Source organism: Aptenodytes patagonicus, chromosome 6 (genome assembly GCF_965638725.1).
Source record: "Aptenodytes patagonicus chromosome 6, bAptPat1.pri.cur, whole genome shotgun sequence".
NCBI lineage: Eukaryota > Metazoa > Chordata > Aves > Sphenisciformes > Spheniscidae > Aptenodytes > Aptenodytes patagonicus.
In genome coordinates, this window is record NC_134954.1 from 37,958,030 (window position 1) to 38,030,118 (window position 72,089).

Sequence of the window (72,089 nt, forward strand, 5' to 3'; positions counted from 1 at the left end):
CTTCATTGGGGAAAGCTGATGCAGAGGTTTTAGTCTTCAGTTTCTTAATATCATCAGGCTTGCGGTGCCCCACCACACCACTTGCTGTAGTTCAACCTTTCTAACTTACATCCCTGCGTGATATGAAACTGTGGTGCTTCCAACAGACAGTAGTTATGAGTTATTGAATACTGTTGACTTAATTTGCTGCTTAGACCCTCACTCCATTAAAAAAAAAATAAAATTACTTTTTTGTTACCTAAGAGAAATTCCCTGGGCATACAGGTAGGGGTAGTAAACTGATACGACTCTGGAGACTATACCTGATAAACCTTTAGAGCTTCTGATTCCCAGTCCTTTGGACAAATGAAGTTCTACAAGATTTTCATGTGGAGCTTTGTCTCCTAAGTGCTTGCTCTGGCCCTTTAGGGGATTTTCAACATGCAGACATCTGCTGGGGGGGCAACACAGTAGTGTGCAAGCAGTCCAGGGTTTTCTAGACTGACTTTGTTCAAACATCAAAGCCAAGGTCAGCAGTCGGTCTTGAGACTTAACTATAGCTCTGATTTTGGTGTTAGCCCTGAGCTGACTTCTTGCAGCTTATTCTGAAACTTGTTCATAATGTATCTTCTAGTTTTCCCTGCTCTAGAGCCCTTTAAGTGTAACCCTAGTCTAATCCTTCTGTGCACCAGGTAGTGCTGCTAAAATGGCCTAACGTAAAGCTAATTAACCTCTGACGTGGGGCAAGTCCAGCAGCAGGTTTGATTTCCCCAGGAGTAAACTGCGCGTGCCCTAGTTTGCTTCCAAGGGGGCACTCTTGTTTCTGGATGATTAGATCGCTTTGATTGCTCACTCTTCAGAAATGCTTGCTGTAATGCAAGTTGGGTAGAATATACTGACAGCATAAATTAATACCTGTCTTGTGTAATTTTATAATTATGTAATTAAATATTCTTGTAGATGGTCCAAATCATACTCTTTGGGGTGGGGGGAGAATTATATTAAACTTTTCTTCCATATTGCAGAAATGGAGGCTTTTAAAATAAACACAGTAACAATGTCTCCTGCTAGAAACTCTTTAAGAAAGGCTCAAATGCTGTAATTTATTTTAAAGTGGCCAGATCTCTACATATAATTTTTCATCAATTATTGTATAAAACATTTTGGATTTTGAAAAATTGGAGTAGGTTTGACAAGCACTTGACTGACATCATGTTTATTAAATATCATTTCCTCTGACAACCCCAGTGAGACCTCCTACTCACAGTAAATGCATGAGCTAATTGAATCCTTTTTTTTTAAACTGCTTTTGCATTTCAAACTATAAAAGTGACACCAGATCCCCTTCTCCCACACAGCTCAAATATATGCCTTTCTGATGGCTCTTTTTGGCATGCCACTTGGGTAACATCAGTGCTTTTGGTAAATGCATCCGGATATTTCTACTGTGTTCTGAATGAGAAATATGGAAATAGAGGTTTGGGTTTTGTTTTGGTTTGTTGTTTTGGTTTTTTTTGCGGGGAAACTCTGAGTTCAAGCACAAAACCATCAATTTACAGTTTTGTGGGTGATCAAAAACCTGGGATAGCTCAATTTTATAAAGACAGAGTATTACAAGATTGGATTGATTTAGCAGTGATCTTTTGTCCCAATTTCAGTGAAATAAAATTAAATAGAGTTGCTGGGGGGGAAATAAGGCTGTACATAAACTTTAATTGATTGCGTACTTTATATAAAGATGTTTTTATAGAACAAGAAAAAATTTTATATGAAGGCATGATAGGAACAAGTAAAGTATGATTATTTTCACCCCTAAATATACTGCCTTTTATTTAAAAGAAGCCAATATATTGTTTATTTGAGCACATATTACTGATGCATCCCAGATTACTTGGCAGAAGCAATCTGGTTGCATCTTCGGGATATTGATGAAAGCAGCAAGTAACGTAAGGTTGAGGGAGGCATTCCCTTTGGACACTTTCACCAGCAACGTGCGTGTAGTAATTTCTGCTTTCCGGTTGTATTTTCTACTTCTGAGACTATACCATCTTAAGCATCTTATACTTTGAAGGCATCTGTCTTAGTCAAAAGCTCGTTCAGTATCATTGCAGGCACCTTCTGGAAGTCTCTAAATATCAGATATCGGATACAACTAAATGTTATTCCTGATGCCTAAGTATCTTTTATCCCATATGGATATAGCTAGCATAGAACTGAATGTTTTACCATAGGCTATATTGACACAGTCTAGTTCCATAAATATGATAGATGCTATAATTAATTATGTGATAATTATTTATGGTTTTTAACTGAGTTATATCAGCCATTCCGCTATTTATTTCCCTGGCTCCCATGTCATCCTGTTTTGCTGGTTTTAGATGCAGGAATCTGGTATGGCGAGTGCCTGGTAGGCAGTGTTGTAAAGCACTGCAGGTCAGTTCTGATGATCTGCTCAGCTCTTGACCAGCTCTCTAAAAATTGCCGAATGCAAGTTGTCAAGTTATTGATGTTTTGAAAGTGTTCAGTGACTGCGGTGGCTTCTAAATACCCTCCTTGGTTAGTTTTGGAATAAAATATTTAGTCTTGTCACATAAATACAGCTCTGCATTTTGGAGAAAAAGGTCAACGAGGGGTTTTTGACTATTTCTTCCTCTTCTATTATGAAGTTCAAGCTTTAGCATGAAATAGTGTCAATATTTTAGGAATTGCTGTTTTCATAGTAGAACATTCCTTTTTCTTCAGTTCTGCTGGTTGTACACTTCTCTCAGTATGCTTTCAGAAATTTACTTAGGTTTTGCCTCTTTGACGTTCCTCATTACTGTGTGTAACTTGAAATTCCCAGTTCATATTAATTGCTATCATCTTTTCTTTCATTTGTTCTGTGTACATATGGTTTCCTTTGGAAACTGAGATGAACTTCTCTAGTTTGCATTACCCCCTTCCCAATGTGTCTGTGCCCCCCAAATCAGCAAAATGAAGTCTCCACATTATACTTGTGTTTTGTCTCGCTGTTTGAACTATCTTTTTCAGCTTTTCAATAGCATCATGAAGGAGATTTTCTGGTTATAACATGTTTCATTATAGTCTCTTTTAATTTACTACTTAAAATGTTTCAATAGATGTGGTCTGTAGTTTAGATGTCATTATGTATCTTATACATATGATATTGAAACTATTAAAAATATTAAAATATAAGAAATTTGAGAGAGTAGATATAATGAAAATGCATATCTTGTTTTATGATAGCGACCAAGCTTTTTTACTTATTTTCTTTGGAAGGAATAATTTGTAAAAACAGGATGCACTTGTCATTTGGGCATGCTACGTAAGAATAAGTTTTTAGAATAAGAAACCCAAACAAACCTCAAACACCTCCACCCCCACTCCAACTAATGGACTTTGGAGTAGAGTATTTTTCTATAACAGCTTAACTTACTACTACTTGCTTTCAGAAGGATATTCCCAGCTGTACAAATCTTGAAAATAGGCCAAAATATCAGGCAAGCACTAATAAAAAATAAAACAAATAACATCGAACTGCTGAATCCAGCCAGCTAAGGTTGATATTCTGTATTAATTCAATTTTTCTTGACATTTTAAATTTTTTGTAGATGTTAGTTAACTGTCCAGTGTATTATCTGGTGGACAAGAGTTAGCATTATTTAAGACAAAGCAATTTATATGTAGTGTAATTGTTTGGTATGATAAATCAGGCTGACTTGCCTTCCCCATCCCTTTCTTCCTGGGGACATAACAAATGACTATATTGTACATTCTGAAAGTGAGCACGTCTTAATGGAATGGGAGGGCATAAAAAGTCCAGTGTTTGGTGGGGGACATTGCTGCTTGTGCTTTTGGTAGTACGGATTGTGTTAATTATTACTACAAATGTTGAAACGTTTGATGCTGATGATTCAGCTCAGTTTTGCTTCTACTGTATGAAGCTTTCCATGTGTTAGGATGACTTACATGAGTTGATGCTTATGGATGGATGATGAAAACTAGCAGTGTTCTTGAAAATGTAGCAGGAGGGATGTTGCTGTACCTGGATGTTATGCTGGGTTCAGAGTGGGTGAACTGTCCTGGTGGTCTCTGTATGGCTTCTAGACCATTTCTTAAGAGCACCCCTCTGTATTAAAGAAGATAATGTGATTTAAGGGAAGGGTCTTGGTTTTAGGTAGTTACACTGCTATGTAGCTTTATTGAAGCATAAATTAAGAAAGTCATTAAACCACTGTAATGCCTTCCAGTATACAAGATATATCCAAGAAGGAAAAAAAGGGCCTGTGTGTCATATACGCTGTATGAGACCACAGTGTATGCCAGTGCCTGTTCTGTATTTGTGCTTTGTACAGAAATAGGCTTTTTCATCGCTTAAATAATACATTACAGCATATTAAACAGCACATTTAATGAAGGTACATCTTTCTGTTCCAGCTGTGATGATTATAAATTAATTTTATCTCCAGCCACATTTACGAGTTTATTGCCCGAACTTTAATTGTTTTCTAATTGTTGGAAGAGAGCAGGGTGATTTTTCTCTGTTGGCATGGGCATGACACTGAAAGAATTAAGATACTTTTTATATGTTCTGACATAAAGCTGTTTGGCAAGTAACAGTAACTTAAAAAAAAAAAAAGAGATTAACTGGGAGTCTATACCAATTTCCAGTTTCCTCCCTGAGGAGGAACTGGCATAAACTGCTTTACCAACCTTCAAAGAGAAATATAAATGTAACAAGTGCCCTTCACTATTAACAAGGAAGTGAGAAAATTCACACATTTAAATATGGTGTTTAGAGCCTGAATGAGTAATTCATAATAGCAGATAATTTGCAATGTGTAAGGAGTTGAGTCATTGTCATCCCTTTCTATTCACAGATAATCTGTAAGCAGGGTTCTGGGAATTCAGAGTGAGTGATGAGTAGCTTCCAGTTCATGTTGGGAATGCACGTGTGTGCACTGGTCTACACAATCTGAAACTGTGCCCAAGCCTTGATCTGTCATGTCCAGAGAAGCTTGTCTTTTATAACATAGCAAGAGATGACCAAGCTGTGTGGCAACCAAAATAAGCTCCACCAAGACTCAATTGCTTATGAAGACAACTCGTGTCTGATGCCATCAAGTCTGTGTCTGTTCGTCTTTCAAGGAGGACCTCAAGAATCCTGTTCAAAGGATCCAGCTAACTGTGTCAGTGCTGCACTAAATTCGCTACGTAAAGTAGTTCTAACTTGAGCTAAACTTCACAAAAGGCATGTCAAAATATTGGAGTACCTCAGTGGTCTCTAATTAAAACATGGGGTTTTCTACTGTTTATAAATTCAGACACTTTTTTCCTAAATAGTATTCAACTCTTCTTTAAAGTTTCTGATATGTCCCCATTAATCTGCTAATATTCAGAAAACATGGACACATTTTTCCTTAAGACATGCCTAGCTCCAGTGTTCATAGAATCATAGAATCATTAAGGTTGGAAAAGACCTCTAAGATCTTTGAGTCCAACCGTCAACCCAACACCACCATGCCCACTAAACCATCTCCCTAAGCGCCTCATCTACACATCTTTTAAATATCTCCAGGGGTGGTGACTCAACCACTTCCCTGGGCAGCCTGTTCCAATGTTTAACCACTCTAATGTTTTGTAGAGCAGACTGCTTCTGGAAATAGTTTTCTACTAAGAGACAATGGAAACTGTTTACGAGAGAGGTTAAATCTCTGTGGTTTATTTTGATGTGACAGTCTTTTCCTGTTTTTCTTCACATTTTCCTAGCATTTGGCTACAAAAGTTGGCTCATCTCGGAATTTTCTCCCCCTCTACTTGCAAGTAAAATCCAGGATAATCATTAAATAACTTGAACTGAAAATTGTATTTTACACCCTAGTGTAAATTTTGAAATTCTTTCCAACTCAAAATTTACAGTAAGTTCATGCACACAAAAGTACAGAGGTAGTAATCACAACGAGAGATTAATGGTCACATTTTATGATAAGAAAAAATATAGTGGTCAGCATCATTCTTCTGTGATGATGTTGCTTATGGCTTCTCTTCAGCTAAGAACTCCACGCCTTTCAGTAAATGACATGAATCTCAGCAGATCCTTGATGTAGCTGGTCAATGTGTTAGCTGTCCCGATACTCCAAGTATGAAGAATAGGGATGGCAAGGATATGGAAGTATCAGGGTGGAGTCGAGAAAATGGCAGGTGTTAAGACCAGCTCTGCAGATGAACAAGATTGCTCCAGGCCAGTTGGTGTCCCCTTGTTGAGTCTTACGGAGATGATGGACTGCACTGCTTTTGTTTAGACGGAAGCAGTTGCAGAGTGTGTTAAATCTTTTTCCCCTGGTTTCTCTCCAAGGAGTTGAAGAAATACATTGGGTTGGTCTTCTCCTCTGGAAGCAAGAGCAAAAGTTGAAAACCAAACTTGGCTTGAACATATGAGGGACTTTCTGTGTATGGTATGTGATGGGGAAAAAAAAAAGCAGGCCTCTAGAAACTTTAATTATTAAAAGGGCGGTGTATGTGACAGATGCAAGGCCTTGGGAGCAAGCCGGCTCAGAAAGGTGCTAGACAATACGTGACCTTTTTATTACTCTGTTACAGTATGTTGCTTAGTGTCCTGTAGGACATAGTAATTTCTGATGGGTGACTAATGGGTATTTCCAACAGCTAACAAATTAGCAGAAGCCTCACTAGCTCAATTCTTCATCAAGCGAAGAAAGGCTTGCAGTATGCAGTGAGAATAGTTTAAGATGATCACCCATAAAGAGCATTTGGTATGGGGTTTACTGAAACATGAAAAGTTAGCCTTTAAATATCCAGTTATTCTTGCTCAGTACAAGAACTGATGTGCAGGCAACTGCCTTGGACTCACCAGGAACCCCCGGGCTGTACTGCTTGTGGCCTTACAGAGCGGCTAGGGGTTAAGTAGTGGCCATGGCATGTGTCTTGACTCCATTTACCATGCTACAAGTGTCTTCTCATCAATGCTTTTGCCCAAATGAAAGGGTTCAATTTGAAAACTTTTGAACGCTTGTTCAATCCTTCTCAGAAAACAGAAATACAAATTCTGAGCTGATGTCAGGCTTGCAAAGGTGATCAGCCTAAATTAAAAGGGAATTAATGGTTTGAATCCTGGAAGGAGGAAGATAACCCCTGTTTGAGGGTGAGGGAAGATGTTGGGATGGGGGGGTAGAAACACTCATTCTTGATACAGACATGGATTCACATAGGTATCACTTCCAGCTGAAGCAATATCTGTATCCTAATTATGCAAATATTTGTACAAATGGGTAGTGTTAGCTATGCCAGTATTTCTAGGGGAAGAAATAAACCTGATTTCCTGAATAAAAAGCCTGCAGAACTGAATCTACAGGCTCAGCTCTGGAGAAAAACTCATGTTTAGACTTACATGTCTGAACCAAAGTCATCTTTTCCATACATATAAAGTATGGGTGTATTTTGGCTTTTAAGACTAGAACCAAGTTTCTGAGATCACTTGCTAGTAAAGTCTGATACTTGCCTGTCAAGAAAAGAGAGGGAAGGGCTCTCAGAGTATAATGTTTTGCTTTGCTTTGCTGACTCGAAATGTGCTGTTTCAGACCAGTTCCATGAAACAATCTCCTCTATGCCCTGATAGCTCAGACCGCATCTCTGTGTTCCCCTGTAGGCGAGCACTGGAGGAACACACCTTCTGTCACCAAGTGATGGAGTTCTTCATTTGCCTAAATTCTGTCTGATAATCTGTTGGTTAGCTAATTGTCTACCAAGGAAAACAATTTGAGTGCCTGTAATAGGACAGGATAAAGGTATCAAACTGAAAAGCTTCACTGTAGGCAGTGTGCCATTTTCTGTTGTCTTGAAAGAAAGTTTTCTGATCAGCGTGCTGAAACACTTAAATTTGTGGAATTTCAAATGGTTTATTTTTGAGATATTTTGACATTTTCAGATTGACATTTCTAATTGTACTGTGTGAGAGCTTTCTTGAGAAGGGATATGCAGCATTTTGTTCAGCATTTGTTGCAAAAGATTTTTGGATATTTTTAGAGGAGAAAATTATCAGTAAGTCCTAGGAAATGTGGAACAAGGCTTGAAAATAAAGCATACATTTAGCAGATGTAGTTTTAAAGAAGAAATTGAGTTGTCTCAGTTTTCAAAAATTTTTGTATCTCATTTTTATTAAACTATTTTTGAATGTGATAGTAACTATTATGTATGGGTCAGGTCTCTTCTGTTACATTTAGGAATTTGGATTTTAATTAAACTTTGAAAGGTGTACGAAGATGGTTTTAAAATTTTAGTTTGGTGGTCATAGGGTTTTTGTCCTCATATTTTATGTGGAAAGGAGAAACTTTTTGAATAAATGAATTTTATTTAAGACAATGATGACTGACATTGCTAGTATAATTACTGTGTATTTCTATTGTATTTATATTGATGAAAGACTAGAGTTGAAATAATTGCAGAGGACATAAGTTACCTAGAAATTTATGAAACTAGCAATAAGAATGGATAAAAGTCAGTGTTCCAATCTGTTTCAACTTCCTTCAGGATAGATTCTTCTTTCTAACTCATTTTCACCTTAAAATCTCCCTCTCTGTCCTTTTCTCCAAAACCTGATTCATTGATTAAAATTATTTGAAAGATTCCTATTGATTTTGAACAGATCAGAGTTATTGTTTAGTCTTGCTGTGCAGCTTATCTCCCATCTGATCATCCTTCTACCCCGTGGACCTTTCCACTTCAAACTTCCTTATCACATCTTGATTTTTCCTTTCTTTGCATTTTCTATTCTTTTTGGCTCCTATCACTGTTAAATAGGGGTTTGGCTTAAAATCACTTACCTGTGAAGATTCCATGGAAGTGGAGATTTCCTGGAAACATGGAACCATCACCTGTCTTGACTTTCTCTGTGCAGCCACTATCTTATGGGTTTGGTTTTTTTTTCCTCACCACTTCCCTTTTATGTCATAAAAGAGACTTGCTCTTTTGGTCTGCCTGCTTTAATTCTTACCTTTATGTCCTTGCTCCTTACAGACATTCTTCTGCTTCGGAATAGCCATTTGTTCCCCTTCCATCCCCATCCTTTCTTTGTCAAAAGCCTGGTCTAGTGTGTGATATATGGTTTGCCCATCAGTCTTAATTTCTGGTACTTCCTCATCTTTGAATGCAGTAACTTGCATTATTTATTTTGTGCGTGTGGCAATGGTGATGCAGCAGTTGGCTCAGCAACAGCTGGGACCAGTGAAGATTGCTGTGCCTTGACTACAACTTCTGTGTTTGCACTATACACACTTGCATTTGAAAATAATTTCTTCTTGAAAAGAGATTACATTTAAGTTAAGATAGTGGTGAATAAGGGAAAGCATGAGGAGAGCTGTCAGTGAAGTTGGAGGACTGGTCAATGAACTGGCTTGTAAATGTGTACAGGGCACTCTCCCCTAGTATGAAGAGCAATACATGGGGGGGGGGGAAGGACTGACTGGAAATATTAACAAGCGAGTCAGTGAAGGTTTACTCCATAGGGTTGTAAGCAATAGTCTAGTACTGGCTTTGAATAACCAGTAACAAGTGCTGTGCATTGGAGCTTGTGTGTAGCACCAATGTTTTTTTAACGAGAGGTAGCGAAGGATTGTGAAAGAAAACACTTTGATCACAAACAAAACAATAAATCAGGAAGGTGGTCATTACAGAAGTATTTTAAATGTTGAAGTGAAGCAAGGCAGAGTGTATTACAGTGGTATAAATGTATGGTGACAAGAATAAGTGGCTGTGAAAACTTGCATGGATGGACAGGAAAGCCCCAACCTGAAAGACAGCAAGAATAATAACCAAGGTGTAACCAGATATTGGATGGGAGGGAAAGAATTGGCAGTGACATGCAAGAGAGGAATTTGAATGACAGGGAGCAGAGTACTGCCTTGCATGACTTGGAAAAGAGTTAACTTGAGTGGAAAGGTCAGGATTTCCATTTTTGCCTTGTTGAGCTGTAGCTGAAATATCAACAGCCATAAGGAGATGTCAGAATAAAAAGATGGGAGATGAATCATTCACTCAGAAATGATGGTTGCATTTGTATTTCCAGAGAAGATCAGCCAGAGGCACAGTACTGAGGGAGATGAGAATAAGAACAGGTGGGAAGTCCTGTAGCATTCCTGGAATCCTGATTCCCCCTTTGGAGGGGAAATCTGGAAGGCTGTCTGATATTGAATAGGGAGGATTAAAAACCCAAACAATTAAATTTATTATACTAATTTATCTAGTTCCTTTATAGAGTTTACTTCCTCAAATTCCTTTTACCTTTCTGGTTTCTGCAAGTACACTCCTGTGTTGAAATCTTTTGAAGAATTATTTTAAAATGTGGCCTGTCAGCATGCATCTGTTTTACTTTTAAAGCCTTGAGACAATTTCTCTTCCATATATCGCCATTATCAAGAATTCAAACTGAAAGTATTTACGGTGCTGGAATTCCTAGAGCCAATTGCTGTAACAAAATTCAGGTATTCTGTTATTGTAGTTGTGCATTCGTTGTCTGGTTTTCTCCTCTGCATTCGAAGATGAGCAGCCAGGTTTGCACTGAAAAACTTGATACTGCAGATCAGTCTCTTGACACTGGTAGAACAATAGTTGTACAGAGCAGTAGATTACATGCCAGTTGGTTTTCAATTCATGTCTAAGCACAATGTTAAATGAGAGAAGGGAATTCCTATTAAATAAACAGCTAGGAACTTTATTGTGTTTAAATACTGAGTACCTTCAGTAATATTTTTCTGCTGCCTTGAAGCAGAAACTCCTTAGTGAAAGGATGCTACAATCCCTGTCTTCTCTGTCCTCTCACATGGGGAAACGTTGGGCTCAGTCCTACAGGTTGCTTCTGGTCTCATGTCAGTCTGCAGTAATTAGCTGGGATCACAAATATGCTTCTGTTCCTTGGCAAGCTTGTTTGCCTTTGTTAGATAAAAGATGAAACTTTCCACTTGCGTTGCTGTGTCTTAGTTGACCATTATGTTGATAGTAGTGGTATTAGCATACTCCTCCTGAAATATTTGAAGGAGAAAGCCCTAATACAGAATGGGATTTAGGAGTGTCTTACTCCTGATATATCATTTTAATGTTAGATACACATATATCCTGATTTGTACTGGTTTCTTAACTGTTCTATAGCTTGTGTCTTACCTCTCAGCCACTCCTGCAAAGACTTTTTTGAAAGCCTCTGTATGCTGAGAAATGTGGATTTAATCTGCAGATTTCGAATCTCTCAACAGATCTTGTAGCCATTCTCCATTGACTTTTCAGCTCTCAACTCAAACCCTGGCAGAAGGGCATGCATACCAGGGTGTTCCTTAACACCCAGGGCATGAATAAATAGGGTTTTTTCAGTATTTGCTCATCTGCATTTAGACTTGCTCTTTCACGTACAGATGGACTGACAGTTGGATCTTTCTGTGCTTAAAAATGGATCTTGCAAAAGCAAGTTCAGACTCAAAGAAAAAAGTAGGAAACCAAGATATTCCAATTTTTTTGCTGTGTTAGCTTAATAAAATAGTTTTGCTGATGCTCTCACTGGGTTGAGGCTTTCTGTGTTAGTTTTGGGGACAGGAAGGCTTTTGAACTCCGGTTCACTTTCTCTCTGTCATTCTTAATATTCAACAGGGTTATATTTTTAAAAAGGCATGGTGTTTGCTTTATTCAGGCACGTGTGTGTATGAACACACACAGTGATTGGGCACAGCACGCCTGGGCATAGTATTGCCCAAGTCTGACTCATAATTCCACCACTGTACTTGGTGTTTGTGTGGTTTGTCTGTGGGACAAGATGGCACACTCGAAATTGCTTTCCACCTGCAACTGAGTGCTGTGCTGAAGACAGAAATTGTTTCTGGTCTTGTCTGTGGATACAACAGCTCTTACACAACTCACAGAGAGCTGAGAAATGTTGTGTTTGACTGGAAATCCTGCCCAACAGAGCACTCTTGTGAGGTGAATAAGTGGGATATTTAAATAACTTCCTGGTGCGCTGCTTCAGGCCATGGCTTGTATTGAATTATTTGTGTAGCAGTATTTGTCATCCACTGTAGTGACACAAAAGGGAAATGGGCTCTCTTCTTAAAGATTGATGTGATGATCAACTGGAGAGATACAGTAGTCATGCTAGATTTTGATTACTATTAAAGTGTGTTTAAGTTCATGTGATTAAGTATCATTTATTGGGTCTGAGTAAAATTCGATGTTTTTATTTATCATGCTTTCAAGGAACAAAATTACTTATTCTGAGTTTTAAGTGGACTAGCTTGCAACAACATTTAAAATAAGGTTTATTGTAATAAGTTTGTCCTTTTGACACTCTAGTGAAATTACTCTAAAATATCTTCAAAGACATTGATATACTGTAAGTACCTCCAGCTTTGAAGAGCAGAAGTCTCCATTTAGGGAAAGTGACTAATTTTTTTAACTGTCTGCTTAATCTCTTCAGTCTGGATATATTCATCAGCAGCCTCTTCAATGTATAAAATATTTATGTACTGCAGAGAACTCCAGTCAAGCTCACATGTTTGCTCCAGGGAAACAATATTAAAACAGTCTGTTATATGTTAAAAGCCTTTTCATGGTGTCTGTTTGAAATAGCTCAATTGATGACTTGTTGCCATTAGCCAATATGTCCAAATATTAGCTCAAAACTATTTTGCTAATAGCTACCCTAGAAAAGTTATAATTTTTTTGCTGTGGAATGGATAGATGAAAAGAGAAATGAATAGACTGCTGATGATCTTATTGAGAAAATCCATATATAGCTCTGCATTTAAATTCCTAAAATCATAAACTAATTAAGAAACAAGTCTGTACAGCATAAAAGCAGCCAGTAACACCTCGTTATTCTTTTAAAGGTAAATGGGACAATTATATAAATATAACCAAAAAATGAATATAAATAAGCAACTTGAGTTTAATAGATAATGGAAGACTAGATACTACTGTTAACTACCATTTTAATGAATCATGTGAGGAATTGTAAATGAAAGCAAAAACCCAAAACCCTATTTCAGAAAAAATATATGCTGCCACCCCCAATTGGGTTGCATGGCTTGCTGTTTTGTTGACCAGCACTGATTAATTGTAAATGCTTGACTTATGTTGATTACTGAGCAATTAATCAAAATGAAACGGAACAAGGACATTGCAAGGATACCAACAAGCCAAAGCCGTGTTTAGGTCTACATGTGTTAAGACATTGTTCTGAGGGCACTTTATTTGAAGTGTAACACAGGATGGTATGGTATCTCAGCACCTTACTTAACTGAGACCTCTGCCCTGTGCAGTGCTGATCTGCCATAAAGATCACTCATGGAAGGAGCAGTGAGATCCTTTTTCTACATGTGCATATATAGAGAGAGGTGTGCCATGCATTGGTTTAATGACACACCTGCCATCTTTTTCCATCTAGAAATCTTTTTGGTGCAAAACTTCTTGTCTGTCTATTCCTGTATGTCTAGAAGCTATGGGCATGATAAAGGGTCAGATAGCAATTGTAACTGTACAGATGATACAGTGCAGATTTGTCCTTGTGTAGCAGGGAGATCCTTTCATTGTGCTGGATTATGATCAGAAATAGAGAAGTGTTAGAAACACAGCATATGCAGTAGAAGCTGAACCACGGCACTTGCACCATGTAGACAACTTGGCTGTTAGGTGAACCGATAGCTACAGAACAGCATTTCTCTATAGCTCAGAAGCATTGGCAGCTGGTGTACAAAGCTCTTGGGTTTTGCACTTTCTGATGCTGATCCAGGCATGCATTATGCACGTCTAACTTCAGCATCCTGAGATGCCAGTCAGTGGCCAAGTTGGTCAACACCATGCAGACTTAGTACTAGTCTAGCTGGTGTAGTTTGTAGTCAGTTAAGGATGGCCTTCAAGGGAGTAAAATAAAATTGGAAATAGCAGAGTTATTGTCTGTACTAAATGAAGTTGATCAGTACTTATTTACTGATGCTAGTCAAATACTATTGACTGAACTTAAATGCAAAGAGAAACGGAAGGAAAATATGGAAGCACTGAAATAGCATTAACCTACAGCTCAGGAGAATATTTTGGTGGAACATCTGCAAGTAGTTGGGATGTGTACTTAGTTACTTCATCTCATTTTCCTGCATTTTACTCACTACTCATGCCTATAGGTCATAGACCAGATTGAAAAAGAAATATAGTACTAATTTTGGCAATGGCTGAATTTGTAGTACTCTTATCTAAGAAGAAGTAATGTGTACAGCTTCTTTCATTAGGCAGCAAAACATCATACATGCTTTTTGACTTCTTGTTTTGTGGTGTGCATACCTTTCCAATCTTTCCTTCCCTATGTGGCTTTAAAGGTAAACTATAGAAATTATATTTCAACAGTTCTTGCAGGAATCATTAAGTCTCACAGTTGAATGAGTGGCTCAGATATGTGATATCTGTCATAACAGACAAAACCAGTACCAAAGCTACAACTGAAAATAAATGTGTCTAATTAGCTGAAAACTACATTTAACGAGAAAACGAAATATTTAAGAGTGCAAAAAAAAAAAAACCCGGCAAAATTATTTCAGTATTATGTCTATGTTGGAAGTGGTATCTGTTTTTACTAAGGCTTTCAACAAGCATTTGAATTGGATAACTATTGCCATTGAGAAATATTTAGTAGCTGAGGAGTTTAAAGTACTTAAGAGCTCAAATTGAGCTAACAAAGCCCACCTGAAGGGGCTGCTGAAGGGGGGTGGGAAGGGGAAGTTCAACAAGAAAAGGAAAACTCTAGCTAATAATTTAAAACAAACAAACCAACCCCCAAAAACCACCACCAACAAAAAACCTGAAACCCAACACAAACAAACAAAAACCTGAGAAGCCAAGCAGGTGCATGTAGAATTTGGGATAAAAACCCTTAGGAAGTATTGTGTGGCTAAATCAAATATCTATGGGAAGGAGCAGTTAGAAGTTGAAATAAAAGATTAAGTGGCAACAAGGTACATGTTAAATAAGTGAGTGTACTTATTAGAGAACACTATGCCCACTTAATTATTTGGTTAGTCCAACAAGTTAGACTAACACTAATGAATTGGCCGGTAAATACCTATTTTCTAGTATGACAGCTGTGCAGAGTGCATTGGCATGCTGGAAGTGTCGTGGTCCCCTGGTGCTGCAGTGTCGGTGCTGAGAAAATTGCCAGTTAGTGCCTGACACAGGGATGTTGCTCATCAGCCTCTGTTGCTGCTCAGCCTTCTGATTCCTTCTCCTTCAGGTGCTCTTCTGTATCCACATGTGGGTGGAATGAAAAAAATGTGGCAGTAGTATATGAAATTCAAACAAAAGTCTTCTAAAATCCCTTTAAATTTCTCTTTATTTCCGTTAATTTCCTTTTAAAATTCTCAGATCTACCAGACACTTTTATAGTCAAGTCTCTTGTGAATTATCTTTATCTGGTTTGGTGTTCTCTTGCAGAAGACCCCAAAACCCTTTAATGATTACATAATCAAAGATGCTTTCCAAATGCATAAGAAATACACAGCAGTGAGAAATGGTAATGAGCAGCAACAGATGTCTTTTCTTTGGAGCAATTATGGAACAGTAATTATGGCTAGAAATAGAACCTCCCAGCGGCAGAGAGTGTTATCGGGAAGTTTGCAGAAGTGAAGCAAGAGTGTACAAGCAAGAATACCTTCAAACACACACACAAAAAGACTGAAAAGCCATTCTTTATAAGAAGTGAAAAAGTCATATGTGGAAACATCATATTTTCACTTTGTGTTACCAGATATGCTCAGTCTCTTAGCTGCTTTTCAGTGTAGGATGATAACAAGTGATATTTGGGAGGTAATAATTGTCATGCAACTCTGATTAAAATTAAAAAAACCAAACAACAAAACTCCAAACCTTTTATGTAAAGGTAAAAGTGTCTGTACTTACTATGCTTCCCAAGAAGACTAATATATAAGCCTTCTGTTTTAATCATTCCTGTTTCTTCTGTTTCTTCATCTGTGGGTTTTAATGTGGTATGAAATTTTAAGTTCTTGTCTTTTAATTCTCTTTCAAATTTCTGAAATCCCTATGATATCTAATCCAGTGTTTATTAAATTTCTCCATGTTCTCTTTCTTTTTCCCTTTAGAGCTATGTTAATACGAATTCACATGAAAGAAAAGAGTACTATAAATAAGTACAGACTTGTAGAGATTTCCCCACTCTCCCATCTTTGGCCAGCTAATACTCTTCCATGGTTTACTGATGCAGTAGTGCTAAAGTACTATGCAAGGGAAAAAGTGAATTTCAGGAAAAATAAATGTAAAACTTCTTTCTAATGTAGCACAGCTGAGACCTGGACAAACTTTGAAGTGTTCAGTGTGAAAGCTGTAACAGGATCTGGTGATTTAGTATGAAAGTAATGAACAGAACAGCAGATAAAAATAGTGATTTGATATTGTAGTGCTACTTAAAACTTTGTCTTGAAAGTCATACAAAATATTTAACTATTAAAAAAAATTACCAAACTAAATTTAAACATGCAAGGATTGGTGGTGGATTTTAGTGAACTAAATAAAAATACTAGACTGAAGAACAGCAGTTGTTCCTAATCTGCATTTCCTAGGAATGGGGGAGATTCCACTGGAATCTCTCAATTTCCTGCTGGAATCATTGGTCCCAACGCTGGTCTGTTGTACTTCACAAGTGTTTTCCAGCAGGAGATCTCATGCTGCTGGCAAATGTTCACTTTTTGGAGTGCTACAGCAGATAGGCATTCAGTTTCTCTTCTGGTTCAGATGCCATAATGTTGTCTGAGAGGTAAAAAAAAGTAATTTAAACTTTCTACCTCTGGAGCTCGAATGCTTTGCCCATCACATATGTGGAAGACTCAACAAGTCCAGTGGTATACTTAATTTCCATGCCAAATTACCATGTAGAAACATAGAGTAGTTTCGGTTGGAAGGGACCTCTAAAGGTCATCTAGTCCAACCCCCCTGCCGTGGGCAGGGACATCTTCAACTAGATCAGGTTGCTCAGAGCCCTGTCCAGCCTGACCTTGAAGGTTTCCAGGGATGGGGCATCCACCACCTCTCTGGGCAACCTGTGCCAGTGTTTCACCACCCTCAGCGTAAAAAATGTCTTCCTTCTATCTAGTCTAAATCTACCCCCCTTTAGTTGAAAACCATTCCCCCTTGTCCTGTCGCAACAGGCCCTGCTCAAAAGTCTGCCGCCATCTTTTTTATAAGCCCCCTTGAAGTACTGATAGGCTGCAAGAAGGTCTTCCCGAAGCCTTCTCTTCTCTAGGCTGAACAACCCCAACTCTCTCAGCCTTTCTTCATAGGAGAGGTGTTCCATCCCCCTGATCATTTTCGTGGCCCTCCTCTGGACCTGCTCCAACAGGTCTGTGTCTGTCTTGTGCTGAGGGCTCCAGAGCTGGATGCAGTACTCCAGGTGGGGTCTCACCAGAGCAGAGAGGCAGAATCACCTCCCTCGACCTGCTGGCCACGCTTCTTTGGATGCAGCCCAGGGTACGGTTGGCCTTCTGGGATGCGAGCACACATTGCTGGCTCATGTCCAGCTTTTCATCCACCAGTACGCTTTTCCAGCAGTCCTTCTCGGCAGGGCTGCTCTCAGTCCCTTCATCCCCCAGCCTGTATTGATACCGGGGGTTGCCCTGACCCAGGTGCAGGACCTTGCACTTGGCCTTATTGAACCTCATGAGGTTCATGTGGGCCCACTTCTGGAGCTTGTCCAGGTCCCTCTGGATGGCATCCCATCCCTTTGGTGTGTCAACCCCACCACTCAGCTTGGTGTCATCTGCAAACTTGCTGAGGGTGCACTTGATCCCACTGCCTATGTCATTGATGAAGATATTAAACAGTACCGGTCCCAATACAGACCCCTGCGGGACACCATGTGTCACTGATCTCCATCTAGACGTTGAGCCGTTGGCCACTACGCTCTGGATGTGACCATCCGACCAATTGCTCATCCACTGGACAGTCCACCCATCAAATCCATACCTCTCCGCTTTAGAGAGAAGGATGTTGGGGGGGACCATGTCAAAGGCCTTACAGAGGTCCAGATAGATGACGTCTGTAGCTCTTCCCTTGTCCATTGATGTAGTCACTCCGTCATAGAAGGCCACTAGGATGGTCAGGCAGGACTTGCCCTTGGTGAAGCCATGCTGGCTGTCTCGAATCACCTCCCTGTCCTCCATGTGCCTTAGCATAGCTTCCAGGAGGATCTGTTCCATGATGTTCCCAGGCACAGAGGTGAGACTGACTGGCCTGTATTTTCCCGGGTCTTCCTTTTTTCTCTTTTTAAAAATGGGTGCTATGTTTCCCCTTTTCCAGTCAATGGGAACTTCACCGGACTGCCATGACTTCTCAAATGCGATGGATAATGGCTTAGCAACTTCATCCACCAGTTCTTTCAGGACCCACAGATGGATCTCATCAGGTCCCATGGACTTGTGCACCTTCAGGTGCCTTCGGTGGTCTCGAATCTGATCTTCTCCCACAGTGGGCGGCTCTTCATTCTCACAGTCCCTGCCTTTGCCTTCTGTGGCTTGAGCGGTGTGGCTTGAGCACTTGCCAGTGAACAGTGAGGCAAAAAAGTCATTGGATACCTCAGCCTTCTCCATATCCCAGGTAACCAGGTCTCCTATTTCGTTCTGGAGAGGGCCCACATTTTCCCTCATCTTCCTTTTATCCCCGACGTACCTACAGAAGCTTTTCTTGTTGCCCTTGACGTCCCTGGCCAGATTTAATTCTATCAGGGCTTTAGCTTTCTTAACCTGATCCCTGGCTGCTCGGACAATTTCTCTGTATTCCTCCCAGACTACCTGTCCTTGCTTCTACCCTCTGTAGGCTTCCTTTTTGTGTTGGAGTTTGTCCAGGAGCTCCTTGTTCATCCATGCAGGCCTCCTGGCGTTTTTGCCTGACTTCCTCTTTGTTGGGATGCATCGCTCCTGAGCTTGGAGGAGGTGATCCTTGAATATTACCCAGCTTTCTTGGGCCCCTCTTCCCTCCAGGGCTTTATCCCATGGTACTGTGTCAAGCAGATCCCTGAAGAGGCCAAAGTCTGCTCTCCTGAGGTCCAGGGTAGTGAGCTTGCTCTATGCCCTCCTTGGTGCCCTAAGGTTCTTGAACTCCACCATTTCATGGTCGCTGCAGCCCAGGCTGCCCTTGAGCTTCACATTCCCCACCAGCCCCTCCTTGTTGGTGAGAACAAGGTCCAGCATAGCACCTCTCCTCTTTGGCTCCTCTACCACTTGGAGAAGGAAGTTATCATAGACGCATTCCGTGTTGTCCCTCCAACAGATGTCGGGGTGGTTGAAGTCCCCCATGAGGACCAGGGCTTGTGAGCGTGAGGCTGTTCCTATCTGTCAATAGAGGGTCTCATCCACTCGGTCTTCCTGGTCGGGTGGCCTGTAGCAGACCCCCACTGTAATGTCACCTGTCCCTGCCCTCTCTTTAATCCTGACCCGTAAGCTCTTGGTCGGCTCCTCGTCCATCCCCAGGTGGAGCTCCATGCACTCCAGCTGGACATACAGTTTCCCAATGAGCGGGAATACATGCACAGCATAAATCTTTTTGTGTGCTGCAGACACAGTGGATGACACAATTACATGTGCAATGTAATCTTGACATCCTGAGTGTCTCTTGCTGTCAAAAGAATTAAACATGATATTTTAGTCCCGTGTATCTTGTAAAGGCATATCTAGAAATGATTTTTAGTGAGCTGAAGCAGTCCTTGTGCAAGAGATGACTTTTTTCCATATATGATTATTTTTATAAAAGTTTAAATGAGTAAAATGTAGACAGAAATTATGTATTTATGCTAGGAAGTAAATTGTTTTATATTGCAACTTAAGGAAATAGTCATTCAACTGTTGTGATTTGTTAAGAATGATCATTCCTTAAGCCTAGCTTTTTACTGTTAGAATCGTAGGATGTTTTAGATCAGAAGGGTTCTTTAAAGACCATCTAGTCTAACCCCCCTGCCATGGGCAGGGACATCTTTCACTAGACTGGGTTGCTCAAAGCCCCCTCCAACCTGGCCTTGAACACTTCCAATGATGGGGCATCCACAGCTTCTCTGGGCGACCTGTTCCAGTGTCTCACAACCCTCATTGTGTGTGTGTGTGAAATTCCTTATAGTCAGTCTAAATCTACCCTCTTTCAGTTTAAAACTGTTGCTCTGGGAACCCCAGAGCTGGATGCAGTACTCCAGATGGGGTCTTGGGAGTGGGGTAGAGGGGAAGAATTGCCTCCCTTGACCTATGAAAGTATTTATCGTCTTTAGATACTTCAATAAACTTTTTTACTTTGTTTTGCATTTCAGTTTGAGCTTGCTTGTTTATAATGGGACAAGTAGTAAGGTCTCTTGACAGTGATTTTACCGTGGAAACATAAAGGTGATTTCAGTACTAAGATCTTTTCTCAGTGTAGGGTCATTATAATAGCTTCAATGACCTGTCTGCTCTTATCTTGAGTAGAGTGTATAGGTAGTATATTGCTAGCCCTTAAATTGAACTTGTAACGGAAAGTGTTAAATGATTTTTTTTTTTAATGAAGCTTCTGTAAGAAATGCGAATACTTAATGAAATATAACTTAGGTATTATAAAACCATACCTGGCTAGAGAATGGGTACTGTTCTTATCTATTTGACTTGCATTAAGGTTGCTGATACAGGATTCATCCAAAAGAACCTCTCCCAAACCAAACACGCCCCCCCCCCACCCCCCCCGCCTTGGTGCCAATATCCCATCACCCTACTCTTGTACTGTTAGTGTAGAAACTATTCTTGATACTGTTTTGCAGATGCCAATAAAAATTCAGCTTTTAAAAAATATAATCATGGTATCACTGTTTAGAGGCAGTGAAGCCATAAAGCAACTGACTCTTAGCAAATCAGTTCTTTGAGCTAAAGAACCAAAATTAACAAAATGGAACTAGAGAAAGCAAAGGCTAAGAAGTAGGGGCCTGGAACTGTTCTATTGGTTATTAAAACAAAAATGAAACAAAAATCTGTGCTCAACCACCTAATCCTTACGAGAACACAGGTCCATTTCTGGACAACCCATACACTGCCTTGCTCCTTGTAGTAGGTAACCCTTTTAATAGGAATAATTGAATATTTAATTCCAGGGTATCTGTTTTTCCTAAAATAAAAATATACTCTGTTTTTTCTTAAGGTGCTAATACAAAGGATTTTTCATGATGCCTATGAGTTAGGTAGTCATCTTGAAGATATTATTCAGCTTTAGACTTCTTATATCATCTTTGTTTAAAGACATAAGGGTTTGTAAAGTTCAGAACAGTATTGAGGGAAATGACCATACATGCTACTTGGATACGACATCATTGGTCCTTCCAATAAGCCTGGTTGTTTTTCCTGCAATTAACTGTTGAATGATTATTCATAGCAGACAATTTACTTAACATTGGCAGTGTGCTTACTCCTGTCAGGTATGCCTATAGGGATAAGGTAGTAAAAACTATGTGCTCTTTAATCCACCATATGCAATATGAAAACATCGGTCTCAAGATCCTATTTTAGATACTGCCATCAAGACTAGCAACCCAACCCTTTACTGAATACTTGATAAATGAAGGAGGAATAAAACTGAGGCACCAGAAGTGCTCACTCTGAATATATTGTTCCTTCAAAGCTCTCAGCGTGCTGCTTGACTGTCATTCCCATCTGAAGGTTAGAAATGTGGTTACTTCTCAGATGGGAACTTCTTACCTGTAGTCAAACATAGCATTCTGTGGGCTTGTATTGTAAGATCAGCAGTTGTTGCTGAAGTACGAGGCACTTCATTTATAGGTAGTTTAGCTTTTTCAGCAGAAGTGGTAGGGAAGTAATCACTCTCTAATGCTTTGATGACTAAGCCATCACTTGGAAGTGGTGTCTTGCATTATCTCAGCTTGCAGATTCAATACTCGAACAGGTTTTAAAAGGCTGGAAGCTGCTCTTCACAGACCACCAGAGTGGAAATTGCCACATTCCCAGTCATTACCACGTAAGTGGTGATTTGATTTTTCTGAAAACATCTATTCATCAAGAGCCACTTTGTTAAAAGGATGTTCCCAGCCAGTCGGTCAGATTACCAGTGAAAACTAACTCTTACTTTGAATATCCTGTGTTTTTTTTAACTTGCCTAGGGGACGAAATCTGATCTAATCACACAAGAAAAAAATTTTTTGAGAAGTGTGAAAAATAGTATTCTTGGCAATTCAGCAGCATAGTTTTTTTAATATAGGATAAATGTTAATGGTCAATTACTGTATGTGGCACTTCTAAGTGATGTCATTCCCCTTGCCCTTATTCTAGGAATTCTGTGCAGATTTTCCAGATGCATTTAATACTGAATATTTTTGTGTTGTATCTGGTTGCTTATACAATAGATTTGTGTATCAGAAAGTTATAATTATCTAAGAATATATAGTTAGCTCTGAGGAATTAAAAAAAGGATAGACTGATACTTGACGCAATTTTCTTCTCTGTTTATTTTTGAAGTTTAATTTTGTCTGTCTTGTTTTTCATTATAAGCAATTTCAGTGTTAAATCTTACAAGGAAGAATAGTAGAAGATCAATAGTGAATTTGCCTCTGACAGTCTGAAACAGCAACAGAATCTTTTAAATATTTGGAGATGGGGTGGTCACAATCTTAGTGTTCAAGCTCTGTATCAGGCCTAATGGAAGACTAATTTTTTGCTAAAACAGACATAAACTATGTGATGCCATGTAGCTAGAAGTGACCCTCAACAGCTAGCAAAAATGATGTCAGAAAACCTAGTGGTGCAATAATTAGCTAAGGGTTAGATGACAAAGGGACTGAAAATAAGATTGAATGAAATGGCAGAGCAATAGATATACTTGGTTATTTCAAGAACTGTATAGTTCACATAATTTTTTCTATCTCACTTGTAGCAGGCAAATCGTTACAAAAATAATCTGTATGATGTCTGTCTCTATGAATAGTTAATAGATGAAGCATTAAACTTGTGTTTTAGCACATATAGCATTATCTATGGGCTGTATAGGAACAATACTTTCAACTATTTTGTGCCTTACCTAAATAGGTTGTTGCAGGAAGCTCTTAGTCAAAGCTCAAGCAATGAGATGTTAGTCTATACGTGAATGCTTATTTTTGTGCTTCCACATAATTTCTTCATTTAAATTGTTCTTTAATAGTAGAGAATGCATAACATGGCTTCTTAGATTATTGCTCTTTTTACCACTTCATCTTTGATAATCAGTGGCCTACTGTAAAACTGACCCTTAGAAAAGGAGGAAAAAAAATAATTAACCGTAGCAGCTTGTCAGTTTGAATGCAATGCAAAACCAGACTTGCAGCACGAATGTCAGAGCTTTGTGTGATGAAAAATGATGGATGTGCAGCAGTGCAATGCTGTAGAGGGGGACAGAGTGCTCTGGGGCTGAAAAACAGCAAGCAGATAGCACTCGGGAGTTGCCAGTGTGCAAAAAGAGGCAGGGGAAAGAAAAAGTTAAACTGCTGAGTGACTAAAAAGCAAAAAAACCCTTCTGTGAGGTTTTTAATATTAATGCTTAACAAAAGGTCAGAAAAATTTCCACACCAGAATGTATTCTCTCATGAGCTTTCTTAGAGAAAGATATTCAGATATTTTTCTCATAATTTTAATATTCAGAGTTGGGGATGTCTTCCCCTCGGTGAATACTCTATACAGGGAAATGTGATCTGAAACTGTACATGAATTTAGGTCAAATTCAAACAAGAAATAAGGTTTCCAGTGTAGGATTATAAATGATGAATAACTGGTGTCTTAAGTAGGCCAAATCTTAAAGAAATCATCCAATATTTGAGTGAGCAAGAATTGGTTCCTTGCACTGCCTTAGTACCTGTAAATTCCTGCTTTTTAGGAGAATTATTGCACACATCGTTCTGTGGGGTTTTCTTTAAGTCCTGCCTGTTAACCCTCAACTTCATGTAAATAATCATGCAGGAATGGAAACTAAAATGTAGGTAGTCTACTTCCAGTGCCACTTCAAGCTGCTATGAATGGATAAAGCTTTTTGGTATCCTAAAGATAGGACAGTGGTTAATTTGTGGAGTTATTCCTAGGCTCCCTTTGACTTAGTGTATTTTGAATTATTCTAAGTACCATGTGTTCCATGCCTCTTGGTAGTATGTGTTAATCCTTTATGGAGATGAGAATCCCAGAAACCTGGGGAGAGGAGGAAGGGGAATCAACAGCCTTTTTATTGGTGTAGCCAACGAAAGGCCTTTGGACCTTTGAAGTTTGTGAAAAATCACCACTTACACCTTTTGGCATGCTTTAAGTTGTGTGTTAGTCAATGATTGTAGATATAATTTGGTGGATAGATGAAACTCTACATTGATTTATTATTTTGTGCGTAGGGTATTCAGCCATTCTGGGGGCTAATTAACATTCACTTCCGAATTTAGTATTTTTGTGAACTGGCTTCCTCTGTTTCATAATTACGAGCTGACCATAGGAGAGGCATTAGACTTCATTTGCAGCGTCTTCCAAGATACTAACTATACAAACACAAAACAAATGTTTCAAGAGACTAGGTGAATACAATACAGGACAAACAAAGATGTGATATGCTGGTGAGGAACACCCTTGTCTCTTGCCTTTGCTAGTGTTGTATATACACATTTGTTAGATTTTTAGTAACCACTAGAAATATGAAGGACTTCCTTCATATTCCTTAACCTCCCGTTTGCATTGATGCTTGTTTGTTCACGAACTTACATTTAGACTGATTACTCTCACTGCAAAGTAAGCAAATGGGGCATAACGTGTTTGTCATCATCAGTTTATAATGGGAAAAAAGTAGTTTTCCACAGCATATTAATTATTTTGAAGCTTTACTGTTTTGTGTTGTATACTGTATCACAGAGTAATCTACAAACCTGGTTTCCTGATGTGTACTCTCTAAATTCTAGAAATGCATTTAGGATCACAGTAGATGCTGTTCCCATTAAGTACAGTTGTAAGAGATACAAAATATTATTTCATTTTCCTCACATATTTTTTGAACCATCTTGCCCTGTTGGTTGCACTGTGTAAGGGTCTCTTATCTAGGCTGGCTAATATTATGTTTCTATTTACTCATTTGACTTCCAGACAGGTATTAGTTCACTGAAAAATAAACTCAGAGCTAACTAATACTTGGGAAGCCAGACAGTTTAGAAAGACTAACAAAGAATAGTCTGCATACGCTTACTCATTAAGGCTTTCTGTTTTCACTTAATGAGAAAAAGATAAGGCTATTAATAATTAGAACGGCCACATAGAATGGCTGCAGAAACAGATATTTATATTGCAAATATATTCTGCCTTTTATACAAAAGGCCAATTAATAGAGAAAATATGTTGATGTCTTTTTAGAAGTTTTGAAAGTAAAATATGGTTTATTCACATTCATTGCACTTATGTATTTACTTCCAATCAATATTCAGCTGGTCAATTTTTATTAATAGAATTTACTAATAGAAATCTCTACTGAAGAGTTATAAACTTCAAACTCTCATCTTTAGCATAGGTCATTTCAATCTCAGAAACTGTAACTGAACCTTAATTCAGTTGCACAGCTAGGTTCATATATTGGTTAACTGGAGTGATACAAAAAACAGACCAAACTACTTTTTGAGCTCCAGGGGCTGGATTCAGGTGAAGCTGAGAGCATGTAATGCTGAAAACTTTGTAAATGGCAAGCTACTGCTAACAGATGTGCATTTAGAACAAAGCTGTTTGCAAATGGCCTGTAGATCTGGGGGGGAAGTGTTGATAAATTGAGCTAGTACTAATCAGTAAAGATGTTTATACAACTGGGTGTAGTGCTGGATTTCTTTTATGTTTAGTATGTATGGCCACGGCAGAGATTTGTCTCCCAGATACCTTCTAGGGTAACTTTTCATTTGTCAGATGATTGAACAAAATTACTGCTTTGAATGTTGATCTCCTTGCCCCTTAATGAGGATGCTACAGAGAAGAAAAAAACCTCACCACTTTTTGGGGAAATATATTTCTGTTCTATAAAAATTGTGTCACAGATCAGTCTGTCCTTTTCCTTTCCCCCCTTGCACCTCAGTATTTAGGCTTGTACCCAAGTGAGGATTATGTGATCGAACTCTGTGGTATTGAACCACTTCCTCATTTTGGCTCTCTCCAGTGTAACTTCTTCAATCTCAGAAGCAAAACGTGTAGAAGTGAGGCTGGTGTTGAGCGAAGAGTCTTGGAGGTATGGAATGTACAGGTTGTACATTGATTTAAGTGGGATGCAAGGGTTTTGGATGCTGTTGCTGCTAGGAATGTGGTTTTACTTGAGCAGGGACTGAAGATTTGAGTGTTACATGGGTTATGAAAACCAGGTATGTAAATGGGTTGTCCTGAATCATTCTATATACAGCATTGTGCATAATTGGACGGTAGAAAAACTCAGTGTTTTTAATAAGTATCTGTGTTTACAAGGAGTGTTTCTGTTTCTAGAGAAGTACCCAGGGACATGAAGTATGTCTTTATTTCATTCTTTCTCATTATATGTATAATTTGTGGATGAAAACTATGATGTTGCTTCTGAAGCCTATTTTATAGTGTAACTTGACAGGGTGACATAGCATCATCTCAGTAATTTTTTTTTCTGAGCATCTTCTGTGCACAAGGTGATATGCAAAGCTTTAAAGAATGTAAAGTCATCCGTCACAGAGCCTCGCAAAGTCAAATGACATATCACCACAGTTGATCTAAGTCTCAAAGAAACTGAATGCAGTAGTCAGATTTTTTTTTTTTGTCAGATGTTTGGGTGATTACCTCTTCTCCAGGAGAAAAAAAATCTGAGGGACATGAAACTTGCACTCCCTTTTTCTATTCCAGTCAGAGCTATACCTCATATTGGGCACAAACTTCCAGCTTACCTTATCCAAACAGTCTTTTGCTATCAAGGAATATTTTTGTTCTGAAATAAAGTCAGATTACCACTTTTCCTTATTTTCAGTGGTATATCAGGAGATCCATTTACTGTAGGAAAAGATTGGGTAAAACTGGCTTTGTGCAGCTTTCCATTGCAAACAATGCTAGAAAATTGTCATGAGAGAAAATAACTTTTGTAAGGACAACCATTAGCAGACCTTTTCAGTTATTTCCCTCAAAATTTTGTAATCCAGTATGGTTTCACTGAAGTTCTGTGTTTGTACCAAAACAGTTATTTTTTGATGCAAAATAAGTGTCCCTGTCTTCCTTGCTTGCTCCAACAGGGAAGAAAGGCAAATTTATGAGTAACCTTCCCATATCAGTATAGTCAGCCCTAATGAAAATACTCAGGCAGTTTCTTGAGAGGCTTGGTGTAGTCTGTTTGCAAAATTCTGCCAGATAAACAGTTACTTGGTAGTGTGTGGCCTAACATAATATTCACATTTGCACATTCAGTTAATGGCTTTTTTGCTGGAACAGAGGTGCAAAATAAGGGGAAAAAAGTAAGTCTGAGAACCAGCAGTTCTGGCACGTCTGCTCTTTGTATGAAAAGACTGTAGCAAATAGACGTCACTTCCTTGGGGTTTTTTATTAGGTAATGAAACAGTAATTAAAACATATTTCCATATTTTGGCTTGTATTCTTAATTTCCTTGAAATTGATTGAAAATCCTTTCTGTAGTCCTTCTTGGAACAAAATGAATATTTATCCTTAAATACATATTTTATTTTTACAGTAATGGTAGAGCAACAATTTGTTATTAAATTACTGAAAATCAGTTTGACTATATTAAGTTAGTAGTAAGTGGGAAAACCAACACTAGTATCAATATTTCCAGTCTGTGAGACTTTAAGCACCAAGATGCTGACTACACTCATGAAATGAAACAGATCCTTCTGTCCATTTTTTAAATAAAATATGGGCTGAAAATGAATTACCACATAGAGTCTTTGAATTTACGGATATTAAGACATGAATTGCATGGTTTATTTATCGTATAAAAGTATTTCTAAGGATATGTGTAGTTCTTGTTTAAACCAATGCAACATCCAATGTTCATTGGAAGGCATTAATAGAGTACTGTCTTTGCTCACTTACTACTAGTTTAATAAAGACGGACATAGATTAAGAGTGAGGTAGCATGGGAAACGGGCCATTAACTGCAATAAAGTGCCAGTAATGTAAGGAGACATATTAATAATGACAATGGCAATGTCATTGATGATGAAAAATGCAACTTCTACACTTCTATGAAGTTCTTTTTCTTTTCTTTTTTTTTTTTTCCCCCTCTCCTGCGAATTACTGTTAATTGCCCTTTCTCTGGTCTCCATTTACAGCTTTGTTTCTCACTACTTTTTCTGACCGGGTTACCTTACTGGAAATTAACACAAAGTAACCAAACCTAAAATACAATAAAAATATCAGCAACTGTGATGAATCATCTGGTGCGTAGTGCAAGCACATTGTTGACAGGCAACATTAAATCCATTAACAGAAAGCTTTCTTGAGGTTTAAAGACATTAATGGTTTACAGATATAAACCTCAAGAATTCTGTTTAAAGTCAATTCATGTTTAGATGGAATATAAATTGCTGCACAACTGGAACTTCACAGCAGTCTGTTTTGTAGATGGGTACCTGAAAACCTATGACTTTACTGATGGGGAGGGATGCCTCAAAGTCTGTGCAGCAGATAAATCCACAGTTAAAGGTGAATTCTGCGCACAGAAAAGTATTCTCTAAATTCATAGCTTAAACCCTTGCTCTTTGTGTTAAGAGAAAGTATCCACGTATCACCTATTTATGGTCTATAATGCAGGGTTTAGCTAATGTGTTGCTCTTCTATGAATTGCAATAGCAAAATACAAATTAATGACAAATACGATTACAAAGAATTACATACTAAATGGCTGTTTGTGCTGTTTATTACTGTGTTCATTGTTAATGTTGAACTTCAATAAATATTCAGTTATTTATATATTAGCATTTCATTAGTGAAAAGTGAATCTCTAGTTACAGGAAACTGTTGCTAAGAATATTATGGCTATGCTTTTTGAAATGCTTCCAAAATCGACTCTGAAGTTTTTCTTGCTGAGATCCAAGTGAAGAGGGTTGCGTGCTGTAGGGCTGAGCGTTGCCAGAATGCTGTGGAGCAATATTCGGGAGGGAGCAATGCCAAAAACAGGGTGAATATCTTAAACTGTAACTTGGCTTGGTTAAAACTCTATAGTAAACTTACAGTAAGCTTGATCCCCATCTGGAAGATGCAAGGGTTTCCCACAGCCTGTTATTTCACCATTTCTCTCAACTTTCAAGCAAACCTTGAAACATAACGAGCATTAATGCAGCTTGAGGTAATCTTGCTGTGTGAGAAATAAAGATAGCTCTCTTCCAGGTGGATTATCATCCAAATTACTTGAGAGCAACACAGAAGTCTTCCTTTCAGCTGCAACCCAGGGAGCAGTTGTGTCCCTACCAGACTTTTGGGAAGGTGGCAAAGGAGACAGTTCAATGGTAGTAACTTGTGATCTGTTCTTGACAATACATGGGTGAACATTTCTTCATTCATGTTCCTTTAGAGCTTTTCCTCACCTCAGTTATTGCCTTAGGCCTGAGCTTGCTGCAGGTATGCAAGGTGAATAATGCTTTCCCTGCCTGTTACTGGTCTCCATCTAGAGAGATGGCTAACCCATTAACCCCACCCTCAGAGCTTGGTCATCCATCCATTTAACCTATCCGTCCATCTAGAGTGTAACATCAAAACTTGGATACAAGACTCTTGTTGAAAGTCTTGCTAAAGACAAAGTAAATGCTCGTTCACAAATCTGGTCATTTTATTGTAGAAGGTGGTCAAGTTGGTCAGGCATGGTTTCCCTGTGGTAAATCCTTGCTGACTGTTCCTAATTGCTTTTTGCTTCTTCATGTGTCCAGATATGCGTTCCAAGAGGACTTGCTCCCTGACTTGTTTTAGTCAAGGTGAGTGTATAATCTAAAAGCGTGAGACTTCATGTAAGAATGACAACATGGTTAATTGTCTGCCTGGTGTTGTATTTAATGAATAGTTCTGTAAAAATGATAAACAGTGCAAGCCATCCTATTTGGGATGGATTTTAATTAGGTGATTAGCAGCATTAGAAAAAGGAAAAGTCTATCACTTATAGCATGTATCAGTAAACTTGCAGGAGTAGTTTCTCATGCACTGGAAGTTGAACAGAAATTTGCTTCACAAGTAGTTTACATATATTTTCTCCTTTTTGAATAATAGTTTCACATTTTGACTCTTAGTGAAAACTGTGTTTATTAATATGGGACAGAGCTGAAAGAATGAGGGTATGAGAACATCTTCATTTAGTTCTTGCAAGGTTTCTGACAGAGCCTTACTTTCAGTCCCTGTAGGAATATTAATTTACATAGATATATTGCGAATATTGGTGGAATAATAAGACTATGCTAACCCCTTAGAAAAGAAGAAAAAACTCTGATATAAATTGATTCTCCAGAGTTACTTATAAAAACTGATTTCATGACACTAGCTTCCCCGAGTGCTTTTGCCTTTTTCTGTAACAACTTAATTTAAAACTGGATGCATTTTAACTGCACATCTAGGAAACTGAGGGTGCTATAATATGTTTCCTTAACTTAAAATATAGTCAGGGTTGGATTTTTGATTTTCTAAATGCTTGGAAGGTACAAGGAACCTCATACTAGTTAAATATGACAGATCCAAGATGCCTGCCTTGCAGAGTTGTCTGAAAGGGGTGGAGAAGAGCATGTGTCCTGGTTTCGGCAGGGATAGAGTTAATTTCCTTCCTAGTAGCTGGTACAGTGCTGTGTTTTGGATTTAGGATGAAAACAGTGTTGATAACACAGGATGTTTTAGTTGTTGCTAAGTAGTGCTTACACTAGTCAAGGACTTCTCAGTTTCCCATGCTCTACCGACTGAGAAGGCTGGAGGTGCACAAGAAGCTGCGAGGGGGCGCAGCCGGGACAGCTGACCCAAACTGGCCAAAGGGACATTCCATACCATGTGACGTCATGCTCAGTACATAAACTGGGGAAAGCTGGCCGGGGGGGCCGCTGCTCAGGGACTGGCTGGGCATCAGTCGGCGGGTGGTGAGCAATTGCACTGTGCATCACTTGCTTTGTGTATTATTATTATTATTACATTATTATTATCATTTTATTTCAATTATTAAACTGTTTTTATCTCAACCCACGAGTTTTTCTCACTTGTGCTCTTCCAATTCTCTCCTCCGTCCCACTGGGGCGGCGGGGGGGCAGGAAGTGAGTGAGCGGCTGCGTGGTGCTCAGTTGTCAACTGAGGTTAAACCACGACAGCATGTGTAAGACAGACCTTATGTTTTTATACAAAATGAGAATGTAAATGAAGTAATAGCTTTGCTCATTCATTGTTTGATTGTGGTTCAGACAACATCTGAAGCGCCAGTACTCACAGTGGGTGAAAAGCAAAGGGTAGCATTTACCTGGGTTCAGTAGCAGCATCCCCAGGTGCCGAGTTATGTTTGAGTCATGTAGAAAAGGCTGGTGATGCTTCTGTAAAGATGTTGCTTCAGAGTTTTATGTTCTATGTAACTAGAGCTGATGGTGGAAAAAAGCTGCCTTTGAAAGGGAATCTTAATCCTAAAGATATGGAAGCGATCAAGCTTTTTGGGCAAAGACTTGTGACCACATTTGTGTTGAGTTAAAATACCGGTTGAAAGCCAAAAAGTAAGCATGGAGGCAGTTACATACACCCAATATTGAAATATAGGCGAGATTGATTTGGAAATGATAATGCAAAAACCCCCCAATGCTGGCAAATATCTGCAGAGTTCTTAATGAGTTTTTTCTAAAGGGCAAAATTCAAGGGCATCACAAAGATCTATCATTTCATACAGGGTAACCATTGTAATTGTTTTGCCACTGCAGCCAGTCTGGGTATTCTTAGATTAATTTTTATTGAAACAGGATACTTTAAGTAATTGCAATAGATTTTCACTAAGCCAAATATTTATTTGGCGAAAATCAATGCATTTTAATTTGTGCTGCTCCATTGTGCTCACATCTCATGTATGCAGGCACGTGCTTTGGGCTGGTATGGAGGAATATGAAGAAACAAAACACATTTTTTGTTGGGAGCATCCTTTCTGTTTCATCACTCTTTAATGCCTCTGCTTCAGTTGTTCCCTCTGTTCAGGCCAGTTGCTTTTCTCTTCCAATAGGACTTTACAAGCCCTTTTCTTAAGTGCATTGTAACTGTTCTCTGACTTCATTTCACATCCAAAGCATCTTTAAAGTATAACTAGAAACTTCCTCATACTTTTGCTTAGTGTGCCAGTTCAGAGCACTTTTTAGTGCAGTCCTACTTAGCACAGTGTTTAGACTGAATTGTTTGCTTGAACAGTTGTAAGTAAAGACTGAGCCTGACTACTACAGTATTTTGTGCTGATACTGTTGGTCAGTCCTAACAGCTATGGCTCAAGTGCATTTTTGGGAAATGGGATTGTTAATGTCCTGTGGCCCTCTGAGGTGTTGAGCACTGGGTAGGACTCTGATGCCCAGCTGCCCAGGAAGCTCCAGAATAGTGCGTGCAATGAGCTATACCTCCTGAAGCAGTAAAACAGGATGGTAATGCTGTATCATCGTTGTTCTGATGTATAAATGACAAACTTTGTAAAAAGCATTTATATTATGGTCCCTCACTTTCAATATGAAAAGTACATGAATATTATTATATGGGTGTATTACAATAATGCATAGTGGTAACTGAATTGATGGTATTTATGTACAGTGAGAATGCTTCCTTGGGTTTTAAGCAAGATTAAGCTGCAGATGCCTAAAACAACTAATTAAGGATAAATTACAGCATCACTTAATAATAATCTACTCTTCCCTGATAGAACAACTTCACGTTATCTGCCTTAAACACTTGTGTTTTACTGAGAAGGAAGGTAGCAAATTTATCCCTGAAATAGGTGTTCCTATTATATGTTCCTTTATGTTTCAAATTGAGTAACAGTCTTCTTTCATCCTACAGAAGGGAAGCACTGTGTGTTGGTTAAGGCAAGAGAATGTGAGACGAGATCCATGTTCTTTGGGTTTTGAGGGAACTGTCTGTCTGTGGAGGTAGTCACTTTGTTCAATTCTGTGGGCTCAGCAGTGATATTTGTCTGAAAGGAAAGGATGATTCAACTGGTACGCTGCTAGAGGAAATATCAGAAAACTGTTGTGGCTCAGTAATGCAATTCATGTCTTGGTTTGTCTTTGATGTACAAGGAAGTATACTGCTCAGCAGGTTGTTTTCTGTCCTAAGCTGAAGCCGGGTCTGTATCTGTACCTAGGCATTATTAGAGTAGCTGGCAACTTGGAAGAGGAGAGAAAACCCTAGACTTTTTATCTCTATGCCTTCTGAGAAGCAAAATGTGACGATCTCTGGGAGGCTTCTCTGTCTCCGAGTAATATGAAATCCTTTAGCAAATATCTTAGTCTTATGGGAGTGGGAAGGCGTTTCTAGCACCAAGTATACAAAGTAATGGGTGCCAGCCAAAGCTGTTGCTGAGTGTCTCTAATCAAGAACAGTATATACCCGGTGCACTTTACGTTCAGTGTTAAACTTCACTGGTGTGAGGTTTCTCCTGAACTTGAAAACTTGTCCTCTGCAAGTGACTAGTCTATAGAAATGCAGAGTTTAAAGTTTTATGAGCAGAGGGAGAAAAACAGTTACTTCAAGTATTTCCTATGAATGATTTAAGGATCTTGTCGTTTGATATACCTGCAGACAACTGTCTTAATCTGCGGATTGGTGACTTTCTTCATAGAAAGTCTTTAGTTCCAATCTTAAGTTTCTGATTCTATATTCCTGCTCCCTTTCTCTAGAACACTGTTTTCATCTCCTTCCAAAAGGAGTCTGTAGGCAGTTCTCTGTATGTTGTCTTTAGCCTTCAATGTGCCAAACCCCAGGGAAGAACAGACTGGTTTAGTATTAGCTGTTACAGCATTTGCTAGTACTTCGCTATGGACAGTTGGAGTGAAAGAACCAGGTTATGGTGAAATCATGCGTTTTAGATTACATAGTTTATGGTGTCAGTATGTATTCGGTGTTTTGCAGCAATTGGTAGAAGTAAGCGAACAAAAGTGAGCGAATTCTTCCATAAACCATGGGAATATACCCTAATCACTTTATTTTTAGTGCTTTATAGATTAAATGCAAGGGAAACATAACATTTATGGAAGAGGAATAGTGACTGGTTTGGTTTTGTTTAATACTTTATACTAGAAAATATGAGACAACATGCTACAGTAAATATTATGGATTACAGTAAACCAATTTAATTTCTATATGAGTCTCAGACTTCTGATGCAGATGTTTAGTGGAGTGAGCTTGTTCCCCACTGACTTTGCATTACCATTTTTAGTAATTTTCTGAACTTGCAGTGTTTTGTATGATCTTGTCAAAGTAAAAATAACAGCTGTCTTGTCTTGAGTTTTTCCTGTGTAGTATTCTGAGGGAATAATCATTTTAGTTCATACGAAGCATTTGACACTGTCCCGCGTGACATCCTTGTCTCTAAATTGGAGAGACATGGATTTGACAGATGCACCACTCGGTGGATAAGGAATTGACTGGATGGTCGCACTCAAAGAGTTGCGGTCAATGGCTCGATGTCTAAGTGGAGACCAGTGATGAGTGGCATTCCTCAGGGGTCGGTATTGGGACCGGCGCTGTTTTAACATCTTTGTTGGAGACATGGACAGTGGGATTGAGCACACGCTCAGCAAGTTTGCCAACTACACCAAGCTGAGTGGTGCGGTCGACACCCTGGAGGGAAGGGATGCCATCCAGATGGACCTTGACAGGCTTGAGAGGTGGGCCCATGCAAACCTCATGAAGTTTAACAAGGCCGAGTGCAAGGTCCTGCACCTGGGTCGGGGCAATCCCAAGCACAAATACAGGTTGGGCGGAGAATGGATTGAGAGCAGCCCTGAGGAGAAGGACTTGGGGGTGTTGGTTGATGAGAAGCTCAACATGAGCCGGCAATGTGTGCTTGCAGCCCCAGAATGCCAACCATACCCTGGGCTGCATCCAAAGAAGCGTGGCCAGCAGGTCGAGGGAGGTGATTCTGCCCCTCTACTCTGCTCTGCTGAGACCCCACCTGGAGTACTGGAGTGTCCAGCTCTGGAGCCCTCAGCACAAGACAGACACAGACCTGTTGGAGCGGGTCCAGAGGAGGGCCACAAAAATGATCAGGGGGATGGAACACCTCTCCTTTGAAGAAAGGCTGAGAGAGTTGGGGTTGTTCATCCTGGAGAAGAGAAGGCTTCGGGGAGACCTTATAGCAGCCTTCCAGTACCTGAAGGGGGCCTACAAGAAAGCTGGAGAGGGACTTTTTACAAGGGCATGTAGTGATAGGACAAGGGGTAACAGCTTTAAACTGAAAGAGGGTAGATGTAGATTAGATATAAGGAAGAAATTCTTCACTGTGAGGGTGGTGAGGCACTGGAACAGGTCACCCAGGGAAGTTGTGGGTGCCCCATCCCTGGAAGTGTTCAAGTCCAGGTTGGATGGGGCTGTGAGTAACCTGGTCTAGTGGAAGGTGTCCCTGCCCATGGCAGGGGGGGTTAGAACTAGGTGATCTTTAAGGTCCCTTCCAACCCAAACCATTCTATGATTCTATGATACAAACAAGTTGGTAATAGTGTGGTGGGGGAGAAATCTGAAAACCAACATTAGGGCTACTAATGATGTGAAAACATCCTGCTTGAAAGTTTTCAGTATTTTGAAAAAAAAAAAAAAAGCCAAACAAATGTATTCTTAAACTACAGTTGAATTTTTGTGGGGTAATAATCCCTTTTTTCAGAAGATTTTCATGGACTGGTTTTACTTTATAGATTGTGACTCTCAAGATTTCACATTTAGGAGCAGAAGTAAATTGTAGAATTTTCTAATCCAAACAAAATATTTAAGTAGTTATTAATGTGACTAACCACTCTTAGTATTTTGTAATAATGTTAGTAATATAATACATAAAGTATTTGTGGAGTTGATGCTAGGAGGGGAAAATAGTAATTCCAATGAAACTGGAATGAAGGGGCAAAAAGACCTTCTGTAAGACCAAATAAAACCAGGAGTACTTATAGTAGGAGTACTTACAGTAGGAGTGCTTATACTTACTTGGCTGGGTGGACTGTGCAGGCAGTCAGAGCTATTGCTGCATGTGTAGCTGTGAGAGGGTGGCAGGAGACGAGCTTCCCGTATGGATGTGACCCATCAGCATCTGGAGGTGCTGCCTGTGGGGTGGTCCCTGTTGCTTGGCACATGTGGTGGATGGACCACCCTGAATAAAATGATGCCCTGGTTCTGCTATTAGGAGCTTTATTAATTCAAAGGATCAAGAGCTGTGCTATAAAAAAAGACACTGCTGAAGATTGAAACTTGAACTTAGGGCTTTCCTAGTACTTTATGTTTATAGATATCTTCTGTAAAGCTTTTTTCTACTGCTAAAAATAGCTTTCAGTGTGCAAATACTTTATTATTATTTATTGCTTACATAATGGTTTTATGTTAAGCATTTGCTGCAGTTTTTCTGTCAGCCCTGTTTCATGTAAAAGTATCTTCAATAAAACAAGAGCAGCAGCAAAACGTTCACCTTGCCACTCACAGCTGTATTCATCCAGCTCCTGGCCTTGCTTCTAGAAAAATGTACCACTTGCTGTGACTTACATTATACAACTTTTTTATTAAAGCTGTTTCTTGCATATTGGATGAACCCTTTCATCCTTTGCAGCTTCAGTGAGTGGGAGAGAGCGCAAGCAGCATTGACCACAGTGTTAAAGATCCTTTTAGCAGATAAAAAAAATATCTGAGATAAAGTATGAAAGGCTGAAAATAGGAAAATAAAGGACTGGACTGAATAACATACATTAAGAAAACAATGGCTCTCAAATATGTATTTGAGAGAGGTTGCTGGAATTCCCCTCCCCTGGAAGATTCCCTCTGTAGCATATCTCAGTGCTTGTTCTTCCACAGCTGTGTGGTCTGTTTGTATTCTGTAAGGTTTTTGTGGCTGGTAGATATTACATACTTAGATCTTTCAAAAAGAAATGTTAGTCTCTATATTTTTTTTTATCCGATGTTTATGTCAGTCCTTCATTCTCTGAATACCCTGACTTGCACTTGATAAAATTGCTAAAGTTTGCACAAGGTGGAATTTAGCTCTTACTACTTGAACCATTGCAAGAAAACGGTATGATGATGTGCTACAATGCTTTTAGTCCCAGCTCTTGATTTTTCATTTCACTCGCATATTAAAAACCATTGATTCAATCTTATTTTATTAAAATTAAGCTGGAATCTGATATTCCATCTTGGCCAAAATAAACTACTACAGAAGATGGCCAAACCAACTTTTCCTAAAATTGCAGAGCTAAGTTTCTCGGTTGATCTGTTCTTTTATTCTTTTGGCAAAACCCAGACTGAGACAGTGCTTATTTAACCAGCAAGGAAACACCGGGCAAACTTGCTGCCATCATAAACATGTTTTCTAGGTGGTATTTTCCTGTAAGTCAGAAGAACCAGGAAATTTGACTTTGCAAGCTGGCGTTCTCTCCCCTGGAAAGATACAAATCTTCTGGGACTAGAAGTATATTCTAAAATATTTTTTCCAACCAGGTTCTTGGCTTGTTCCTTGGATGTAACCAGAGGTGTGCTTGCTGACAAGCAGCTGTACACAGTCTGTTTTGTTTTTTTTTTTCCTCTGACAATGCTTTGTGCAGAATCAGAGATAACAGAGCAAAATTGAGGTGTCCCAGCTTGCACGTAAAGCTACCAATTAAATGAAATTGGCTTTCTTAGTTGAAGTTGAACGATTAAAAAATGAGAGAACTTTCAATGGTATAAATGTCTTCTATGTGGGAAAGTTAAAGCTCAGGTAACTTGTATTTTTAGTGTTATGTTGTTACTTGCAGGCAAAACCCCACAAATCTGTTGTCTTTTGGGGAAACAACTGTTGAAATTAGTTCAGCCAGAAGAAACCAACGATTCTTGGGGAAATATGTCCTGCAAAGCAATTGAACAAATTCAGAAAATATTTTGGATAAAATTCCAGATATTTTTGGCTGAAAAATAGTCTTGATATGCAGAAGCATATAAAAATTTACTTAATTATGCTTCAGGTGCTTCGTAAGAGACCTTAGTATCCTTTGAGGAGAATGAGGCTTTAGCAGGATGTGATCAGCTAAAACTCAGCTTCTCTGAGCTCCAGGACTGGCACGCCATCGTCTGCAATCCTTTTAACCCCCATGAAATCAGATGTGGTCTGATGTTAAGATGGGTAGTTCTGCTTCTCTAAGGAAAATACACTAATATCTTTAGGTTGAAGGCTAAACCCTAACAAAATAATTTCTTGCTCTTATCTGCTACTACTTCAAATGTAAGATGATCTCAAACTTCTCTAAACAATATCAGTTCACTGTAGGCACATGTAAACACAACAGTATATTATAATCTGTGTTTCCACAGTGTACCTTTCATCCTGTGACCGTTCCCCTTACCCACCTCTCCTGTTTAGGGTTGATTTAATAATATGATAAAGTGAAATTATTTTGGAAGTCACCCTTTCACTCTGTTCATCTGTTTGCTTACTTGCTTGTTCTTCTATCTTATTTTCCAGTAACAAAATAACTGTTTGTCAACCATATTCAGATAAAAAACTGCCCCCAGTTCAGTTATGTTCCTTGTAGCTCATTGACTTGAAAATAAGGAGTTCAAGGGCCAAAAGAAAAAATTAAATGCTAGGCTTAAGTCTAGGTGAAGGTAACCATGTGCTGCTTCTAGCAGCGAATTGGTGCTTTTCGAAGTAAATTTCAAGTAGCTAGGTAGTTCATTAAGGTGCTCAAGTCATCTTATCTTAAAATATTTGATCTCCAAAATGACATAACACTTTTAATTTCACTGTCACCGAGGATATTTGATCATAATGCTTGAAAGTGATTTCAAAGTAGTCATGCCTACCCTCAATTATTCTTCTTCTGAACTTTCTTACTGTTCACTCTTATTAGTTCAGATTAAGTTATTTTAATGTGTGTTCATTGGTATTTGTTTAAATGCAGCTTTATTGCAGAGCTCTGAACATATTTCTGGTAGTCAGTGTCTAGGAATAATCTTAAATATTCTATTTAATTATTTTTGGTGTAATAGTGAAAAAACAGAAGGGCATGAATGTAAATTTCAGTGGTTTGGTTCTAATTTTGCTCAACAGAAGTAAACAGCTCATTTTGAAATCGGTGACTTTGCTGTGATGTTGCAGACATGAAGATATTTTCTGCTTTAACCTAATTCTCATTGGAAAATACAGGCTCTGAGAGAGACACAGGAGGGGATGAGGATCAGACATGACAACAGATGCTGTTGCTGTCCCCAGCCGTTTGCTCCATCGCTTTGATGGATGTTACTGTCCCTGAGGCAGGGATGTCTGCTCAACTCATGAATCGGGTCCTGAAGAGCAGCAGTTTTCAGTCTGGTGTAGTATGGTAACTAACTTCTGCTTCAGTTTGCCTTACTACTGAGGGCTAAATGCATAATATGAAGTGATGCGAGAGTGGATTTGCAAGCAGATCAGATGTGGTGTCGCTGGGACAGCAACATCTGGCACAGAGATGGGCCGTGCAGAGAGGCAGCTGCAATCTTAGCGGTCCAGTTCTAGACTGTTGCTGCAAATTTCTCAGAGTATATAAATGATTGTAAAGCAACTGATGAGATTACAGTTAATTACTTCAGAGGTAAAAACAACTGGTATAACTATTTCTGTGTGATTTATGAAGAAAGGAAGAACAGGACAGCCCTTGTCTGCAACAGTAATAAACTTACTCTTTCCTTCCATTGGAAGACAGACCAGCTCCTGGAACTTGTGCAGTCCACAAGATTTTAAGCTTTCTTAACAAAAATCCACAACTTCTTTACAGCTGTAACTGTTGATAACAAAATACATTATGAATTGGCATGTATTAAATGTCTCCTTGTAATCCTACAAATTAACCTGGTTAACTACCTGAAGTTTCCAAAACTGACTTGAAATTGAAGAAACACTTTCTTCAAACACTTTTTATATATACCTTTTGATCTCCATATACAAAAATGTATAAATGTAGTATGTAATTACAAGTTCATGCATATCTGTAAAAGAGGATCAAGTGGAGCATGAGGATACACCTCAAATAGGACATCATCTTCTGAAACTTATTGGAAAGACCCCGAACATGCCCAGAACCTTTTTGAATGTTTTACTTGGTGTCAGGGAGTAGAATTGCAATGCAGGAGAAAAGGGGACTGGCAGCTGCTGATGGTCTTACCTTCTTATGCTTTCTCAAGGTTTAGAAGGTACCCCACTGGAAGAAGCACAAGAAGGTACAGTGGTCTGATGTCCTGCACCACAGAGTGGGACAGGGTCAGAAAAACAATGAGCATGTGCTGAACTTCTGCCCTGAATACAGTTTAAACTAGTCATGTGCTCTCCTGACTTCTTTTGCCCTTAGACCTAAAGCTGATTTTAAAAAATAGTATGAATGACATGGTTTATAACACATGTAATGTCTTTCAGGTAGGATTTATCACACTTTCATATCAGTTACCTCTTCAAGTAAAGCTTAGCTTTTCCCTTCTTATTTGCATGCTCTTTTTTTAACTAGATAGCATTCAAATAATCTTAAATGCTTTTAATAGTTTTCTTGGGTCCTAAAACTCAATGGGAAATAATAGTTAAGGTAAAAGCAGAGTATGAATATATTTAGGTATTTTTCTTGTCTGGGAATGACTGATTAATTAGTTGGAGATAATTTCATTCACATTTGGTGCTTCTTCTTTGTAACTTTTCTCCTTAACTTTTCTCAAAAGCATGAGTAATTGTGCAAAATACATTTAGAATACAAATCAGACCTATCAGAATAGTCTTATTCCTAATTGGTGAAGATGATTTAATGAATACTTACTATTTTCTTGCTTTTATGTAAACAAACCTGTATTACACTTCTAGCATTCTATGAAGTTTTAAAATTCTGAACATTTTTATTTCACTTGACACGCAAAAAATGGTAACTTAACATTGTTTTTGCATGGAAATGAAACCTATAATTTATTTTGAAATACTTTATTGCAATTCACTGGAATGCTTTTAGGTGATTTGGGGAACTCTGGAGGCCATGGTGGAGACTCCAGATGTCATCCTGTGAATTCTGTGAAATTCATTTTAGCCCTAGCTGCTACTAATAACCTTTCTTTACACCATTAAATGTAATTGTTCTATAGGTTTAGTACAGACCCAGCAGGCTCTTCTGCTGGTGTTAAAAAGCACCTCCTGTCTTCAGCCAGCCCCCACTTAGGAGGAATGTTCTCTTTCACGCTTCAGCAGCCATCTGCTATGGATGGCTCACAGGTCCATTATATCCCGAAACTCATGGAATGATGCTGCTGCTGTGTTGTACCACGTGAGACATCTTTAGAGCTGTCCCCTGCAGGTATCTGCAATAATGAATACCGTGGGCGATTGACAAATTGCAGCAGCAGGGTCAGGAGGGGTATCCCCATGTGAAGGCCTGAAGCTGCCGTGTAACTAGAGCAGTGCAGGGTTTAATTCTTTCAGCAGGAGAATCTTAGATGATGAGATTTAAGTATGGTCTAGATATCATTAGGGCACTTCAGCTCTCAGAGTTGGGGGGAGGAAGTGGAAAGCATTGCAACCTTGCATTTTTGAGAACAGATCTGAGAGCTCCTTGTTTCTTCTGCAACCTCTAACAAGTTATGTGGCCTTTGTGTGTATAAGGCACACAAAATAAAAATTGGGTTAAAGTTGAAAGCTAGACATCTAGCTGACACTGAAAGCCAAGTGCTGTATGAGTTCAGTTTTCTTTGTTAGGTTTAAATTTTGAGTCACACTTGCTCAGACTTCAATTTCCCAGGCTGACCTGGAAGGGCCAGATCTCCGCAGGTAGAAAATGTTCCCAACAAAGTAAGCAAGCCTAACGTGGAAGTCTAGGTGGCTGCGGTTCTGCAAAACTGCAGCAGCATCTGTGAAAGATACTCCAGTGCAGTATCTTGCTCTATGACAAAGGAAAATAAGATGTGAAGAAGACTTAAGTAAACATTGCTACCTTTTTCAGCTGGTGCAGTATAGCACATCTGAAGATTAAACAAACTTATGCTACCTTTTAATGTCCTCAAATTCAAAAGATTCTACATCATAGGCCAAATTATTGCACTGTGCCTGAATATATACTACATAGTAGTGTAATGGACTATAATACATAGTTGTCTATAAAGCTTAATACTGGGCTAAAAATGGGAATATGGGCAGTATTGGAGCATGTAACTTCCAGGTTGGTGTGTGGGTCTGAATTAGAGATGTCTAACCTTTTTGACGTTCCAACTGGGCTGCATTATAAACTGCACCTTAAAGGATTCAGTTGGGAAACTAAACTATGTCAATTTAGACTCTCACTTGGTTCTCACTGAGGCTAGAATTCAACAGAGCACTACAGTGCTGGGGCAAATAGAGTTTTCCTGACCTCTAAAATTGTTTCTGGAACTGAAAGCAGGAGGAAGATAGCAAAATGTAGGAAAGCCTGGATAGAAATAATAAAATAAAAACACTGTCAGGGAAAAAAAAAACCACTTATGAAAGGATGAGTTTTACCTAGGTCTACTCATATCTCTGGATTACATTTAGTATGCAGGAAAGAAGTGTGTAGTATTTCATCACTTGAAAATTTGGCAGATATATTACTACTGTCTTTTTTCCATTGAAAGGAGCTTCGGTTTTCTTAACTACAACACTAGTCTTTATCAACTCTGTTTCAATTCTATTGTATTTACTCCTATGTCATACTGGTTCTCATGTTTAAAGCAAAAGTTTTGCTTTTGTTACTAAACGTGCTTTTTTACAAACTGAAGGTGCAGAAGCTTCCTCTCTATAGAGCTACCTTTTTGTCTCATTTTTCTATAGTTATCTATAGGAAAGGTCCCTCATCTGAATTGCATACTTTAAATATGTATAATACATTAGGATACAGATGCATTGCATGAAGAGTGGTGGTCTGTGTCTCAGTGCTGAAAATCATCTAAGCATCACAGATAAATGAGACGCTGAACAGCCACGAGGCTTGTGTGCAGTCGAGTGTGTTGCTGTTCACTCCTCTTCTTGTTCAAATACTAAAAACTCTACTAGTAAAATGTGCTATACTCATCTTACTGAATGCATAATAATGTTTTTTTTATGAAGAGCTTTTCTCACAACAGATAAATTTTGACTTCAAGCGCTGGTCAAACTCGCAGTGAAACAAAGGTAGCTTTGTGGGCAAAATTAAGCTGAAACATGGAGCTCATAATGAAAAATCAAAGCAAATTTTTCTCACATTTGGATAAAATCTTCTGTTTACTGGTTATTTTGTAGTACGCTAAATGAGAGTTTGGCAATGAGATGCTTCTTTAATTAAATGCGAGCACAAGAATTATGCTCTATGCTTTTTGACTCCATCAATACTGTTGGTGGTGTGGAAAGCTGCTCTGCAGTTTCACGCGTACCATGTTCATGTTATGTGAAATGGCTTGAAGGCATTGGCCTTGGAAAGCCATGCCGTTAGTCGCTTCCAGCCCTCCTTTTCTTTATGCTTTCTCAATACTGGTATAACCTGTGTCATGCAGCTGAGAGGAAGCAATACAACTGGTGCAAGTCTGTAGCCCTGTAGTATGGTACTGTCATGGCTAATAGCAGGCCATCAGTTTTGTACTGAGTTTGGCAGGCCTCATGACTGAGGCCTGGCAGGCTTGCTTGGGCTGGACTCTTCATGACCTGTCTGCAGCTTTGTCTTACCTGGTTTTGCTGTAACAGCACTTTTTCTAATTTACTAAGTGCCTGTGGCAAATTTGTTTTACTTTTTGTTTATCCTTGTACAGTTGCCCCCACAGTTTCGTGACTCACAAATGACATAATATAGAGAAGTCCAGGCCTGGTGTGGTAATGGAGGCCTTGAAGAATGGAGATACAGGAGGCACGTGGAGGTGCACAGGCACAAGGTGCCACTGGGGCTGTAATTGACTCGGCCATGGTCATGCAAAGAAATGCAGACCACCTGAGCTGGGCAAAACTGGGTGTAAGAACAAAGTAATAGTGCCCAACATCCATAAAGGGTGTCATGTAGTAAATCTGGATGTAACGTGGAGCTGCAAACTGATGTAGAAAGAACAAGACATAAAAATGTCAGCAAATGTAGTTAAAAAAAACTGCCCTGAGCTCATCCCAGAGTGAGGAAGAAGAAACCATCAGCATGAACGTCTTATTCCTCCCAGCAAAGGACTAGTGATGGTGACAGCTCTCTAACCACACCAACACTGCAATGAAACCCTTGGCTGAAGGACCCAGAGGAGCAGGGGAGGGCGAGCATAACACCAGAAAAGAAAAATTTTTATATGCACACTTAAATTCTCTCGTTCTTTCTTCTGTGATAGTTAATTTCAACTAATAATTATGAGACTCTTAAAATCTCAGGTAGACTAAGAATAAATTCGTGGTGTTATATGTATTTTATATATAAATGAAAGACGTGCTTCCTCTTTGCCCAGAAAACAAGGTTTGAACATAATAAAGGTAAGGCCTTCTTTCTCAGGGGAGAAATTCCTCTAGATATGAAAGCCTATTGAAATCTCTCTGCTTTCATGCTCAGAAGGGATGCCAGGATGGGATCCTCTAATTCCAGCTTAAAAAATCAGATGAATAAGCAATCAGCAATCATGAATATTGTGCCAGAACCGCATATCGAGTACAAGAGTAGAGATTGATTACTCAGTGCTTCTGCACAGAGGTATTTTGCAGGAAATCTGCATCACAATACATTGCTTCCTATTGGATTGGATTTAATAAAACAAACCAGAGGTTCAGCATTTTTTATAGATTCCACTTTCAGTGATGGCTAGATGTATTTCTCTCTAAAAATAATGTTATTCTGGAGCTGAGGAATACAGAACATTCTTCCAGTTACTGCAACATCAGCAGTGCTTTGCCATCTATTTTTCTAGCGTGTGTGTGAAAATGATCCCTTTTACGAATCTGGCAATGTGTCAGCAGCATGGCTGAGAATAGAAGGGATGGATGTGAGCCATAAACCAAAAGCTAGACCCTCCTTGATTTAAGAACGCTACTTTACACTTGGCTGGGTCAAGATCCTGGCGTCAGGTACTTCTGACTTTGATACTTTGGCTTCACTTTGAGTAACTAATGTCCTTTATTATGGTGAGAGAAAAGAAATGCCAGGAGATAAGTATCGTTCCCCCCATATGAGCTGAACAGAACCTGAAGAAGGGTTGCCATTTAAGTTGTGGTTGTCAGCTTGGTTTTGTTCAATACTGGGAATATCTTTGTTACATAGTAGCGTAACAGCTGTAGATCCAAATCATTTAATGACTGATGCCCAGGGAGCAAGAAGAGCAGACATGTACACAGAACCATACCTAGACTTGGGGATATGTTGGGGTTATTGCTTTATAACTGGACTCTGAATATGCAAAATATTAAGTCTGTATTGAATTCTGCAGCTGTGATCCAGTTCTATGCAAAATGCTGTATTACATTGCTAATAAAAATTACTTGGACCTCAGTTAGCTCATGGCTCTGATGTTATACATAGCGAGAAAAATTAAAAGCACTGTCACTATACTCTGATTCAAATCTTTGTTTTTTGCCGCATCCCTAGAGAAGGCTATCAAATCTAATCATGAATCAGTTGCTGAATGACTGCATTTTTTTAGCCAGTTTACCTAAATATGCTTGTCTGAAACCATTATGGTCCTAGAGCTGGTTGAGGAGTAGGTCAAGTGTGCCTGCCATTGGGATGGAGTTGCCTGTGGAGGTGAGCAGAGGGCAAGGGGTGGTAAGTCTCTTGCCATGTGTCTGTCAAAGCACTGAGTCCACTGGAGATTTATAGCACTATTGAACTGGAAAATAAGTTTTATTTCTTTCATACTGTAGTGAAACCACTGATGTGATCAAATTTACTACTGATATGCTCTGGTTATGCCAAATCAGAACCCAGCCCAGTCTTTTAGGTTTTTCCACTAGGTTTATATCTTTCAATATTGTTTTAGTAACATGTCCAGAAAGGAACCTTCACTTTGTAACCTAGTTTGATGGCCCAACTATTATTGGTAGACAAGTTTAAGCCTCTTTCCTATTTGACTGCATTTTTATGAAGTCTGAAATGCCAATAAGCATTAAAATAAAAATTTTAACTGAACTTGGCAAAGGAAAACCTGAAAAGGTGTTGAGAAGACCATCTGATTTTTGACAAGTTGAGAGTTTCTTAGAGTGGGAGCTTGTAGCACATCTTAAAAAAAAAAAAAAAAAAAAATCATCAGTGCCTCTACATTGTATTTTCTAACAGTTATTAATCCTGAGAATACATTAGCATTCTTTGTCGGGGGAATATGTTCACTATATATAGCTATACATCTCACAGTTTATTGTGTTGATGTGTGTAATGAGCTGAAGCAAAATATACTTTAAAAAGTGCATGAAAAGAAACTCATAACATGTTAGATTTAAATGTGCTAATATTTAAGCTGCACTTCATCTGACAAGTTGAAGAAAAGGCCATGGTGATATGGAATTGTAAGAAATGACTAGGTTATTCTGGCACATGTATTCATCTTGCTTCTAATCGGGGAAACAATAACCTGGTCTACAGCTTAGCCTGTCAACAACTTGTATAAAATATTTGTCACTGCCACTTGTATCATCTTAAATATTAATAAACCTATCAGGAATCATAGCTGCAAGCAAAAAGGCAGGAAAGGAGTTATAAAATAGCATGCAGTACATTTTTTAAACAAAAATAGCATTGCTTATGACCTATTAAATATAACCTATTATATGCATATACCACATATATAGCCTGTGCATGAAAAGTATGGTGGGTTATGTGGTAGTTGAAACATGTTGCTTTGCATGCACAGCAAATTTCAAAAAGGAAAATAGATTCTTATAATTCGAGAAGAGTATGTGCATTATAGCCTTATAACAAAGCAGTCTGGATTATATTATTTCTGAATGACATATAGCAGTAGTCTCTCCTCTGCTTTTGTAGCTGCTGTATTGCAGAATGAAACATGGAAAGCTTCATCATGTTTTCTACTTCTTAGGACTCCCCGGAGGCTGCCCGTGCTTGTACACCAGTGGCCTCAGTTGCTTTAGGAATCCAGATCAGGAGGAATATAACTTCCCACGATAGAGAGTTTTTGCACAAAAGGGAATAGTTTAAGGGGAGAAATCTAAGTGCCTGCAGAACACTGCTTCAGGCAGAAATGATATCAAGGTCACACCAATAGCTTTCCTGATCTATGATTCGATGATCTTGCAGCTCCAGGCCAATGGCCACACTCAGCTTCAGGTGAATTGCTCTGTAAGCTGCCAGAATTGACCTTTGAAAAATACGGCTTACTTATTGGTCCAGTTAAAAAAACCCAACCAAACAAAAAAACAAAAACCAAACCAAACCAACCAACCTACACGTTTGGTCCTGTCCAAAAAGACTATACTAGCTGTGGAAGCGAGATTGTAGAATCCCATAGAGTTCTTGTCTCCTTCAGGCACCAGCTTTTTGCCAGGTAGAGCTGTGAAGTGTCTTGAAATTAGTGTAGTGTCAAAATGCAAATATTTAATTGGCTCTATCACAAATCAGCCAGGGATGTAAATAATATGAGTCCCGTCCCACACAGTTCCTCTGTTACATTGCCTGCAAGGTGCCCTGCTAGTACTTCTGACAGCAGTGACATTGTACTCCTGTCTCAGCAGTGGTGCCTGCTCTGGAGACACCGTTGTGTTGCTATATTTCTGTAGGAAGAGCTGGATGGGAAGTCTGTTACCTGGGGAATGCCTGGTTAGTATTGAGCTGTAAGATTTTTCTGCTCTCGCAGTAGCAGAGCACAAACAACATCATTCAGTGCATAGCTTTCTTTTTGAGGTTTCCTCTTGCCTTGCATGATGACCTTTTATCTATCTGCCTGACCAGTGGCCTCTAGAGCTCAACAAGGAGCAGTAGGAAATCTCAGGAACTTGCGTGTTAGTCAGTGTGATCCCAATAGGAGTAAGGGGAGTGAGCTGCAAAAAAGGTACTTGGAATTATTTTTAAGTTTTCATAATATTTTGTTGGGTTTTTTTTTTTCAATGAACCATGTACATTATGCCACAACAGATTGTTAGTAGCAGAGTAAATTGTATTATTAGGTTTGCTAGCTTTCTCCTCCTGAAGGTGAGTGTTCAACTTGGTTTTGTCATATCAGACAATTTGCTAATTTTGGTTTGGCTTGCATTGATTTGTTAGAAACTGCACTGCTCCTTTGCCCACAGCAAAATACAAATGAATGCATGTACAGAGATTTCCTGTTGAGGTTTTTCAGGTGTCCTTTAAGACTGTGACCTCAAGGATACATATAACCTCTTGGTGTATTTACTTGCCTGATAACTTAAAATAATGTAAGATAATTATCTCTAAAAATCAATGGGAAAAATTATGAAAGAGATGTTTCTATCTACTGAATTTTGAGACTGAAGTATTAAAGCATTTATGTTGCAAACCTGGAATATTTAAGGAGTATCTGATCAGATCTTGTTGTGTTCTTTCTTATAACTATTTACTATTGAGAAACTTGGTTGTAGTATATTTTTGACACCAAGAAAATCTGGAGGAGAATTGATCCTCTAAAGAAAAATGCATTAAAATATGTGCCTTAGGCCAAGCTCTGGTCTCAGTGTAGAACGCTGTCAAATTCACTGGAGTGATGTGGTATTCACACTGATGGTAGCTTGTAAGGCACAGAACTAGAGGGATATTTTAAAGTGGTGTTTAATGCTGCTCAAAATCTGCTTCATCTGATCATGTAGTTGTTGAATTGACTTAAATGATTCATCTGAAAAAGCAACCAACAAAACAGCTTGATGAAAGAGCAGAAGTAATTAAAAATCAGTTAATTTGCTAGACATAAAAAAATCCTTCTAAGACTTAGTATGCCATAATATACTCAAGATATCATGGGGAAAAAGGTATGAATCATGATGGCACTCAGAAAGTACAAGCCCTATTCAAAGTGGATCCCACTTCATTTTTGGGTAAATATAATTTAACCGTAGAAATAGCTAACCATCAGGCTGTCAATTACTTTCAAATAGCAGAGGCACCAGTGTTCAGATAAGAATGTGCTTTATACAGAAAGCTGTGCTAACAAAAGCAGATGCTTAGGTATAAATCCTGTCTTGTGGGAACTCTGTAGATGAAATTCTTCATCACTGTGACTGCAGAATAAGACTCCAAGGCTGCCATTGAGGCTAAAGACTGGTTTATTATGGTGGTTGTGTCTAGTGGCCAATTAAAGTTAGGATATGTAGATGCCAAATGCTATATAAATTTACAGTATTTTCTTGGAAAGCTTATAATCTAAAAAAATGGATTAACAACTGGAGGGGCATGGGGAAAAAGGAAACTGTGCATAGATACATCTCTAAATGTGCCTTCTTAAACTAAATGTTTAGCACTTTTTTTTTTGCACTCTGGTAGTAGACTATCTTGGGAAAGGTCTGCAGGAGGATGTGCTTGTTCTGGAAGAATTTCAGGCACAGGACACCGATTTATTTTTCAAATAGAAATAGTGTAAACTGAACCCGTTTTGGAAGTTTCATAGAAGATTCCTATTGGTTTCGGCACTTTTCCTAGTTTACCTGGGGCCACAGCTACTGATTCTCTTAGAGATGCTATTCATAGGTTCATACCAGTATGAAGGAAAAAATAGTCTTGAGAGAAAGCTGTATATTTAGATATCTCTGGCCTGCCTTCAGATGTGAAAAGATCTGGTGATAAAAGCGAGTCACTTCTAGGTAATATGATCTTTAGGCACTTCTAATTATTATGAGGTTAGCAATTACTAGGAGATTGTTTTATATATTTATGTCAATATATTATGAACTATATAGACCAGAGATATGGTGATCACTTATAATTACTGATAAATTACCAGAAATATGTATTTATCAAGAAGTAATACTGTTGTTTGAAGTAAATGCATAGTGGTCTCACACACAAAAACGTACGTAAGAATGTCTGAGCATGCCTCATTTGAGTTTATGCTGAGATAAATAGAAAGACCATCAAGCCCAATATTTATGGGGACCTGAAGCAGGTTTACCTGGACCTGCAAGCTGCCATACAAGTGTGACTTTTTTCTTTCTTTTTTTTTTTTCCTGGCAAAAGGTTAAATCGATGGAGGGAAAGAAATAGTCTATTGAACTGGCTCCTCTTAGTTTGAGGCAAGACACCAGGCATAATGTGAAAGGATTGCCATGTTAAAAATCAGTTGCTTCATAATAATCAAGTGTAAGCAGGTTAAACTCTTATTGCACCCTTCCCTTTACTCTGGCATGTTTCTCTGGTGCTTATTTTCAATAGTTAGCATCTCTCCTGTAGCTTTTATGTGTTGTAGATGACAGATCATCCACGTAAACTGGAACACTGTTTTAAGGGAGCAGTGCCCACACTGTACTTGATAAAGGATAAACCTCTGTGGAATAAAGCATTTGGAATATACAGGGGCTTACACTATCCTGATTCAAGCCTAAAGATTGCCCTCCAGCGACAAGTTAAAGTTGTCCAACTTTGATAGTGTGACACCACATGTCATCACCGCGACTGTCACCTGCCTGAGGCAAGGAGGAATACTGGTCGGGTTTCCAAGAGGATTATCGTCATGGGAGGGTGAACCTTAGCATCTCTCAGTTCACATTCATCACCCAAAGGTCAAAAAAAAGTCTTAGTTTGAAACAATTTTTAAAGCATTTGAATAGCTCCACTCACCTCTGTTACATAAATCCTTAGCAAAGAGGCTGAGCACAGAGGACTTCTCCGCTGGGAGAAGGGTAGTGGAGCTGCTCCTGCAGCATGTCAGCTATGGGGTGGTCTCTGTAGCCTCTCAGCTGCAATGTGAGAGGGGATTTTGGTTAAATTGAAACACCGGGGCTTAAGTAACACTTACTCTACTCCATATCTAATCCCTCCAGTACCAGTTATTCTCTTTGTGGCTTTTATATGTAGGGCTTTTAAGAACTCATTCTGCAGTCCACAAGAGCTCGTGTCCCACGTGAACCTGTCACATCTCTCCCTTCTCTTTTGAACTGATGCTTGTTAGGTTATAAATATTCATGGAAGAAAGATTAGGGCACAGTTGAATGTTTATGTTTGTATTATAATTAAAGAGCAAATTCACCTTCCTCCACATTCTCACTAGAAAAAGTTTCAAGATTGGGAGAGTCTGTGTATTAATATTAAACATGCCAAGGGAGTGCTGTCCTGGGAGTAGCTTATGACCTGTCTGTGTGGACTTGTGCCTTCATAGTTTTACTACTGTATGCTTGCCTGAATTGAGTCTTTTAATGAAAACCATAATGAAAATAAACGTTTTTCCCAAGACTATTTTGAAATCCTCAGGGAGAAGGAAAAAAATCCACAAGAAATGTTTGGCTGAAACTCATAACCAGAGAGGAGAAAGAGGTGATAGTGAGAGGCAGAATATGAGCAAAGTATCCAATAACCTTTCGATCCTTTTGCAAAGTGAAAAAGTAGGTAGCAATAAAGATTTGTAAGTCTGATAAAATGCCTCCAGAGGACCTAATTTCTTTGCAATATTGTGGTTTTACTAAATCAAGGTCAGATGAGAACTAGATTAGCTACATGATTAATGTGTATATTGGGCCTAACATAGCAAAGTCAGCCAGCAGACTGAGGACACTTTCATTATAAAGACTGTGCAAATAAGCAGTGATGTTTCACCACACAGTAGATTTGACTGAAACAATCAAGTTATTTCTAAAAGATTTGCCATTCAGTCACTTGAACAGAACTTACTTCACAAGAAACAGCAGCTTGAATGAAACGGCAGGAAAAAAAATCTTAACAGTGCAATGAATGGACTAAAAACCCTTCAAAAAGTGTACATTAGTGAATTAACATTTAATGAAACAAATGCACTGTTTCCAATTTTTTTCCACTGTAAAGCTTACAGGAGGGAAATGTAGCAGGCATGCGAAAACACTCACTGTATGTGTGATGCAGCACTATGCTGCACTGTGAGTTACCTGTCAGTTGTGTTAGGTTTGCTGTGCACACCCAGCAGATCAGTTGTGTATGTCCACTAGGTCTTTGACATCTGGAGCGGTCACGTTCTTGCTCTTTGAAATGCAAAGCACTGTAGATAAAGTAGAATGAATTTTATTTATAAAATGCATCCTAAGAAATTTAACAGCAAGCTGTTCTAAGTTTGTTAAACTTCATTGTGATTTTTTTTTCTTTTGGATTAAAGAAAACCCCAAAACAAAAGCACAAGTAGCTGAGAGAATGTTTAAAATTAGGCTTGCATTTCTAGATAACAATAACTTGGTGAAAAGGTATTTCTATGGAAGCAAGGAATAAAATCAAACTTAAGGGGGGTTATAAAGAAATCTGTATGAGAAAGGAACTCTGCCTGAAAAGGTCTCATAACATAGAGAACTCAAAGTCATCGCTTTAGCAGGGCTGGGACATATTTGAGAAGAAATCGTGATGCCAGCTTCCTTTCTGAAAGGGAAAGAGAATTCCATTACTCTTGCATCAACTCTGGTGATGCAAAAAAATGTAAACTGTCACTAAGATCTATTCTGTTGCTAATGATGCCATTACCTACAAGCCAGATAACCATTTTGCTGGGTACTGTACAAACAATCCCTGGAACAGCTATTTAAGTAGATCACAATTAATAACAAAAAGCTGAGTTGTGGGAGTATCTGGAATACATAATTTGTATTTTTATTAACCACCAAAATAATCCTTTTAAAACAATAAAAAGGAATAATTTAGTCATCTACTGACACCCCAACAGAACCCTGAACTTGCCAACTCAGGCCATCTGCATTATTTTCTTTTAGAATAGTTTCTAAGAGGAAAATTACAGAAGTTGGCAGAGCTACTATTAGCTAGTAGCACTTGGAAAAAAACCCTGCATTTTTAATGATCTTTGCAGTTGATCAGTCTGTGTGTAGCACAATATAGTGCATGATTATTTGTATGTAGTGTGGACTTAACTTTTTAGAAAGTCAAGGTAAATCTTGCTGCCGTGTAGTTTTAAGTCAATTGACTTGTATAACTTCAGTGGCAATATTTACATTTGGAATAATCAGCACAATTTTCACTTCTCAAAATACATTTAAAAGTGAATGTGTTTGCAATTGTAACCAACTCCCCCTTGTCTATGTAGTTTTCAATTTTTTTTGGGAAATACTATTTGGGAACAGAGAAATGGAGAGAAAATGGGCAATTTTTCTTCCAATGAGGACATGAAATAAAAATTGGATAGGGTAGGGGAGAAGTGTTTTGAGGTAGAAGGCTGGCAGTCTGATGTCTGGTTAGGGAAGAAATCCAGGTGTTTAAGAAACTGCTGAAGTACTAATTTTTTTCTCATTAGTCATTCTAACCAGTTTTTGAAAGATAATGACTGTGATACTTATCTGTAGAATGCAATGTATTTTTTTAAAAGAAAAAGCCCTTGGAGAATACTTTAGTATATTTTTTTCCCCTAGAACAAATGAGCAGCTTGACCAGATGAGACCGTTGTCCATCCAGCCCTGTATCTTAAATGGCTACTAGATGATACCTGGGAAAAAATAGATGAACTAGGCAAGCTTTTAGTGGGATTTCCTCAGAGGGGTCTGCCAGTCATTAACAATTTGCAGTTCATGGACTCTTTGACCTAAATGTATTTTGGTTTTGTATTTAATAGTCTATTACTTCTTTTATAAATTTTTCCAGTCACTTTCAAGTCATGTAACTTGGTAGGAACTATAATATCCCGTGCCGAGAGGCCCACAGGTTACTTACTTAGAAGACTGGTGCAAACCAAGCAAAAATGGGATGTCTACGGACTGCATATTTCAGCTGCTTTGTAAGGAAAAAGTGAACAAGTGTATAAACAGAGTCCATCATCCCAAGGGTATGTTCTTCTCTCACTTCCTTACTGCCTCCTGTATGGGACAAGACCCCAGTTGCTTCAGGACTGAGCTTTCTGATGAAATTAATTCAAATGCCATGTTTAGACTGTGACTTGAAAATAGCATTAAACAGGATTTGGAAATTATTGAAATTATATTAATATAACAAAGTAGATCCAGTTAGTGGACAAGCTCATGAGGAAATAGGATGTCCTGTTGCTCTTTTGAGAAAAGGTGTTTAGGGATTGAAATATTGATATAACTTGTTTTATTACACCATTAACAGCTCCCTAGAAGTCACCCTGCTCCATCTTCCTATTTCTGAAAGATATCATGATCTTATTGACAAAGCCAGGTAGAAAGAGGGAGCTTATCAAGAGAAGAATTAGATGGCGACACTATCTACATTGAGTTGAGAAAATCAAGACAAGCACCTGAAAAACTAAATTTGCAATTCAGTTGTTCACTTTTCTCTTCCTCCCAGCCCTGCTGAGAAACTCTCACCACTGAAAAGGTGGAAACAAATAAAAACAGCCCAGAAGTGGCTGATCAGAACATCTGTTCTCTCTCTGCTTCTTCAGAAGTGAAGCTGCATCTTTTGTTGTGCTATTTTTTTTTGTATCTTTGTGTAGTTTTTCCAGAATGGGATTAAATTTTTAACAACAGCAACAAGAGCTTCAAACATGTTCCACTAATTTATTTTCTTTTTTGGCAAAGTAGTGGTTAATACCATCCTTAGTATCTAAAAGCCTGTCAAACAAGATATTTTCATTATAAATTTTGGGGTGAAAGGAGAAAAGGACTATTATTTAAGTACAGCTTCTGACTTATAGTTTAAATATTCATCTGTTTCTACCTTTTCTGTATATCTTTAGTAAATTTTACATATTTGTTTTAAGGAAGTGCTTGCCATAGCATTAAACAGGCTTTGCATTTCAAATGCTAGGCCATTTTTAATTGCTTATAACATGTGGGGTCTGTGTAAACACTGTTGACTTATGGGCTTGTGCTGGTTTTGGCTGGGATAGAGTTAATTTTCTTCATAGTAACTGGTATGGGGCTGTGTTTTGGATTTGTGCTGGAAACAGGGTTGATAACGCAGGGATGTTTTAGTTACTGCTGAGCAGTGCCGACACAGAGTCAAGGCCTTTTCTGCTTCTCACCCCACCCCACCAGCGAGCAGGCTGGGGGTGCACAAGGAGCTGGGAGGGGGCACAGCCGGGACAGCTGACCCCAAATGACCAAAGGGATATTCCACACCATATGACGTCATGCTCAGCGTATAAAGCTGGGGGAAGAAGAAGGAAGGGAGGATATTCAGAGTGATGGCGTTTGTCTTCCCAAGTAACGGTTACGCATGATGGAGCCCTGCTTTCCTGGAGATGGCTGAACACCTGCCTGCCCATGGGAAGCAGTGAATGAATTCCTTGTTTTGCTTTGCTTGCGTGCGCGGCTTTTGCTTTACCTATTAAACTGTCTTTATCTCAACCCATGAGTTTTCTCACTTTTACTGTTCATCCCACTGGGGGGCGGAGTGAGCGAGTGGCTGTGTGGTGCTTAGTTGCCAGCTGGGGTTAAACCACAACAGTCCTTGTTGGCGCCAAGCGTGTGGCTCGAAGGGTTCGAGATAACAACAGGTTTGATTGGAGTGTGCTAGATTGAATTTATAGCTGTTATTGCTGTTTAGCTATTAACTGACAGGCTCCTGTGCTTGCCATGGGGCTTGCTTGCCTTACTGTATATTAGAGTCTAGTGCTCGTTAGTGGCTGCTTTTTGCTTTCGCTGCTTGCTATACTGCTGTGCGGCTTATCATCTCACTGTGCTGTGCCTGAGAACATTTTGATAACAGCAATGGCGATGCGCCTGGGCTGGCAGATGGCCAGGGCATCGCTGCTGTTTCTGTGTTGCTGTACTGGACAGGCTGGAACTCCAGTGTGAACTTGAGTCGAAGGGACTGTGACCTGTGGATGAGTCCATGCAGGAGCAGGACACCCTGAAGCGTCTGTGGCCACGGATGAGTCCACATCAGAGCAGGTACACCTCGAAGCGTCTGTGGACGTGGTTATGTCTGTGCCACAGCAGGTATACCTCTGAAGGGATTGTGGCCCAAGGATAAGTCCACGCTGTAGAAGGTACACCTCTAAGCATCTGTGGCTGTGGCTAAGTCCATGCTGCAGCAGGTACACCTTGAAGCATCAGTGGCTGTGCATGAGGTCATGCTGGAGCCCCTCAAAGCGTGTGGCTTTGGATAAGCCCACGACAGAGCAGGTACACCCCTGGAAGGACTGCAGCCATGGTAAGGCCATGTTGGAGCAAGTTCACTCCTGAAGGGACTGTGGCTGCGGGTAAGGCCACGCTGGAGCAGGGACATCTCTGAAGGCATTGCAGCCCGTGGATAAGGCCATGCTGGAACAGATGCACCTCAAAGTGACTGTAGCTGTGGATAAGTCTATGCCACAGCAGGTATACCCCTGAAGAGACTGTGGTGCATAGATAAGGCTCCACGTAGAGCAGGTACACCCCTAAGGGACTGCAGTCTGTGGATAAGTCCAAGCCGGAGCAGGGGCAAGGGGAGGAGTTCATTGCAATGTTAAACCCGATGGTCTGGTCCAAAGGGACCAGGGGTGGAGATTGTAATGGAAGTACCTTTAAATTGTTGCAACCTAGGATTTGAGTTGCATGTTATGGGAATTACTATAGCAGGAACCACCTGAACCAATGGAGGAGAAGCCTTACAAGAAGCAGTGCAAGTGCAGGAGTGACCTGACCTGAGCTGGCTTTGGTGCCCAGTAACTCCGCGCAACACACCACCTCTCCTGTCCTGAGTGACCGCCATAACAGATGCAGCCCAAAGTCATGGACTAAATGAACTCAACAGACATTTTGTGGACATTTGTGGACATTTTACAGGGGTGGTCCATAGACTAAGGTAATGATATCTGTGTATTATATTTTAATATGAGAAAAATATCAAAATTATTCCAGACATTAAAACTGTTGCACAACAAAGCTACAAATGTAGGTTACTTATTACTGAATTTTAAATAGCAGTTGTAGTTATTTTAGGTATACTTGGATCAGTCTAGGCCTGTGATGTGTGAAACTTACATTGATCACCCATTTGAATCCCACAAAGAACGTTTCTAAAATGACAGCATATATTGTTTCCCCTGATTTTCCTCAGACCTTCTGACCTAATAATGTAAATCACTAATCAGAATGTGTTACTTGTAGATCCTTAATTGAATTTGGATTCTAGTTCATTGTCTTTGTCCTATGATGTCCATTGGTCAAGTCTTGGTCATTGGAAAAGCTGTCTTTTTTTTCCTATGGCTTTTATGATCCTTGCTGGTAGCTACAGCTGGTGACACCAGTGGTGTTGACCAAACCAGGGAAGCTCCCAAGAGGACATGGAGCTCTCACTAGTGGTTGAAGTGAGGATCTAGATGAAACGAGATGAGACCTAGAATAGAAAATGGATCTATTATTCACTGAATGAGAAGATCAGAGGCTACCTTTGGTTTCAGAACCAAATATCCTCAATATATTCTACACACAACGCATCCACTCACACAAGCATTCAGTCTAAGTAAGCAAGCAAGCTAAAAAAAAAAAAAATCTCTAAATAATCAAGGTATTTCTGATGCTTTTTGAATAAGATGGAGGTTTGTATATTTTAAAAATTGCTAGAAATACAATATTTAAGATCTCTGTGGAAAGAGAGAGAATTTGTCTCAAAGATTGACCATGAGCAGGAGAAATGTCTTTATAGTTTAACCTTCTGAGAATATGAAAATTGCATTTTTGTTGGTGTTTGGACTGTCAATACCAACTCAATACCCATGATAACAACAAGCTATGCAGAAAGTTGTACTGCTGTTGTGAGATAATGCTGGCACAATAATTAACTCATCAATCAAACTCAAAGAAGGATACTCCAGAAACAGGGAGGTGAGTCTGCAAAAACAGACTTCAACAGAAATTCTCGAACACCCTGCTAGAAGGGATTTCTAAGAAAGTAGTCTTGTTAAAACCCATCTGTCTGGAGACAGTTTTTCCCTGAAGCAAGTGCAGTGCAGCTCTGCTGTAGTAGGATGGACACATAAACGTCAATGTTTTGTTAGTAAACTATAGCAATAAGCATATAAATTCTCATGAATATCATGTTAATATAGTAACATTAATTACATATATAAATACCATACAAATTCTCATAAATATCATACATAAATATCTGTATATAGGCATATGTGCCCACACACTTCCAAAGTGTTAGTGTGTCCAGTATACAGGTGTACTTTGAAATGTTTGTTCATGTGGCAGCAATAATGGAAGTCAAGTTTTGCTTTAAAAGTTTTCTTTTCTGCTATGCTCTTTCTGTTTTTCCTCCAGGGTTTATGTATAAGTTTTCAAGGAAGAACACAACTGTGTTGTCATGAAGGCTTTCTTTTCTGATCTTACCATTAAAAGTTATTGCATTTCTGAACAGTGCCTTAGGCATTTGTTTAAATTAAATTAATGCTTGAAAAAGACTGCTCTCAAGCACTCTCCTAATTGGTACCTCAAAATAGAGTTTATGCTCAGAATTACAGGGATCTGAACAAGGGCTCAATTCACCATGGTGGAAAACATTTGGCAGTCAAAACCTGTCTATGCCTCAACAAGCTGTGCCTTAGCTTTGGCATCCAGAAGTTGTTGTTCTGGTGGGGCAAAACTATCTCAGCTTTGAAAGGATGGAGGAGCTTGGCTGCTGTCTCTTGTCAGCACTGGGGTGGTCCTTCTGTCGGCATGTCTACATCTCCTGCAGGCTCAGCATCCTACGTGGTATTCCAGCAAGATGCGGCTTCTCACAAAACACAGATCTGTCCCTCTTCTTTTGTGTGTGCGTGTGATCAGAGAAATGTCTGACACTTCATACGTAATGTCCTATAGATTGCAGCAATTACGCATGCAGGGAGAAAGAAAACTGATTTAAATGCTGCTTTTCAGAAGAACTGAAAGCTGTATTTCTTACAAGGGTAGAAGGTGCTGACTTCAAAATACCCCTCTGAGTCACTGTTGGTTTTGAATTTTCTTATGACATGTTTAATGCTCTTTATGGACAGTATAGGAATTTATGACTTCAGGGATTGCTGTTGTAGACTGAACACCTAGAACTTGGCATGGCAGACCATGGATAAAGCCCTGGTCTGGGTAAAGCCCTGAGCAACTTCATTGAGACCCTCTGAGCAACAGGTTATATGCTGCCCTAAGATCCCTTCTAACCTGAACAAATTTATTACATAAGAAATAGCGCACACACTTAATCTCAAATAGAAACAGGTTTGTAATTTAATATCTACCTGTTTGTTACCTCTGCATGTAGATTAGATCACTTTAGCGTCATCTGATACAGGCTGACTAAAGATTTGCGTTGGTAAATTGTACTAGTCAGAACTAGAAAAATCAACGCTTTCTCCTATCTGTATTTTCTGCACTTCAGGGATGAGGTGATAGCATACAGAACAAAGTTGCAATTATCCAGTGAGACTGAGTTGCTTAGGTAAGTAGCTAAAAAGAAGTTTATCCTGTATGAGAAACTGCCCGTGTTGGCAGCAATGCTCCAAATACCCCAAGAATCTCCCAAGACCGACGGTATTTGTCTGCCCCTGGACCCCTGTGCTTCCCAGCTTGGTCAGCTCCCTCATCTGGAAATCGCTATTGCCAAAGGGGTTTTTTTTGGGTACCTGAAGCAATTTAAAACTAGCTTGGGCATCTTTATTATAAACTGTAGTTTAGATGTATTCTGAGCTATAACTTCTCCTTCGTATGGTTTGAAAACAGATGAGGAAGAAACTCTGAAGATTTTTTTTATTAATTTTCAGCAGAGTTTTCCCCTCCCATGGGTTTCCATTAGAAGTGGATTACATTGTGCCCCTGGTAATCATTGAATAAATATGTTAAAAAGCGCTCGATCATTTTCGCAAGCACCCCCCTGTGGCTTCTGCAGTGCCTTGTTTGAATTTTACAAGATGTTCAACATTTTCTATGCCTTATTGGTTTGACCTTTAAATATTATTTAAAAAGTGAATGTGATATCATCTGCAACTAGCAGATAAAGGCTTACGAGTAAAAGGACAATATTTTGTTGGAGGATTGCTGTATTTAAGAATAGCATAGCCTTTGAAAGTCTTGTGAAATAGCAATAAAATTAGTGTATTTTCTAATAGAAAAAAGTAAAAGGCTAGAGTTTATAACCTGAACTTGGAAGTTTTTCCACCTGATCTGATTTTTTTTTTTGTTACTTTCTATATCACTAGTCACATGCTGGGCAGTATAAAGATATTGTTTATAGCAAGATAGCTTAGATGTAGGAATATAAAGAAAAATGTCGTTTCACCTTTAATGTAAACTGACATAGTATATAACTGTACAGATGTAGGGTGCATGTGAAGGATTTGCAGTTTCTTAGAGGAGCCCGGGTAAGGAGGACCATGAAGTAAAAGTGAGATTGCATTAATTATGTTACCCAGATAATACGTTTTTAATTATATACAAATATAATTTTTGTCATTTCATAATTGTCTGAGGTTTTAGTGCGTTTTTCAGATTGTTTAACGTGATGACTGTAGAACAGCAGTTTGCAGGTTGTGAATACCCTTAGGTATTGCTGTCCTCTGAGAGGAGGTCAGGGGTGTAGCTGTTTTGCATGTTCTAGGACTGGGTGGCATCTCAGTTTCTTTTGTTTTGCCCATGAAAGGCTTATACTTTTGTTGCTGAAACACCCACCTTCACTGAGAAGTTGCATATTGTTTTATTGAGGGGTTCAGAAAACATAATTTAGTATTATCTGATGTGTTTCTCCCTCTGAGCAGACTTAAAATAATGGAGATGCAGTGTTGAGGCTAAATTCAAAATATTGTATGAGTTTGTAATAGTATTAACTAACTAAGCTATGTGCATTCTACAGAAAGTATTACCTTTATATCATTTTCCGCAGGACCTTTTTAAGTGATTTGAGGAAAGCATTTGATATAACACTGGCCAGTTCTACTATATGTGTCTTTTTCATGGACGTGTGTGGGGTTTTTTTCCAGAGCTAGCCTTTCTGTCTGTAAGCCTTGAGCTGTGTTTGGCAAAGGAAGGATTTAAAAAGCTTTTTCCAGCAAAAGCGGACGAGAATGAGCCCTTTCTGCCAGCTGGGACTACAAATGCATCTACTCGGTGTGGTGTTGCAGTCAGGCTCGACCGACTCTAATTACTCCATTAGGGAGACCGCTGAGACTATAAAGAGAGCCTGTGAACAGTATTTTCCTCTCTGACCTTGACCTAGGAGCAGAATGACAAAAATAATATTGTGTGAAATGTAGACTCTTTTAAACCTGATTGTTTCATTATCCTCCATCAGCCTCCGGTATTTGAAAGGAAAAGTGTAAGCAATAATAGAGAGCAATAAAAAGGATACCACTAATAATTACCATATTAAAAAAAAGTGGTTACTACTTTGCTTCTTAAACTACATGAAGAATAACAAAGATTAGTTTAAAACACAAAATATTTAAAACCAAAGAGCTTTATATGTACTGGGGTCAGTTTTCTATTTTTCAATCCATTTTGTTCAGTTTGCTTAAAGGACAGCTGGTAGGAATTCACTTTGTGTTTAACCGTAGGCTTAATCTCTTCCTCTCGGGTGGGAATTGAAACCCTTTTGTGCTGAAGTCAGTAAATGCTTGCCAGATGCTAAGTATAATAAAACTCATTTCTGATTGTATGAAGTTTTTAATTTGAAGAAAAAAGCATGTGGTAATGAATGACATGAAGAACAATGGTTGAAAATGTTATCGTTAAGTCTCAGTTTGAGTAATAAAATGTTGTTACATTCCCTTAGCTCTTTTTTTTGGTGTTTTTCCTATACAAATTACCAACATGTCTAAGTATTATACAAACCTTTTGACTGAATATCTTATTAAGAAGGACTCACGTTACTTAATTTTATACTCCTCAAAATTTGAAACATTTTAGAGACATTTCATTTTAATACTGAATTTCTTTTCTCATCTTCCCAGAACTGGGACTGCAGAGAACTTTTTCACATTGCTGAAAAAATTACAGATGAAAACTGAAACAATTTGGGACAGATAACTATGTAATTATCTCAAGTGACAGCTTCAGTAGCTTTTTGCCACTTTGGACATACACACACAGAGTTATGTGCGTGTTGCTGAAAACAAGACTTGCTATGGCTACACATAAAATGATCTGAAAGGGATTAATGAGTCTTGAAGAGTTGCAGTGGGACTCGATCTGTAAGGGAAGGAACTCTGCGGATGATGCTCTAACGATGAGAAAGTTTTTCCTTCTGTGTCAGGATTGTGCCACATATGTGCACCTGAGCGTGTCTTATAGCTATTGTGGACTTCAGTAAACACTCCCTGGTGAGAAATATTATGACAAAAGCTGTACTTCCATAAATAACAGGTCTGTTTTAGTAGTTCAGCCATTCCAGAGAGATTGCTCAGCATTCCTGAAGCTATTCGTTTTGGTGTTCTACGGAGAAGATGTTTTCTCTGTGAATCAAAGCATTTTGCTGTCTCTGGCCACAAAAGACAAAGTGACTTCAAGATAGTTAGGACTTTATCATTTTGCACTTTTTCTTGCCCCAGTGTTTACATGATATGTTGCTCTTAAAAATCAAAATCTCATTAGCACTTAAACCCAGGAAAACTGCTGTTTTTTTTCTCTGCTTCCTCACAATCTGAATGGGATTAGGGCACTCATCATTTGCTCTTGTTTCCAAGAGGGGAACTCAACTGCATTCTCCAAAACACTTTATCAGCATTTTTTCTTGCTCACGATGCGAGAGGTGGATGTGTTACCTTTACTTTGAACAGGAGCACTGTATAATTTATGTAATCTTAACAGCAAAAAGTGTTATATGCTTAAAATACGAATACTTTAATTGACTTTCTTCTGGTTTACTTTGCTTTTTTGCTCTTCTAAGGAATATGTAAAACTTCACATGGAGGTGCTAGCTTCCTGGAGTTGTTTACAGATGAAAAAAATGTTTAAATGTTTCTTATTTTCAGCAGTAACTACTAGTTTGTCATTTTACCTGGAGCTGAGAAACATCATTACAGTGTCTCCTTTTATACTTCTCACCACTTTCATCAGGATGTCTGTCATGCTGGTGTGAAAAGGCTTGAATTCCAGCATCTTTAAGATATTTAATAATTACTTTTTATGCATCATTAAAGATACAGATTTATATTTCTGATGTGGGATTAAACATACCCTCAGATCGTGGTGGGACACATCATCCCTGCAATTTCACCTCTGACACTTCTGTTGCAATGGAATTAGTACAAACCAGGAATTTAAGCCAATGAAGGGTTACAGGAAAAAGTAGATTGTCCTTTTTCCTCTTTGTATGTGATTCAAATGGAGATATTCCTTATGAAAACTAGTAACTGTTTTATAACCACCAACTACAATGATACCAAAAAAGCGTGTTTAGGATCAAAACTGACTTGTTATATTCTGGCTTTCTAAAACCTCTTCCTCAAGCACTGAGCATGTACCATCTCCCTTTGGTTTGCTTTCCAGCTAGAACTTGCTATTTACCCTTTTCTAAATCTTGGCATTAGTAAAAGCTACAAGTTAAACTACTTCTGTATAAAACTTCATACTTCTGTTTGGTTATTTTTTCTGAGTGTCATACGACATCTTGAGAAGTTTATAATAGTTCATTTTTCTGGAGGAGGCTATGGTGATTACACTGTCTTTATGCTCTTTCACTTATTAAACCTTTCCCCTCCTCACCTGCTTAAAGCCAATGCAAAGTAACCTTGAAATTAAACTTTAGACTTGCTTTCCAGGATTTCAGTGGCAGTGACTTGAAAAATGACCCAAGACTTGCAAGAAATGGTCAAAGTAGGATTAATCCATTACTTAATTACAAAGCCCTTTCACCCTGAAAGGAGACATTATTATCATTGCTGTCATTCTTGGCCTTGCATGAATTGCTTGGGGGTACTTAGTAAATCTTGTAGATGTTAGCGATACCTATGAATGTGAGATTACCACTGCTTTGTTTAAAGCTGAGGTGGCCAAGAGACCATTTCAGTGTTGTGATTGTTGGTAGGGCTGAAGATTTAGTTGAAATGTATGCCTGAACGGCCCACTAGTTCTAGTTCATTGATGCTAGTTATCATTTAATTATGTTTTTATTTATGAATAGCATAATGGAGACTTCAGTGGGCTTGAGATTACCCAGAGCATAAATGGGTATTAGTCCCTTTCCTCCTCCGTTAGCTCCATCACATGTAGCATACTTGTGTGCAATTTATGGGTGTCTAATGGAGCATTTGTTTGGGCATGCTGGATGTTTCAGTATTGGGTCTGTCCCTGGAATACATTATCTCCAGATAAAGATATGACAGCCATCAGTGAGCTCACATTGGCCTGTAAAGGTTTTTAAAAAAGGGAATTGGAATTGTGATTATTAATTTATAATTTAATTCCCCATTTACCTAATACATCTCACAAATTTTAAATGAGATTCTAGGAAACACTGATCAACATATGCATGAGCAAATACCCCCCAAAAAAGTTTTGTCTTCTGAAAAATCACAATGGATTCAATTATAAACAGTTCAGGTGATGTAAATTTCTGACCCAGTTTTGGGCAGAATATTACATTCAGAGCTTTGCCATCATCTTGGCATCTGAGCTGTACACAACACTTCAGGGTAGCGGAGCCTCGGTTAGCACTCTACACAGGCCATGGTAGACACTTTGGACAAACCTTACGTCCTCAGGCTGCTTGGAGCACCTTTACTTTAAAATGTGAATACCTGCTTGGGCATTCAGTAATCGCTTAGGAGAGATTGTCATCTTTCATTACTGCATTAACCTTTAGAACTGACAACAGTGTGCCAGCTCTCAATAATTGAGCAGAGGTCCACAAAAATTAGTTGCTTACCTTATGATTGCACATATGGTCAGGTCATTCACTCATTGGAGTTATTTTGCTAATGACATTCCCTTCTTACTAAATTTAGCTTTGTTTTTTAATTACTGGTTTAGATTGTTACCTTTTTAAAATACCTGTCCCAGAGCTAGAGGGGGAAGAAAGGAGAAACACCTCTGCATCCTTTTGAAACTCTTAGCTCGCAGGTTTTCCAGCACTGCTTTTATGGAATTTAATAGAGCATGGGGTTGAGGCAATTCCCATTGCTGTGTTTTGAGGGAAGAAACAAGCATTTGGGACACTGTGCATTCTGAAATAGAAACTACGATTTTGTTTCACACAATCTGTCCATCCTTGCCTGTGCTCCAACCCAAACACCCCTCATCTAACAAGCTAGACTTATTTTTTTTTTTTTCCTTTGTGGTATGATATTCAGAAGTCCTAAATTCTTAGCACTTAATGGAAATTAGGCACGTGCAATGTCCATAATAATAGGGTATTTGTGTTTCTTCAATAAACTTGTTTTTAATTAGAAGTAACACTGTAGGTCTGATTGGAAAGCAGAACTCTTCTAGGGATCGATTCTCAGTCAAATTCAGTAAAGTAAAGATGAATCTTCCTCAAAGGTAATCAACTTTTGTAGATGCAAAATATGGAAAAATTACAATGCAGTTAGAGTTCATTGCTCTAATAGTCTAAAAATGTTTGCCCTCATTCCTCCCCAAATCTCCCATTGCTTAATTTTCCTGATGGAGAAGTTGTGATGATACTTGCTGCTCACTTGCTGCTTTTTTTGATGAGAGGTACTTTATTGCAAATTTGCATAACAAGCAATTTAATTTCTCATTGTAATCCCTGAAAGTTTTGATGAGCATCTTTGTAAATGTAAAATTGTATTTGCAGTTCCAGTGAAACCAATCTACGGTGCAATTTTATAAGGGATGGAAATATGTCCTTTGACACAATTCTCTGCAGGGTCACTTAAGATGATGGGGTGTTAACCAATTAAAACTTGTCTGGTTACTTTACAAAGTCTTACCTGGATGCTATCTGGAAAAAGCACGTTGCGGAGAAATTTTGATGCATGTACAGCAACTGATTATATTCTCGATTTTTCTGTTGCTAATTCAACTGCCTTCAGTTAAATACATTTCTTTCCTAATTCACTATGCATATCTTTTACAAGCCCTCAATCTCTCATGCTTGTTTCCACAAGATATTTTTGACAATTGAAAACAGTTTGAGGACCAAATGCAGTTTTCTCAAGCTTGTAAACATGTTTTTCTATCTTCAGCTAGTGCTTCAGCTCTGTCTGTATGTATTACAATGCCTATAAATGCAAATATTGTTAATGAAAGTTCAACATCTCCCAGATGCTTATGCTAAAGTAGTCATACTGCTTCCGATTAATCACTTAATTACATAGCTGATGCTTCCAGTAGTTTTGATGAATATTTTGGTTTTTCGATCAATATTGCATTTTCCAATTCCTTCTAGGATCTGGACTGCTACATGTGACAGAGCATGCAGGATAGTGCTGAGGATGTTCTTAAACTTTCTTTACAAATTAGCTTATTTTTCTTTCAGTTATGCTTAGATGTGTAAGGGATCAGTGAGTATTTGGTATTGTATCACTGCAAATCCTCAGTTTTCTTTTATGCTGTAGATTGCAAAAGCAACTCAAACTACTGAATTCTTACTGAACTTGTGTCTCCTGTCTATCGTGTATGGCTGTATCAAAGTAAGAAATGATAATAAACTCTTTCCTACAGAAAATATTTCAAAGCCTTAGAAAGTCTATGGGGGCCAAAGGTTGCATGTTAATGTCATCTAATACCCTAATGCTAAACTGTGCTGAACTGCTTAGTATTCACAAACGTCTCGGTGCGTGCCATTGATGTGGGAAGTAGTACTCAGGTCAGGTTTTTGTCATGCAGTGTCCGTATCACACTTTAATAAATATTCACTGGCGGACTGGCCATGTGAAAGATGAAATATGCAAGCAATTAAAACTGATTATAAAGAGTTCAAAACTCCTCGGTGGGACAGTTTTACTGTGGGTTGTTGTCTTGGTTTGATAACAGGCTTATTGGATGAAACCTTTTCTGATAGCATGTCTGGAAACATAACCAAGAGCGATGCCAAAAATGTAAGGTCTAATGCAGAGCTCATGAAAGGCTGTGGAAAGTTTCCAGTTTTCACTGGTGTTTAAATTTTTGGCATGACTTACACTTAAGGCAGAGAATAGAAAGTATTAAATTCTAATTTAAAATAAATCTTAAAATAGAAGCCCTTATTTTAGTCAGGCATAGTTAGGAGTTTGACTATATTTTCCATGTATTTAAATGTGAATTAAATGACTTTTGAATCCTGAGGCTAAAGAGAAAGATGCCCCTTTCCTGGCTCTTGTCACGGCTCTAGAGTAGGTAACTTTTTCATGAAAAAGATAAACCAGAAGCTCACCAAGGTCTCTATATAGTTACAGGATCTGGCATGGACATGGAGAGCTCCTTGAAGCAATGTGCTTTAACTATGTTGAGTAGAAATCTGGGCTCTTGTTGAAAAGCACTTTAATACACACAGTGATTCCAGGTGTTGTCAGTTGCTTCTGATTTTCCTTTCCTAATCTTTTTGGTGCAACATGGGATGTATACAAAAAAATATATATTTCTTAAAGTGGTTTTGTGGTTGGTTTTGGAGCCTTTCTAATCAGCTGCGAGAAGAATAGTGTGATTCTAGTCAGTCTAGTCCCTCTCTAGTAGGATCTCTCAATTTAGGGCACACCTGTTATTTGTATCTCCTAGTTAGAAAAGGAACATACCTAGAAAAGTAGCAAATGGGATGATATACATTTACAAAGAAACTTTCTAATTTGACAGATCTATAGTCAAAACAGGTTGCTATTTGCACACCAGTTTAGTGGCTCTTAATGAGAATCAATTAAAATACCAGTACCTATAATTACCGGGACCTATGTATCTTGGCGTAAGGTGCTAGATGCTGGCAATCCAACTTTTATGTTTCATTCTAATTAGATCTGTTTAAATAAAAGAATGACAATTTGGTGTTGAGAGCAGTTACTGAATTTCTGCCTTGAATAACCATTGACTAATTGGCAAAATGGGAATATTTTGAAAGCAGCAATTTTTTCTGCTTTGTGATGGGGTGATGGCATGAGGTTTTCTGTAATTAGCATCCTCCATATACTGTTCAGATAGAAGTTTACATCTGGAAATTTCTTCATGTTGAATTCAATAACTATCACAGTTTAACTATTACCAGACACTGGTGCAGTTAATACTTTCTCCTGTGCATGAACACAACAAATGAGTAGGATTTTTTGTGGGCAAATACTTTTCATCTTTTTTCTGTAGCAGTAAAAAAAGTTTATGTCTTGTCTTTAACATTAAAAAAATTAATATTAACTTTATTAATTACTAATGACTAATCATGAAACTACTTTTCGTATGGCATTAGTTATCCAGAAATTGCCCATGTTCTAGTGGCTGTGGAAGCTGTTTTGAGTAGTGATGGTGTGTGCCACCCTCTTACTTGTCACGGATTTCTGCAGAAAAAGGCACTTGATCATCATTATGAAAATCTGTCAATGTTATCATTAATGACTTGTGAATTTTAGGAAGAGTGGGGTTACTTATTCTTTAAAAGTCACACTGCTAGGATGGCATTCATCCCAGTTACTTTCAGCTGTCTGAAAGTTGTATCATTAGTTTAAGATAGTTGCCTGGACTGCCTCTGTGTTTAAGGGAGAAAATCAGGCATTTTAAGAGGCAGATTCAGTCTACCTAATTAATCAATCTACTGAACAAAATGTCATCTGGTGTCTGTCAGCCTCCACTGACTGTAGAGTGCCTCGGTAATTAGCTTTGACTGTACGCCTAACCTGATATGACCAATATTGCTAGATGTATCCTACTTTTCAGATTCTGAAATCTTCACGTTAATTTTATAATTGTCTACCTTTAGTGAAGTAATTTCTTTATTCTAGTTTAACTGAAGTGATGAAAATAAAATACATTCCTATAATTGCAAACTGGAATGCGACTTGGCCAATCAACCTCAGAAAAAGTTGCAATGTACCAAACTACAACAATAAAAAAAGTTACTCAGATGAAAGTAGAACTTTCTGTAAATATTTTCCGCTCAAGAAATTGTTTTCAAGTATTTGCTAAAATTCAGAACTTCTGAGCCAATTTTCAGCCTATTGAATTTGCGTGTATTTGATCTTCTTAATATGGTTAATACTCACTTTGCTTCAGTATGGTGTTACAGGCCTGTGCATACATTATTTATGATAGAAAAATGATCTTGGGGGAATAGGTGGGAGAGCTTAAAAATATAAAAAAACACTAAGAAAAAGAGAAGAAAAACTGAGTGGAAAGCAGTAGGAATGAAATGAAGCTTTAGAAGTAGATTATATATGTCAATTTACCTAGGTATCTCAGTGAGAAAGGGTTTTAGCCATAATCTAGGTAAAGAAACAAAACTTGTAAGGAATGCTGTAAGTTTGGTTGAGGAGGAAACATAGATTGTGTACACCTATTTTGACCAAACAAGAACTCAGTAAGAAAAAAAATATAATATTGAAATATTGGAGAGGAAAGTTGTTTCAGCACGACATTAAAATGCATGTTCTGAAGCAGGATATCAGAAATATCTAGATTTCATTGATAGGTGTGTGTAAGGATGTATTATGTATAAGTTAGTAAATGCTGTTAATTAAATTGGTAACTGGAGGCAGAGAAAAATAAATTTGTGGATGATCCCATACTTCCTAAACTATGACTTTCTGAAAATACTATTTAAAATGGCCATACTTGAGTGTTGTATTCCAGAAGCAGCTGTGCCACTCCAAGTATGTATTTCTGGGACATTTTGGTATACTGCGACTCCATTGTTGTATTATTGGATGCTTATACATGCTCTTTCTCTTTAAAGACAAACCCATGGATGATCCCAAATTCAAGAAGCTGCTAAACTGCAAGTGCTACGTGTGCTGTAGAATAGTGGCTTGATTATGCCTTTACCGTTGATTATGCCTTTGTTTCTATTATGTTTACTTGCTTTGCATTTGTATTTTGTTGTGTGTGCCAGCTAATGGTCTGGTATAGAGCATCAGAAGAAGGCAAAGTCAGTGACTGGACTTCCAGATTGCCCTGGGCATTGGAGGGTGGGGAGGAAGATGCCAATTTTATACTAATCCTTTGACTTTTCTAAGGTTCATTACAGATTGTGGATAACTAGGTGCAATCATTCTGTAACAAACAGCATAACTGAATGCTACTCATCAATAAAATCTTGTAACTAAATGGAAATAGCAATTGAATAATTGAACTTTACCAATTGAACCTGCCCAAGTAGTTCCATGTTGGTTTTGTAGAGAAACCAGAACAAATTAAAAATATAAATTAAAAAAAATTACTTCTCCTTCTTGTTTAACTTTTACCATTCTTCACACATACTCAATTTTATAGCTTCAAAATTATTTAAATAAATGTGCCACTTTATTTTGTTCATTGGAAGCTTACACATGCAGCATATTCAGCCACGTATATCTTTAAGTTTTCATCTTTAAAGATGTTCACAATTTGCAGTTTCATGCAAACATATATTTATAACCTGATTGCATTTTAACTGAAGCAGAAGCCAAGGTGAACATCTTCATCCACTCATGCTCAGAATAAACAATAATGGTCAGCTGGGTCTCAAAGATACTATATAAGCAAAAGCGTTATTTACACTGATAATCAAAACATCCAAAACAAGGTACCCAGCAAAGTATACAAAGAAAGATATTAAGGAGGAGCAGAAAAGTTTTATTAATTTGAAATATTTAATGTTGATATAATATCATTTTTGTATTATTTTTACTAAAAATCTACCCATAGTGATGCTTGCATATAGGCATGTAATTATGTGTGAGGATAAGTTTCGGGGACAGTATAACTTTTTAGTGGAAGTGTGGAACTTCAAGAGCTTTTTAACTAGAAAATGGATGTATAACTGGTCCAAAGACCAGCGACCAGAATGTTTGAAATTTACCTTCAGATCTGATAAATAATTTTCTGATTCTCTTGATAAATTCAACCAGTTTCTGTGCACCTTATTTGCCTCTCTGAAAAATGAAAATATATGGTTTAACTTCCTAATCATAATAATTTTCATTGCTGTTGAATATATTCACAGGAAAGAAAGCCTTATCCACAAGAGACATACCCAGTAATAAAAAAATCTGGAAAATATAACTTCATCAGGAAGTGGACAACTTCTAAATTTAAATGAATTCGAAATATCAATTCTTCTGAATACACAACTTGCTGGCCACTATATAGGCAAGACATGCTGAAAGGAATTCTGGAGCATATGCAATAGCTATTTTACATCAGTTTTGAGGAACAGATATAATTTGGGTTTTTTACACATATGTTCAAATTTATATGAATCAAATCTCTACAATAACTTCCTCGCTGCCAGCTATTTCTTTTCTATAATCTGATAAATAAGTGGCCAGCAACTTGTGGCTACTGTCTCCAATTAACCTGTAGTTCTTTGAAAATTGAATCCTTTGGTTTTATGCTGCCTATTTATGAAATACTTCAGTGGCTTATTGATTTTCATAATAACTTCAATTGTAAAGAAAAGCCCACCTATTTTTGTGAAGTATCTGAATATCAAACAATACATTTTGGGGCCTGAAAATACGTTTTTCTTTTTTTTAGGTTATAATGGGCTAGCTCATTACCGATGTCTTGAGTGTTTCTAAAAATGATAATGTTGTGTTGCACTATCTGACAAAAGCATATCACAGAATATAAGTGTACTCTATTGATCTAGAATATCTTGGGTTGCCTTCTCAGTCCATACTGAGAGTTCTTTCAGTTTTTTGTTTTTTTTTTTATTTTTTTGTTTGTTTGTTTTAAAATAGAAATAGTGTGTTGTAGGTTAAAAGACTATTCAGTTAAAATCTAAGCGTGTCATAGGCTGTAGTAGTGTGCTATGGAACCATCAGGCAGGAGACAGAAACCTCTTATTTGAGCCAATGTCTTTTCCAATCTCTCTCATAACAATCATTCGCTCCACAAGTGCGAATTGCAGTAACAAAGGATTTGCCTGTTGT